The sequence below is a fragment of the Empidonax traillii genome, unplaced genomic scaffold (assembly GCF_003031625.1).
Source record: "Empidonax traillii isolate 1590-97213 ecotype Southwest subspecies unplaced genomic scaffold, ASM303162v1 scaffold106:size2091409, whole genome shotgun sequence".
Classification (NCBI taxonomy): Eukaryota; Metazoa; Chordata; class Aves; order Passeriformes; family Tyrannidae; genus Empidonax; species Empidonax traillii.
Window position 1 is genome coordinate 2,012,082 of NW_020955299.1, and position 67,627 is coordinate 2,079,708.

A 67,627-nucleotide genomic window follows, 5' to 3' on the forward strand; every position below is an offset into this window, starting at 1 on the left:
ACATGTGTACAATTTACCATGGGCTCTGTTGCCTCCCTGTCTTTATTCCCTTGCAGGGCAGTGAGTCTGCTGTACCAATTAGTGAGTGGAAGTGTCTGCAGATGAGCTGCACACATTGAAATCTGCTTTTCTGAGGGAGGTTTTTCATCTGAAACTAGGCAGTAAGCCCCCTAAAAATTCCACATTAAAATCCTGCCCCAGCTTTCCCCTGAAAGCACCAGCTGTGCCAATGTCATTACTTGCTGGATGGCCATTAAATCTGCTGCTTGATTGTTCCCTGGGACTGTTTCTGTGCTCCTAAAACTGAAGCTTGGCCTGTGTTCCTCAGGGGAGAACAACGTTATACAGAGCAGGGAAATGGAACCCTGTGTGGTTCTGGCTCTAGTTGTACCTTCCAAATTCCTCTTTCCAGCTTAGATCCATTTCTGTGTTATTTCCCACACTGCATTCTCTCACAATCCAAGCACTTTTGCAGTCAATGCTGGATACAGATGGAACATAAAGCTCTGCTTGTTGTAACTGGGTGGGGAGCAAGGACAGGAGAGAACGGAGATAAAACCAACAGGAAACTCAACCACACTTCAGTAATCAGATTAGACTGAAAGATATTTATTTAGAAACAACAGCTTTGGTATTTTAAAACCAAACAACCTTTAAATCACTAGAAAGTGGGATGTCTTCCCTTCCCATTGCCAAAACAAATCAATGCATAAAGTCTCAGTAGGCTTAGAGTAGGAAACCTGCAGATCAGCATTTCCAAGGGTAAATCCAGGAAACAATTTCAGCACATTGATTTTGCACTCTACAGTCATAAAGGCTGAAAAACCTGTTACCAGCACTTAGATATCTACAGATCAATGGACTGTTACTGAAGTGGAGGCAAAATTATCAATATCCTCCCTCACCCCCCAAGCAATAAATTAAAAAATGTATACCAGAAAGGAAGTTACACTAAGGTTTTCTAGTTAACTCTCTGAAGGGAAACATCATTCTTTATTCTCCTGTAGAATTAAAAAGAAAAAAAAAAGAAAAACAAAACAAAACCAAATCGAAATATCAAAGAACTTAGTATATCTTCAAGTATTTTCACCAAATGGATTACTCTTAGGGAACTGAACAGCTTACAAGGAAAAGGAAACATCTGTTACATGAACTTCTGGCATAAACTCTTCAATCACCACACCTTCCAAGTCTCAGATTCCTGTCATAGCAAGGCACAAAAAGATTGTTGCTTTCAAAAGGTCCTTGTTCTCAGCTGCAAAATTGTCAGATGTCTTGTGCAAACAGAGGCTGAAAGCAGGACTAAGTCCACTTGGACACAGGGATGTTCCCATTCAACTCATGGAACAGGAGGTTATTCCAACACCATCCTCTCTCTGCTGCAGAGGCTCTGAGCTTCAGCTGGCTCCCACTTCTGCCCTGGTTCTGGAATCAAGTTGTGCATCACCTTCCTGTCCAGCAGGTCCACCCAAGACGAGGCAGCAGAGTTTGCTGTCGCTCCAGGCTCTGCAGTGTCCAGGCTGGGGGGTGGCTCAGCCCTGGGCTGGGGCTGTGAAGCTTCTGGGCATTTCAGTGAGCAGAGTCGGGGACAGTCACCTGCAGCAACGGTCAACAGGTCACTTGGGAACAGGCAGAAGGCAAGTCTTGGAGATGACAAAGGCAACCAGAGAGACAAACAGTGAGAGAAGGACATAATTACATAATTCCAAGGACACGTTCCAGCTGTGTGCACAACAACTGACACCACCTCCCAACCCCTTCCTCCTTCTGCACTGAGGTTGGGATCATGATCAGAGGCTTGTGACTGCAGTTGTCTGACACACATATCTATCCCACCTCTTCCTAGGTTAGTTTGTCCAGCCACAAGCACCTCCCACTCCTTCCTTCATTGGATGGCAGGTATTCAGATGTGCTTAGGATCAGGTTTGATCCTCAGTGGGTCCTCACCACAACAAAGCCAGGGAGCTGACAGGGAAATTCCCAGCTCTTCTTAAACACCCCTTACACACCAACTGTCCAGTTTAGTCCAGCACCTTCTGTCCAGCCTTAGCTATCAAAAACTGAATTTGTTTTTACCATTTGGAATAACAGGGTAATCTAAAGCTAGAACTTCTCCTCTGACAGACCTACTTAACTATTTCCTTTTTATTTCCTTTTTTTTTATTTATTTATTTAAGCAAAAGCTACATTTAACTCTGTTCAGCCCTTAGGAGGGGAAGCCTCTGAACACCACAGGGAGCTCACACAGCAAATCCAGTCTGGTCTTGCATTTCTACTCTGTATCAACACATAGCCAGAAAGCCCCAGTACTAAGAGCAGAACTCACCTTCTATTCTCTAGTTTTTACTAGCAACTAAGTTTCCTAAGGCAACTCTAACCAAGAATTTTAAATTCTTTACACCCAAATGAGATGCAGTAGAGCTTGAAGCCAGAGCCTCCAACTCACAGTAAAAAGCACTCAGTACTTTCCTTAATTTTGTCTGAATGTGAGAAACACCAACTCAGCACCTCCCTCAAACAGTGGTGGTAAATGTGGTTTGAGGGAGGACCGCACAGTGCCTGGAAATCCACGAACACGGACCAGGAGTCCCAAAAGCCAGAAAACCAGCCTGCCTTTGGATGTTGCTGTGTGACATGTCACTCATTCAGACCCGGTGTGACATCTCCACACAGCAGTTCAGACAAGCACAGCAGCTCTCACAAGCTTTCTGGTATTGCAGAACAGGAAATATCATCTCCTGACATTCCTGCCTTAGAAACAAGCGATGATGCGTGGAAAGAGGACAGAAAGCTGTGTCTGCCTCCACCTGCAGCCTTACAAATGTCTCAGGACAGATGTTTGTGAGCCTTGCTGTTCCAACCCCTGCCCTAATCCTCCCCCTTAAAAGAAGAGGTCACAGTTTGTTTGCTGCAAGACAGACTGAAAATCCTCACGGTCCAAGACAGACCCAGCCCAGGCACAGCTGACAGAACACCAGGCTGACAACAATCAGTGGACAGCAGCCAAAAGCAGCAGCCTTATACCTTACTCCTGAAGAGAGGCTTGGCTCCAGGCCCACAATATTCGTTGTAGATGAGTTTGAACAGAAACAAGTGAAACAAAGTGATTAAGGAGGCCACACTGAACCAGAAGAGGAAGGGCAAGCCCGGGTATTGCTTGGCCATGTGCTCCTCGTGAGCCAGGATAGCTTTGAGGTGGAGTGTGTGCCTCAGGTCCTGCAGGTGGACCAGGTCTGTGGATATGTAAAGCAGGGGGGTGATGGGCTGGGTGACCATGACGGGGAAGGTGTGACCCCGAGCCTCCGAGGTGAGCTCCACGGGCTCGTTCATGCAGCCCGCCTCGCAGGCGTACAGCCTCACTGGCTTCTCCTGCAGCTTCACCGACACGTGCAGGAAGGGCTTCCCCTCGGCGTCCAGCAGCACGGCCAGGTTGATCAGGTCCTTGTTGTAACGGATCCCCCGCAGGGAGTAGCTGTTGTGAAGCACGTCGGGGTCGGCCTGGAACTGCAGGTGGTTCTCGGTGAACTGCAGCCCCCCGAAGCTCAGCACCATGCCCTGCATGAGCCCGTGCACTCCGGCCGCCAGCAGGCCCTTGCAGCCCCGTTTCTGGAGGGTCAGCTTCCACAGGTCTGAGAGCTGCAGGATCTGGGGGACGCTGGTGAGCCTGGCTGGCCACAGGTTCTGGGCGTGCATGGTGGCGTGGCCGCTGAAACAGTGGTCAGCGTAGTTCAGGCTGCCCTCCATCCTCTCCCTGTCCTCAGCACTCAGCTGGGGGTCCAGCAGGGGGGCTGGCACGGTGGACAGCACGTAGTACAGGGTCATGTTGACGGTCTCGCTGGACGGGGTGTGAGCATCTGTGATCTTCCTCATTTCAATCCCTGGAACAAGAGAAAAACGAGGCATTAACCGGGAGGAAAAGAAGACCAAATTGTTTATGACATCTAATAAGCCTTTGTCCATAAAGTGAAATGTTTTCTTGTATTTGTCTAAGAAGAACAAATCACTCTGCTACTTGGAGCTGGAAAGCCAAGCTACTCTCACACACAGATGTCCCCATGACTCTGCAAGAATGATCTGTCAAAGGAACATCTCTTTCCACTGGATATAAAATAGCAAGTTCTGCATTACTTGAGCAGCAAGGCCATTAAAATCTCACAAAAAAACACCTTTGAAATCTTAGGAAAAACCATCCTTGTCCTGTTAAGGACTGTCCTTAACTCCCATGCAGAAATCTGTCTTTTTACTGTCACTAAAGGTCAGCTCTATTTCCAGCTGACAAATCAGTGAAGCTCCTGAAGCCATGGAAGGCAGCACACCCAGAGTTATGATCAGAAATGTTCTTCCATCCCTTCCTTAGTGCAGTCAGGTGTCCTGCACTTCATAAAGCATGCTGGATTCCAAACTGTTTCACTGTCCCACAACCCCTGAGGAAGAAGCCCCTGGAGCCCTTACAGCAACCAGGTCCCTGAGGTTTCAGCTGCTCTCTAAACCAACCCCGGGGAAGCTGAGCCATCACCTTCCTCACCTGAAATGAACAGGTCAGACCAGGTCTGCTGGTGCTCCTGGAAAAGATCTTCCACCCCCATCTGCATCACCTCCAGCATCTCTTTCCTGGCCGCCTCCCTCAGCCTGCCGAGGGTCTCCTCCAGCCGAGCGGGCTCGGTGGGCTCCGAGGTGTGCACCACGGACAGCACCGTCTCGTCGAAGTGCGACTTGGGCGCGACCTGCAGGCGGCTCGCGAGCTTCTGGGCCGCCACCACCACCAGCACCGCCTTGTTTTCGCCGGGCAGCGCCAGGCGGCCCGAGGAGAGCACGAACTGCCGCTCCCCCGCCTTCTCCAGGCTGCTGGAGAACCGCCCGCCGGGCGCGGGGGGCGAGGAGGCGGCCTCGAAGGCGACCACCCTGTCGGTGGGGTTGGCGATGCGGAGGCGCTGCAGGTAGAGGTGCGGGCGGCCTCGGTGGGCCACCACGTCCTCCCGCACCGTCACGCAGTCCCCGGGCCCGGAGCCGGGCCCGACGTGAACGCACCGCACCGTCCGCACCGCACCGTCCCGCAGCGCCGCCAGCGCCGCCCGCGCCTCGCCGCGCCCGCCCGGCACCCGCAGCCGCACCAGCGCCGGGTACTCGGTGGCGAGCGCGGGGCCCGCCGCGGCCCCCGCCGGCCTCACCCACAGCCGCCCCGCCGCCACATCCAGCAGCACCCACCCGTTGCCCGCCAGCGCCGGCCCCGCCGTGCCCTCGCCCCCCGCCGCGTCCCCGGGCAGCGGCAGCGCATCCCCGCGCTGGGTCTGAGCCCGCCAGGCGCCCTCGGCCGCCCGCAGGCACAGCGCGGCCGCCCCGCCCGGCTCGGCCCCGCGCCCCGCGCCCCGCGCCCGCCCCGCCAGCAGGTACCAGTAGGCGACCAGCAGCACCGCCAGCAGCAGCAGCAGGCGCCGCGCCCAGCTGCTGGAGAGCAGCCCCGGCAGCCCCTTGAGGCGCTGCTGCAGCCACATGGGGAGCCCCGGCGGGGAGCGCCGGCCCCGCCGCACCGGGCCTAAGCCGCCATCGCCGCCATCGCCGCCGCCGCCGCCGCGCTTGGCGGCGCTTTCGCGGCGCTTTTGCGACGGCTGCGCTGCACCGCCCCCTCGGGGAGGGCGGGGAGGGGAGAGGGATCAGGGCCGGCCCCGCCGGGACCCCCCGGACACCGGGACTGGGACCCTTCCCCCGACACCAGGACCCCTCCCCGGCTCCGGGACAATCCCCCCTCCCGGCCCTGAGCCCTCTCGGCTCCCAGACCCCCTCCCAGCACCGGGGCCCACCCCCCGGCTCCCGACCCCGCCTGGCTCCTGGAGCCCCGGCACCGGGAACCCTTCCCGGCTCCGGGTGTCCCCCGATCCCGGATTTCCCCCCCCGCCTGCCCCGCTCCCGCTGCAGTATCCGCGGGTGTTCTCGGGCAGCTCCAGCCCAGGCCTTGATGTTCTGTGTTCTGTCTCCGCCCGGGTCACTGCACCGATGGAAAAAGGCCTGGAGGGGATTTCCTTAATTCCAGTGTCATTCACTGCCGTTACCACGGCAGAGACCGTGCGGGAAAGCGAGTCATGTTCTGTCACACCCTGCAGTAAATAGAGGAACAAACTTTGCGATGTCACTGTGATGAGCACAGGAAAGCTTTTTATCCCTCGCAGCGCTCCGGAGACAGAACAAGACACGCAGCTTCGAGCAAGTCAGGCAAACACTGTGACTTAAAAGTGTGAAATTCCCGACCAGGTCGAGTCATTGAACCAGCTCGGTGAAAGGAACGGAGGAGACACTTTCTTCATTTATTCCTGCAAATGAATATTTGAATGAATGTTTGAATGAATGCAAATGAATATTCCTGCAAAATCCTGTTTGATTTTGGGAGGGGCACTGGAATCCCAAAAGGGAGGGTGAGACCCCCTCCCCTGCAGGTTTCGGTGGGGTTGGTGCTGCCTCAGAAGCCCCGCTGTGTTTTGAGGCTGCACAAAAAAAGCGGAACTCTGAGCCTTCCAGTTTTTGGGAAGTTGCTGCTCCGCCTGGAGCACGTGTTGCACGTACTCATGGAACATCTGCACTGGCAGCTGGCTCTGTTTAAAAAGACAGGCACCGACTGCAGCCCGAGAGCACAGAGCAGTGCAAACACAGAGGGGGGAAATGAAATGTGCTCGCTGGGCTGGCAGAGCTGCAGAATGCAAACAGAGCTGTCACACAGCGACAGGCTGGGTACGGCGGCACAAACAATGAGGCATTCATGATTTCCAGTGTGCAAAACCGCTTTCATTTCAGCCTGGAGAGATTTAACTTCTTCAAAATGAGAGACTTGCAATTTTAAAAACCCGTCTTGAGTCCCAGCTCTCAGTCTGAGGTCTGAAGGGGCCGTACTGAACATCTTTGCTGTGGGTCCTGGCTTAAAGTGTTGAAGCTGCTACAGATTTATCAGGGCCTGCAAAGTACTGAAGAAATCTAAAGTGAAAGTCTGTTTTCTTTTTTCTTCTTTTTTTTTTTTTTTTTTAATTATTTATTTTTATTTAGGGGAAAAGAAGTTTCCTGAAATCACTGTTTTAGAGAGAACTAATATTTCCTTGGGTTGTTGCCTGCAGCACATCACTTGAGCATGAGGACCGTTCTGTTTGCCTGGTAATTGTGAGGGAATTACTACTTTGGGGAGAGGGAATGGAAGGAAAAGTGCTTTGAACATACCCAAGAATATTCCCAGTGAACAAATAGTAGTGGGAGTTTTTTGGGATGATGCTGTTATGAAGCACAGAGAATATTCATTAGCTACAGTCTGACCCATCTAGTGTGCTTTATTTTTTCTCCTCTAAGAACACACCTTCTTGGTTTTGTTTGAAAATCCAAATCCTGTGATATCTGTGATTTCTGTTAATTTAAAGAGCTGGTTTGCTGACAGGCCTCATGTAAGGTCTGTATCAGTGGTGGATCCTCAGGCTCTAAAGCGTTTTCCTGTATCTAAACCTTACACTCACTGCAGCGTGAAAGAGACGCTACAGCAAATGTTTGTTAAAAAAGTGTAGTTTTATAAGACAGGATTATTTGCCTGTTCTCAAGTTTAGGCAGAATGAACTAGAAAAAGATGCCTAGATAAGTTATCAGGGCTAGAGCAAGAAAACACAGCACAAAACCAGAGAGACATAAATATAAGACTTAAAGACCTGTATACGGCCAGAGAAAACCAGTCAGTGTAGGGAACAAAACCACTGCAGGTCTTGTGTTCACCAAGGAAAAATGGGAGGCAACAGGTGGGAAGAAGGCGGGAAGATGATATTTAATAACAGAGATGTGCATAACGTTACAATCCACTCCTGGTTTGGTTTTCCCACATAAATGCCCGTGTCAGCCAAGCTGCAGCCCAGCACCGGCTGAAGCTGCCCGGACAGTGACCCCTCTCCTCCTCCGCGTTTCCTCGGTGCCTGTTTCTTCCCGGGTGTCCCACGGCCGGGGTATTGCTCCCGCAGCCCGGGTACAGCCCTGCAGCTCCGGGATCAATCCCCCCCAGCTCCCAGTGCCGGTGTTCCCTCTCCTCCCGCCCGGCCCCAGCGCTCCCTCCCCCGCTCCCAGCCCGGCCCCAGCCGCCCGCGGGAGGAGGAGCCGCCTCCTCCCGCTTCCTCCGCCCGTCCCCGCCGGGCGGGTCTGGTGCGTGGCACAGCTCCGGCAGCCCCGGAGCCTCGCAGAGCCGCCCGCTCCGTCCCGCAGGCATCGCCCGCGCTCCGGTGGGGGCTCCCGGCGCGGGGTCCGGGCGGGGAAGTCGCTTCCATGGTGCTGCCGGCGGTGCTGCTGCCCTGGGCGGTGCTGGCGCTGCTCGGGGCGGGGGGCGGCCGTGCCTCGCCGCAGGAAGGTAAGGGGGGCTCGGGGGGCACGGGGGGACCGGCGAAGGGGTTGAGGGACGGGCGCGGCATCGCGGTGCAGCCGCCAGGCTGAGCCCCTGGGCGGCATCTCGAGCCTCCCGCCCGGGTCCCGAGGCACTCCCGGCTGGGGGACACAGCCCTGCACACCCGGGCATCCCGGGACAGGACTCTCAGTCCCGTGGGTTGCGTCTCACCTGGGTCAGCCCTCCCTGCTTTTGAACTAAGACGGTTTAGGAACAAGGTAAGGGGAGAGCTTTTGATCCCTGAGTGTTCCACACTGTGACTCAAGATCCGGGATGCTCCTAAAATAACATCAGTTGGGAGAAGCTCTGGAGCAGTTGGTAGAAGGGCAGAGGATTAGGACAGCTACAGTGTCAGCAGCACTGACAAAGGGCTTCACACACTGACACTCTGCCAAGAGTTGGGATAATTATCTCTGTCTTCATTAGAGAAGTGGCAATTAGGAGGAGATTTAATCTTGTTACCTAGAATATTTCCCTTCACAGTGTGATTCCAGTATAATTACCTTTACTATATATCTATTACTTAATGCAGTTAGTTGTGTATCCATGGGAATGTTGGGAGTTCTTTAACTATAGTGGCATCACTGAAACAAAGAATCTCTCTGTGCTATCCTGCCTTCCTTACACATCCCAAATCTTCCTTGGTTTTGGTAAGGTTTCAGGGTGCACTAGAGATAAAACTGGGGTCTAGGAAGGAGAATGAGATATGTTGGTTAGGAAGAGGGATTTAGAATTAACTGCTTTCTGAACTCATCACTTCTGGTATGGTTCATAGAAAAAAATGCCTCACCTTTGCTGTGCCTCAGGTTCCCCAGGGTAATGTGAGTAATGATACCTGTCTGCTCTCTTGGATGTTCTTTTAGATCTCTGCAAGAGCTCTAAGCATAGTTATTTATAGTTAATCAAATCTTTAAAAAAATACTTCTATAAAGTAAATTTAATACAGAGATTATATTATCCACTATTAAATTGTGCACTGATTTTTTTTCTAGTTGATCTCCATATTAATGGTGTTTTCTTGGACACTATCTTAACAGGAAGTGGCACAGTAAGATTTCCCAAAGCACAGCCTAAGGATAAATTAATTTCTTGTCCTAAAATGCAGCTGCAGCTGTGCTTTCCCTGTCGACTCAGGGCTGAAGTAAATAACTTTAATTTTACTGTTTTGTTACTGAACTCGTCACTGACTTTTAATCTTTATAAAAGCTGAGTTTTCACAACCTTTTCACTGTGATCTTGACATCAGAGTTCCTGTCCTAGTGCTTTGTCCTTACAGGATACTTTTCACCTACAGAGCTCTAAACCCCTCACCAAAGTGGTAAATATCTTCCATTATTTTTCCACATATGGAAGAACAGAGGGGTAGCTGGACTGGCTCCTTGTTGCATAGCAGAGCTGGCAGTGGAGTGCAACTCCCCTGGTTCCTAATCCAGTGCTTGCTTCGTTAACCACCCTGTGTTTAATGTTTCATCCATCTCATTATTAAATCTATTTATGCGATTTTTAGTTGTCAGCGTGGCCCAGGGAGCCTTTGGGCCCAGCAGGCCCAGCTTAGCTGAACAGGCTGCCATTCCTACATGTGGGGAGTGACTGTGACATGGGAAAGAGGGAAGTGTCACTCTGCTTTAGGATGTTTTAAAAAGCCTGCACGCGGTACTGAAAGTGAAAGTTCCGTCCCTGGAAGTGCCCATCAGCTGCGCCAGCGTTCAGCAAAATCTCTGGGAAAGAGAAAAAAGGGTTAAAGGAGAAGGAGGGGAGGCAGCATAGCTCAGTGCTGGGCTGAAGGAATGTCTCTGGGGATGGAAAGCTCTCGCTACTCCAGAGTTCTCAGAACAGAGACTGAGCTGAGTGTCTCCCAGTCCTACCCCACAGACCAGGAATGAGAAGGGAATCTGTAACTTGGAATTCTGCTGGGGGTGACAATTGTCTGTGCTGGCTTTTTGTGTGCTCCTCTGAGTTCACAAACTGCACGGAGGGACCTTTTCTGCCTTGGAAATAGGACACCACTTCCTGTGCATCTGTGCAGCCTTTAGTCATGTCCAGCAAACTTCTGGCAGTCACATCATAAACAGTGTGTGGCTTTCTCGGGGTGGTGGCCTGAAAATGAATTAGTGATTTATTTAATGGGAGAAGCCTGAGATTTGAGGCTGAAATAATTGCCTAGCAGTCAGAGTCCTGTCTTTCTTTCCCCCTTCTTTTATCATTATCAGATGCTTTCTCCCCTCGGGTACTAGAATTTAAGGCTTGCCTTGACATTCCTCTCTGGCAAGCCCATGTTTTCCCCCCTTTTCCTTGGCATATGATCCTCACCTTCTCCGAAGCCACGAGCTCAGAGCTCTCATAAAGCTGCCCTGGCTTTCTGCATGGCTAGAAACTGTAATGGCTTTAACATATTCCCTGAGGACACACATATTTTACTCATTGGTTTGCACCCTCTGACAGGGACTGGAGTGTGCTGGAGGAGCTGGATTAGGAATGCACTTCATGTGTCTAAAAATCTGCACCAGTGCAGGATTTCTGTTCTTTTATTTTCTATTTCCTTTGTGAGCATGTCTAACAAAATATAATTAGAGCTGACCTATTGCCTGTTCTCAATCTCCTCTCTTTTTATTTTGATGCAGGTAAAGGATTTGGGGAATATCCTCTTTCTTCTTAACGTGGAGTCTTCTTGCACTCATTTTTCACTTTTGCTGCTTTTCCCAGGTCCATCCATACTTCCAGCTCCTAAATCCTTCCTCTCTAAGACCAGCCAGAATATCAGTTTGGGTACATAAGGAAGATACATCTGGTACATCCATTGAAAAAAAAAAAAACAACATTATTCCAAAAAGAGCCTGCTGAGGCCAAGAAAATGTGCTTTCAAATTTTCCTGGTATTTTTTGATATTTAAATGGGATGGGCAGGATTTGCATTGAAGCACTGTTGCCAGAACCTATACAAATTCCTACTGGGGGAAGTATAGCATTCCAGCATTGCAATGAGGAAACCAGAACTTCCCCATAAAAATCATCTTCCAGTGGTACCACAGAGAAACTTCTGAAAGAGAACTTCGCTTTGTCATTTTTTTAAGGGACTGGAAATGAAAAGCAAGTTCGGGAGGAGAATGCAAATGAAAGTTATAGCACAATTAAATTCACATTGAATATGTATGAAAAACTCCGGAAAACACCTCAGGAATGCAGTAGAAAATTGGAGCAGCCATAGAGAGGGAATAATAACATTCAGGGCTAATTTTGGTTTTGCCTACACCCAGTCAATGCTGAGTGACAAAAAAGCAGCTCTGTGGGGAACAGGAAACCAATACTGCACTTAATGGATGACTTCCAAATGGGCATTTTGTAGTAGCTCTATTTTTTATCTTCAACTTTAATTTCCTTCATACACTGTGTGAGAGAAAAGAATTGTAGCTTTCATTAACAGGGGAAAAAAAACACTTACTACTTTTTATTTCCTTTTTCTAGCTGCTGGCTCGGGCAGTGAAATTGTATCCCTCCATAATCTCTCGTTTTATACCCAGGATCAAGTTAGGTGTGAAGCAGCTGGTTGTGGAAACAACACAAGCTGACTGTGTCTCTTGTGCTTTCCCCCCTGGGCAGAAAACCTGCTGGTTCTCACTGTTGCCACCAAGCAGACTGAGGGGTTCCAGCGCTTCAGAAGATCTGCCCAGTTCTTCAACTACAAACTCCAGGTGATGTGCAGGGGGTTGGTCAAAGGGAATTTTGAATTGTGCAGTGGAGAAGCTCAAGAGAGGACACACCTACTCAACTGGCTGAAAAAACCCACTGTGACTGGGACATTTCTGCAGCAGCCTGTTATTCCATCCTGAGTGCTGGCTTGGGATGAGATCCATAACTCCTGCTCAAGGGAGCCCCGTGGCACTTTTCCATTATTCTGCCAAAACACACGGTACAGAACGTGCTGCTGTCCCTGTGGCTCAGAGTGCTTTGTTACTGTGCTATGTGTTACTCTGCCTGGCCAGCCCAGGGAGTGGATCAAAGGCTGGTGTATATATATGTGTGTATATACATATAAATATATATAGGATATTTGTCTGGGGCTGTTATTTTTGCTGTGATTTGCACTGGGGGTTATCAGGACTGGTCAGGTTGTGGGTTCAGGCCCTTTCCTGTGAGCTTGCCCTGTTCAGGTGACCCTGTGCCTGTCGCTGTGTAGGTGCTGGGGCTGAATGAGGAGTGGCAGGGTGGAGATGACCAGAATCCAGCTGGAGGTGGGCAGAAGGTCCGTCTCCTGAAAGCAGCTCTGAAGAAGTTTGGGGATAAGGAGGACCTGATCATCCTTTTTGTAGACAGGTAATGGTTGGAAAGGACTTGCCACGGTTTGAATCATAAGGCTGTTTGGACAGGAAGTGAACTGTGAATTTAGATTGCTTTTGAAAAGTGTCCAGACCTCTGGTTTTTTTCCCCTCTGAATTCTCTGTAGTTGCTTGAGAATCACTTAGAGCTGCATCCGTGGCACTTGGGAAGGTCTCATCAGAACAGGCTGGTTCCAGCTCTTGCCTGATAGTGTTGTACCTGATTCTGCCACGGTGGAATTTGGCTGCCTGTATCTGCAGAGAATGAGCAGGCAATTCCTCTGGAACCAGGCAGGCCTTTCTTACCAGAATTATTTGTTTTATAAGGTGAGGTAGGCTGCAGCACAATGCTGAGAGCCAAGAACTGGTCTGCCAGAGAAAAGTGAAGGGGGAGAAGGACAGTTTGGAGTCTCAGTGTCTTTTCATATGCCCAGCATATGAATAAGACTCCTCTGTGATTATAGTTACTTCACAAAAAGTGAAGCAGAACTAAAAGAAAGGGATTCCCAAAGAATTATCTGTTTCTAAAAACTTTTCTCACGGACATGTTTTTCTGTCTCCCTTCCTTTTTGTCCCTTTTTGTCCTCCTCTTTCTCTAGCTATGATGTGCTCTTTGCTTCGGGCCCCCCAGAACTGCTGAAGAAGTTCAAACAAGCCAAGAGCAAGGTGGTTTTCTCAGCAGAGAACTACATCTACCCCGACAGAAAGCTGGAAGCCAAGTACCCTCAGGTGCGAGATGGAAAGCGCTTCCTGGGTTCTGGAGGTGAGACACAGAGCTGAGAACCTCTTTCAGCTTTCTTCTCCTGTTTGGCCCTTGGGGGAAGTGGTGAACAAACTAAAAGCTGGTGGATCTCTGCAGCAACACAGGGTGTAGTGAGACTTCATGTGAGAGGGGTGAGAGTGCAGGTATGCAGGAGTTATTCCATTTTTTGGTCATCTAGGATGAAACATCTCTTCATATTTTATTCCCACAGGCTTCATAGGGTATGCTCCAAACCTGAAGAAGCTTGTGGAAGAATGGAAAGGAGAGGATGATGACAGTGACCAGCTCTTCTACACAAATATCTTCTTGGATCCAGAAAAAAGAGTAGGTGTATATAGATCCTGAGAGTCTGAAAATTTGCATTCTAGCTGGTATCCCCATTTTTCTTATTAGCAGTTTTTATCTTTAAGCTTAAAATATGAATGGGAAAAGAGATGAAATTTCCATGACTGGAAGCTCATACCAGCCACCTCCCAGGGGATATGAAACCAGTGTTGACATAGAGATATCCAAGCTAGCACTGAAGCACATTCTAGGTAAATGCCATGTGACATCCTACAGAAGCCTGGAATGGACCCTGGAAGCAACACTGCTATTCCAGCACTGGCTGAAGCATCCAGCCCACAGGCCATTCTGGTTCTGCTGTCCCTGTCCAGTTGTGCATCACACAGGCCAGTCTGTCCCTGAGACACCACAAATGCACAGGAACTAGGAACTCAAACTGTAACAGCAATTTACAAACAAGAGGAAACATTTGTGTTGGGGAACTGCTTTCACACTGACTAGAGAAGGAATTGCAGGGTTTTTTCAATCAGCAGGGCTGGTAGAACATTCAGAGCAGCTGGACTTTTTTAGTTCCCTAAATCTGAATATGGGCTGTGATAATTTAACATGAACAGTTCCTTTAACGTTCTCATCTGCAGTCCTGGCCCTGTGCCCTGCAAGGGCTGAGTAATTCCCCTGCCTTGGCATTCAGACAGTGGATGTTAGCACCCTGCTGTCCTTCCCAGTAATCAGTCTTAATGGATGCCTGCAGGGACATGGAACTCTGTGAAGTCAGAGCTGCATTTTAGTCTGACCCAGTCAGAGTGTGACTTGCAGCAGGGGATAAAAACAAAGGTTGCACAAGCTGGCCTTGCACCCTACTGTGCTCTGGTTTGGCACTGGTACCTGGGGCAATGCTTGGGTAACACTTGTCCTATGGATAGATGGCAAGAAACTCTCCACAGCAGCTGGTTTTGCTATCTTGGCACTCCTGTGTGTTACCTGTGGGGTTTGTATAGCTGTTTGCAGGTGTACTTCATTCATATGCTGGAGATTTACTGATATACCCACAGCAGCTTTAAAATGCCTTTTTTTTTTTTTTTTTTGGCATAGTTTTGCCTAATAGAATATATTCAAATTGTTTTAGAAAATGGTGAATTGTCCCAGATTCGAGTGAAAATGAGGATTATCTGGGAGTGTTTTAGGTTGCAGAACTTGGAGAGTTTGCAAATGGTTATAGGAATGGGATATATCTTTGCTCAACATGTAAAGAATGGATGCCCCCCTGTGTTCTAATTAAGGTTATTTATCTCATTCTCATAAAGGAAAGTATCAACATCACTCTAGACCAAAGAAGCCGGATCTTCCAAAACCTAAATGGAGCATTAGGTGAGAATGGAGAGGGAAGGTCATTTCTCCTTGGAATGAAACTGCATGTTGACACCAGAAATAAAGTTGTGGCTGAAGGGATTGAATTTCAGAAATGCCTGTCCCTGCAGAATAAGCTTCAGGAAAAGCCTCTGCCAGAGTTGTGGGATTTGTTTGCAATTCCACTAGGTTCTCACTGCAACTCCTTCTCCACTTGAGGGAATGCAGGTCAGGTTTTTCATCTTACACCTCCTCGCCACTTTGATCTCCAGGCATGTCGGGTTGCATTAGCCTTGGGGATTGAAACTGGGAGGGACTTCCAGTGCAAGTAATAACACACAGCCCTGCCCAGGGCTTGCCTGTCTTTCTGCTTCAGAACCCTGCTGGAATGCCAGGGGAGGTGAGGAGCAGCCACGGGGGCCTGGGAGCAGTCACTGATTGTAATGCAAAGATGCATCATTGTCCGACTTCCCAGCCATCCTGTTAGCTCACAGGATCACTCTGAACACTTTTTCCTTCTTTCTAGTCATGGTCTGTAGCCCTTAAACTACCCGTGCACAGATATCCATGTCCAGGCTTTCATCTTCCAGCAGTTTCTCAGTAGAAATGAGGGATTGTGCTGCTTATTATCAGGGAAAGCATTAACATGCTGGCAATGTCATTTCCAGATGAGATAGTTCTGAAGTTTGAAAACTCAAGAGTGAGAGCAAGAAACTTATTATATGACACTCTGCCCGTGGTGATTCATGGAAATGGACCCACCAAGGTAAGTGGACCTCTTGAGAGAAAGATTTGATCTATGTTTGTTTGTTGCAAAGTGACCCTTTAGGCTTGATGGATCTGGTTACTGTCTTCACATTTATTGACTTTCCCTGTGTCCATTGTATCTGAGAAACAATAAGTGGTCCAGGTCCATGGCAGGTCCAGGTCTGGTTCAATGACCCATGTGTAATTGGACCCTCAGGCTGTTGTGCTTCAGATTCTTTAGTTCCTGGAGAAGGTAAATGAAGTTGAAATGTGATCTTACAGTGGGGGTGCACACAAAGAAACTCCCCTACCCTGTAATGCAAAATATGGCAAACTGTCCTTTTGCAGCTGCAGCTGAACTACCTGGGCAACTACATTCCTCAAATATGGACATTTGAGACGGGCTGCACTGTGTGTGATGAAGGTCTGAGAAGCCTCACGGGCTTTAAGGTAAGGCTGATGTGTCTGTTCAAAGCTTTATAGACAAGTCCTACAATGAGATCTGATGTGGAACTCGAGTCACCACTTCCCTCCTCTCCTCTCTGAATGCAGGATGAGGCATTGCCAATGATCCTGATTGGCATTTTCATCGAGCAGCCCACCCCCTTCCTCTCCCAGTTTTTCTTGCGCCTTCGTAACCTCCATTACCCGAAGCAACGAATCCAGCTCTTCATTCACAACAACGTAAGTGAAGATGGCCTGTGATGGTCTGAGCAAAGGTGGGGAAAGTGTGCACCTTCCCTGGACTCTAAGGCACCTTTGCAGCCTTGGGCTAGACTTCCAGCCTCTGCAATCCCAGTAGTTATCTGCAGTGACACCTGTAAGATAGCTCTGTCCAGCTGTAAAGATATGGAAGTGGGAAGAGCTGTTGCCCATCTGGTTTGGCATTTTCAAGGAGAGGAGGCTGAGGGGCCTGGGATGAGCCTGTCTTACCCATTTTGCCTTATTTCTGGCATAGGAGGAACATCACTTGATGGAGGTGGACTCTTTTGTAGAAGAGCACGGCAAAGAATATCTCGCTGTCAAGGTGATGGGGCCAGATGATGAGGTGGAGAACGCTGAGGCACGTAACTTGGGCATGTAAGTGAAGAGGCCATGTGTGATTCTGTGATGGCTGGCAGAGTCAGCCCCTGTCCAAACTAAGATATTTGGGTTTTTTCCCTGAGGATCATCCCTGTCAAGTGATTGCTTTTCTTTTTCCAGTCACCCTTTTCTTTCAGTTTTTCTAGCATTTTAACTCCCATGCCCTTACATATTGGGAAAAAAAAGTCAACTTTGATACCAGATTTATTTCTCCACTTCCAGAAACTAAGTTCTCGCTGGTCCTTTGCTCTGGCAGAAGGATAACCTTGTATCTCCCACCATCATCTACATGCCCAGCCATAGATCACAAACAATATGCACCTGTATCTCTGGAGAGGAGGAGTGTAGGAGTAAAACTAAGAGCTCGTGGAAGAGTATCTTCCTGTCTGTGACCAGGAGATATTTGAGCTCTGGTGTGGATTTGGGCCAGCTGTAAATGGGAACCTCTCCAATTTGTGCTGAGGAAACAGCGTGGTAAATGTGATTTTGGCTTCGTGTCTGGCTGCTGTTGGATACTGAATCTGATGTGCTTGTGCTCTGCTGGTCCTCCGGGTTGTTACGTTAAATTGAACTTTTCTGAACACCCAGAACACCTTTAGACTACAAGCTGAAGGAATTCCTGTGTTCTGTCCCTTGTCTTGCTCTGTTTGAAGAGGATTTTGGTGTGACTTTCCTCCTCTCTGGCTGTAGGGATTTGTGCAGGAAGGATCCTGACTGTGACTATTACTTTAGCCTGGATGCTGAGGTAGTTCTGAAGAACACAGAGACTCTGAGGATCCTGATCGAACAGAACAAGTGAGTCCTTTGGTCTGAGCAATCCTAACTGGTCATCTCACACCAGGAATACTGGGAGCTCTTTTATCACTGAGGTGTGTAAGGCACCAGGAGAACTGTGTCACAGATGGAATGTTAGACAAACACCTCTTAGGTGTGGGGTTTTTTTTACATTGTAGTTGTAATCCCTGGATTTCAGGCAGGGAATGTAAATCATCCTCATATTTGTCTTTATATAGTCAGTAGAACAAATCAGATTCTAACAGATGTGGTGCAGGGTGCAGTTAGAGAGGAGACTGGGGCCATATTTGCCCTTTCGTATGTGGAATTTTATTCCAACAGAGTTAATGAAACACCAGCTCTGCAAGCGAGGGAGAATATAGCTGTTACAGTCCTGTGGTTTGTAAATATTTTCCTTTTCTTCTTGTGGTGACATCCCATCCTGCAATTGCTTTTCCTCTCACGCTGCCAGGCTGGTGATTGCCCCTCTGGTGAGCCGGCATGAGAAGCTGTGGTCCAATTTCTGGGGAGCTCTGAGCCCTGATGGATACTACGCCCGCTCGGAAGATTATGTGGATATTGTTCAGAGGCGGAGGGTGTGAGTATGCATTTCCCTGATGTAATCCCTCAGATGCAAAGCCTGCTGCTGCACATGATCAGCAAACTGGCTGCTGTCAAAGAACCAGAGAGCACAACTCTGTGTGTTTGTGTGTAGGAAAGGAAGTGTCTGCTCCCATTTGGAAGCTGCTCTGTGTTCTCCCCTGAGCAGAGGCAATGAGATTTCTTATGATCAGAGTGAGGATTTGAGAGTCCTGACTCTGCTGAAATCACTTCATTTTACTCATGTCATGTTTTCCCACCTATGGATTATGGTTAGTGTGATCCCTACAATCCTGTAAAGTGCTGTTTAATCCCTTTCAGATAAATCTTCATAAAATACCACGTGATCCTTGAATGGAATATTCACAAAACAGAATTGTTGATTCATTCATATTCTTGAGGGGCCCTTTTAGGCCATTATATGTGCAATACGTGCTAGAAATCAGCTTAGACCCTTTTGGCCGGTTCAGTTTCTTTAAATCACTGGAAAAAAATATGTTGATCTCTCTGGGAAGAGATTCAAGCCATTAATTATGTCCCCAGCGAAAGCACACAGTAGCAATTAATTGCTTTCACAGTGGACTAGAATTTGTGCAGCTTAAAAGCTCCGAGCAATATAAGCAATTTTTTTTTTCTGGAATGACAATCCCTGTTGGTATGGTTTGCTCGTTTAGGCAAGTCTGGCTGATGCTGCAGTTTTGTCAGGCTTGATCCTATCAAGCCCAGCAGTTTCTTGGTGGTATTTCAGGTCTCACTGTGCTCTCTCCCTGTGTTTCAGGGGGCTTTGGAACGTCCCCTACATCAGCAGCGTTTACATGGTCAAAGCCAAGGCGCTGCGCTCCGAGCTCGACCAGGGAGATCTTTTCCACAGTGGCAAACTGGATGCTGACATGGCTTTCTGCAACAACGTCCGGAATCGGGTCAGTCCAGGAGAGGGGCTGGCAGGGAGAGCTGCGTGCCAGGGTGGAGGGTGCAAGATTAAGGAGTTGCAAGGCATTCAGCCCTGCTGGGCAGGGAATGGGGTGGGCTGGCACTGGTCAGTACTGGGCAGACTTTGGAACAGTGGGGGATTTCTGTCCTGCTGTGAAACCACACAGAGCCAGGAACCACTAAATGTGGGGAACATTTTTGTTCTCGGGCCTGTTCAGGGCTGTTCTGAGTGGAAATGACACGGTAAGAAGGAAGAACCTAATCTCACAGCAGCTATTCTGCTCTGCCTCCAGCCCTGGCTGACAAGAGCCAGAATTACTGTCTCTGGCTATAGCCTTTCAGAGCTTCTCATATCCAGGGTGGAGATTTAACTGAAGGCCCACAGCAGAAAGAATGACTAAATTAACAGCTTGGAGAACTGTCAGTGCTTATATTTCATGGTGGCTCACAGAAATGCGAGGCCTTGACAGTTTTCCCCTGTCCTGCAGGGAGTCTTTATGTACCTGACAAACCGGCACCAGTTCGGACACATCCTGTCCCTGGAGAATTACCAGACAACTCACCTCCACAACGACCTCTGGCAAATATTCAGCAATCCTGAGGTGAGACAACCTGCATGCTCAGCAGGCACAGCACTGTGGAATGGGAATATCTGCTGATTTGGTTCGCAGGAGGTCCAGGCTTTGTAATAACGATTTCTCTCAGGTGGCATGAGGGGTAGTCACAGAATTTAAAGAGAGGGTGTTTATGAGATTCATAACATCTGGATCTTCAAAGCCTGGCAATACTGTATGAGTGCCTGGCCTTTCACCGCCTCTTTAAGCAGGCCCCACAGAAATGACTGGTTTGCTTATCTTCTGACTGCAGGACTGGAGAGAAAAGTACATCCATGAAAACTACACAGCAGCTCTGAAGGGGAAATTGGTAGAAATGGTAAGAAAACATCACTCTTATCCATCGCCAGGGGAGATCAGCATCAGGACAATGCTTGTATCATCACTACTGTCATTCTCAGGAAGAAGCCGTTCAGCAGAGGGAGCGTGACCTTGAAAGTATTTTTAGAGCCATATCCTTCTCCTAGAAGTCCATCTCCAGTTATCTTAAGTGGAAGAGGGGCACATAAATCAGAAGACAAATTTCTATCCTCAATATTTTAGTTTCTTTTCACTTGAACTGACTCAGTCTGCACTCAGCTTAGCCTTACTCCTTTTGCCTCAAGCCCCTGTCCTTGCTTCTGCTGTTCTCACCTGTTTGTTTTCTGCAGCCCTGCCCAGATGTTTACTGGTTCCCCATATTCACTGACACTGCCTGTGATGAGCTGGTGGAAGAAATGGAGCACTATGGCCAGTGGTCCACAGGTGACAACACGGTAAGTAAAGCAGGAGCTCTTTGAGTTCTGAGTCATGCTTTTATCTGTGCATGTTTGGTGGCAGCTGTGCCTCCTCTGGGAAGGCATTAGATCCCACAGTTAAACCAGGAAACTGGAGACAACACCCTAATTTTGTTCTTAAATGTGAATTAATTTTTGAGTCCTCTTTAGTGTCCTCTAAAGATACAGTGTTCAGCCTTTATGATGGCAATACTGTTTACCTTAGGTTTTAATTATTGTCTGAAAAGAGTTTTCCATCCTGCAAATTATGATAAATAAGCGTCATATTTATTTGTAGTTACCAGAAACAAGTGCTTTTCATTCCTGAACTCCAGGGTTCCCATCCTTATGGGTATTTCTGTGATTCTATTTCAGGACAGCAGAATACAAGGAGGATATGAGAATGTCCCAACTATTGACATACACATGAACCAAATTGGCTTTGAAAGAGAATGGTACAAGTTTCTTCTGGACTATATTGCACCCATCACAGAGAAACTGTACCCAGGATACTACACCAAGGTATGTGCACCTGAGCATCAAAACTGGTCAGATCAGTACCTCTTCCAGTTGCAGCTTTGTGCAAAGACTGCCAGAATCCTCTAGGAATACCCATACTATTTCCTAGCATGGAGGGACTGACCCTGCAGTGTGACATAAGTATGAGCGTTAGGAAATGTGCAATTTCCCAGTGGCATTCTCCTGCCTGGTCGCTGCCTTTCTCCCTTAGCAGTGGAATGCAGTGTCAGTGTTACACCCTGCTCTGCAGCTCAGTAGCCAAGGACCACTATAGCCCTGTAACAGAGTGCCCTTTGTTCTCCTCTGCTCAGACTCAGTTTGAATTGGCCTTCGTGGTTCGCTACAAACCTGACGAGCAGCCGTCCCTGATGCCCCACCACGACGCCTCCACCTTCACCATCAACATCGCCCTGAACAGAGTTGGGATAGACTATGAGGTGAGTGCCAGTGGGTCAGGAATGCAGCATAGCTTTGGAGCAGTCCAGGCAGCTGAAAACCCTTTCCTTATCCACACCTGGCTTCTTCACTCTAAGGAATTTTTGACTGGGCTAGGGTAGGAAGGAGAATTCTGAATGCATCAGAACACAGGGGATTCCCCGATCACCCTCTCACACCTTCAGAAGGGCTGCCAGCAGAAGGCAGGGGCCCTTTCCCTGAGGTGCTTTTTCCAAGCTGACTTGTCTCTCATGTCCCCATCAGGGAGGAGGCTGCCGGTTCCTGCGCTACAACTGCTCTATCCGAGCTCCCCGGAAAGGATGGACCCTCATGCACCCGGGACGCCTGACCCACTACCACGAAGGGCTCCCAACCACCAAAGGCACCCGGTACATCGCAGTGTCCTTCCTGGACCCCTAGAGCGTTGCTTCCCCCAGGAAGGGCCCTGCTCACCGCTGACTCTGGAGTGGAAACAGGGAATGCTGCTGAGAGTTTCTAAGACATTGTTCAAAGCGATTTGGATATTGATTTTGAATGGTATTTTAAGACTCCACTACTGGAAGGTCTCCCTCTCTGATACTGCAGGTAATATCGAGGAATATTGCTGTAGAATTCCAAAGGAGATTTTGTGCCTTCATTTTTGATTCTGCTCCTCATCCACTGTTTCTTGGAAGTGCCATTTACTTGAACCTTCTATCACGGAATGGTTGGCTTTAAAAAATGCTTTCCTGGACTGGAAATCCGGCTTTTGGAGGCAAGTCACAAGCTGGAAGCCTTTTTTCATCCACAGCATATACAGGACTGAATGTTAGACAATAATTCCTGGACACTATGCCAGATACAAATCAATCAGGGAGCTGACTCCAGGAGTCATAACAGTTAAATGTCACACCAGATGAAACTCAGCAGTAAGAGTCTGAAGATCATCTGTTTCCTTACCTCTTTGCAGTCCTTGCAAGCCTATTACAAAATTCAAAGTAGCAGCAGTGGCAATCCAGGTGCTTCTGGTCAGCTAAAGGAAGGTCCTCTAATGATGCTTTACCTCTGGGATTAGACTGAAGAGATAAGACAGCCTCCCTACCTTCTGTTTCTGCAGAGATATCCACACAATTTCAGACCATCTCAGTCTGTGAAGATCAGATCTAAGAAAGGGAAGTCTGGGAACAACTACGTCAGTCAGAAGGGCTTCACTGTGGAATTGTCTCTGTTCTTTACCATGTTAAGATTGTCAAAACCTCTGATCAATCTCTGGATAACATCCCAGAGGTTCCAGTGGTGTTTGGTGGCCTCATTCCAAGTGACAGAGATTGTTTTGATCATTTTCTTTGATGGCCCATTCACATTAGGTGTAAAGAGCTGTTCTCTGGTTCTTGGAGGAAATAATTACTCAGTGTTTCTATTATTTAAGATTGCAAACCAAAACACTCCACTGCAGACACTTCTCCAGTGGGGTGGAGGCTGATAGAAATGAGTGATTGGGAAGTGCTGAGAGACTGTGGTGAACTGACAGGTGTAAAAATCTATCAAGAGAGGTACCATGGTTAGAGAGGGAAGAGGAGAAACCTTTCCTGCCTGTGCCTGTGAGCTCCCTGCTCTGCTTATCCCACACCGTTATGCTCTGGCTCTGCCAGACTAGTGCGTTTCACAAGCAGTAAATTCACATCACGATTGTCCTTAAAGGGGGGGAAAAAAAATCACCTTCCTCTTCATTGTCTGTGTCTGCAACTTCTGCTGTCTGATGGTGATTCCTCTGGGATGGGTCACATTAATGTGGGCAGAACAGCTTTACACGTGTAAGTTCTGGCAGGGAACTGCCTGCCACTGGAATGTGCCTGAGGAAGGTGACACAGACATTTTCCCACTGCTTTCCACGAGCTTTTTAGGTCTATTTCGAGGCCACACTCACAGAGGTGCCTGAGGGAGAAATATCCAAGCAGAGGGCGATAATTTGAGAAATAAAACTGTAATAAAAACGTGTTAGGTGAAAGCCAGAGCTGTCTGTTACCAAACGAAGGGATTGATACGCCAATCGTTGAGATGTCAAAAAACGTGTATTATGTATTTATTCAGCAGTTGGTGTTTGGTTTGTTGGGGTTTCCCCCCCACACACACACTTATTTTGTTGTGTCTTTCCTCGTGCCGGTTCGGTGATCGGGGTTTTAACGAGCTGTACGGTTTGAGCCGGGGGGGGGGGAAACTCGCATTAAAGCCTTTCCCGTGTCAGCGGGCTCGGTTCGGTTCCTGAGGGGCGGGGAGGGTCGGGTGGTGGGGGGAGAAGGAGTGACCGGGGGCCGCCTCCGCCATGAGGGCCCCGAACTACAACTCCCGGCGTGCCCCGCGCCCGGCGCGCGCCGCTGACCCGCCCGGTGACGGCGGCGCGGGGGGAACATGGCGGCCGTGAGGGAGCGGCGGTGAAGGTGAGCCCCGGGCGGTGCCCGGCCCAGGAGCCGGGGGAGAACGGCTCCAGGCCGGGACAGTGCTTCGAAGGGAAGGGGGGGATGTCATCTCTCGGGCGGCACGGACGAGGACAAAGGCAGAGACAGGGGCGGGAGCGGGTGAGGGTGAGACCCGCCGGGGAAGGGTCCTGAGGGGGCGCGAGGGGGGCGCTGAACGCCCCGTGAGGGCTGAGGGGGAGGCGGTGGTGTCAGCCCGGAGCGTCTGCCCAGAGCGTCCCACGGGCATGGAGATGGCGTGGGGGCAGAGCCCGAAGCATCCCCCGGGCATGGGAGTGCCGGGGGGGCAGAGTCCGGAGCATCCCTTGGGCAAGCTGGGATGGCGGGGGGGCAGAGCCTGGCCCCTCACGGACCTCCTGTCCCTCATCCCCAGCCCTTCTGCCCAGGGACGGAGACCGGCTGGACTCGGCGTCGCTGAAGGAGCTGCGGGACGGAGGGGAGGGGACGGAGTCCGGCCGGGGAGAGGGAGAAGGCAGGGAAACTGCTGCCGTTTTGTCTTCGAGAGGGCCTTGAGCTGGCCATGCGTGACTGGTGAAAACGTAACTCATCCTGAAAGTAAGTGGAGGGTGGGGAGGAGTGATCGTTGTGGGTCTGTTTATTGGAAGGGAGAGGGAAAGGTGTTTTATTTTTTTTTAATTTCTGATATATGAGTAGTTTTCATTTGTATAAAGTGGAACAATTTCGTTGTGGAGAAAAGATTGTTTTTAAAATATGTATTTATCTAGTTCATGTTAGGATGCTTAGTTGGATCGTGGAATCATGATCACAGAATGGTTTGGATTGAAAGGGACCTTAACAGTTATACAGTTCTACCTCCCTGCCATGGGCAGGGACACACCTTCCACTTCCATCCAGCCTGGCCTTGGACACTTCTAGGGATGGGGCAGCCACAGCTTGTCTGGACAACCTGTGCCAGGGCCTCCCCACCCTCACAAGGAAGAATTTCTTCCCAGTATCCCATCTAACCCTGCCCTCTGTCAGTGTGAAGCCATTCCCTCTTATCCTATCACTACACACCCTTGGATAGCTGTTGGCTATTGGTGACGCTGTTCTTCCCTGGATTTCTCCCTGCAGCGCAATGTCCCTGTTGTTCACTCGTTCCAACTCAATAGTTGCAGTGAAGAAGGATAAAAGACACATGGCTGAGGTAAATGCTTCTCCACTTAAACATTTTGTCACTGCAAAGAAGAAAATCAATGGTATCTTTGAGCAGTTGGCTGCTTACATCAACGAGAGCTCCTCATTCCTGGAAGGTAAGCTGAGTTCTGGAACTACAAGTGTGTGACAGTGCGTTGCCCACAAACAATTCTCTAAAACACACCCACCAACCCCCCTTATTCAGTTAAATAGCACTGCTAGACCTGTGCTTATTTGTACACGTGTGCCTGCTTATGTATTCATGTTTATAAGAAAAACAGAAAATTATTTTGTAGAATTTTTACAGGTGTTCAGGTTCATATTTTGAAGATGAGAATTTCATGCGTGTTAGGAAACTGAGCTAGTTAGGGAGCCATGACTTTTATGTTGTTTGGCAGATTTTTAATTAATTACACAACCCCTTTAGGGGTTTTTTTTGCCTATAATCCTTTCAGTGTTCTGGGCTGGACACATCATTGTCAGTGACATGTAACATATGCCAGTAATTGGCTTTAACAGCTTAAGGCACAGACAGATTTTTTTTTTTTTTTCTTTAAGGGTGCTGGAGTGTTTGGAGTGTGGGCTGTCCTGTTTAAGGCAGTCCCAAGGATGGGGATGGTTTTTAGATACACAAAAGGGACCAGCTGATAAATGCTGTTGCAGAATTGCCTCAAGGTGTCGTTGATCACCCCCATGGGCTGTGGGACAGATAAATGTTCAGTTTTATTTGTTACCATCACAGAGAGGAGTGTCATCCAGGACTGACCCAGATGGCTCCTGGAATTCACAGACATGATCTGTTTTGATTTTAGAAACGCACAAGAATGGAGAGCTTGATCCTGTCACCACAGAAGAGCAGGTACTGGAAGTCAAAGGCTACCTGTCAAAAGTCAGTGGTATCAGTGAAGTGTTGGCAAGACGACACATGAAAGTTGCTTTTTTTGGGAGGTGAGTCACGTGGGTGTCTGTTGCCTACGCTCCCCACTCAGTGAAGCATTTGAGGATTGCAGTCAGTAAAGAATATTTATAGAAACACTAATGCTTTAGCTTCTGCTTTTAACGTGCTTGTCCCTGGCAGTAGTGCTTTGTAAATTGGAAAGAAATATTGTATCGTGTAGTTCTTCAATTTGAAGAATTTTTACAATAAGACACTAGCAAAGTCTTTTTGCAGGTTGCCTCTGGTACCTAAATTGCTAATGGCTCTGGTACAGCTTGGCTTTAGAGAACTTGCTTTCTGCAGTATCAAACTGAGCACTCCTGGCTCTTGGAACCCTGCTACATCATTCTTAATCTGCCTGCAGGACAAGCAATGGGAAGAGCACTGTAATAAATGCCATGCTGTGGGACAAAGTCCTTCCTTCAGGAATTGGGCACACCACTAATTGCTTCCTGCGTGTGGAAGGGACGGATGGACATGATGCTTTCCTGCTGACTGAGGGCTCAGAGGAAAAGAAGAGCGTTAAGGTACAGTTTCCTTAAGCATAAAGGCTCTTCAGAAAGGGCAGAAAAGGGAAGGAACAAGAAAATTAAAATGCTATTAATAAATTTCACAGTTAAGGATTTTAATCATTAAAGGAATGGAGATGAAAAATGAGTCTTTTTTAGATGTAGCAAGGGAAGAATGAAGCAAGTCACAGGATGGAACTCGTTCATTTTATGAAAAAGATGATATGTTGTTGGTGACAGCAGGGAGCAGTGACTCAGGAAGTTCTGAGCTCTGTATGACTGACAGAATCACAGACTTCCTGATAATTCCTCAGTAACTTTTCCTGGCAGAAAAATCTCTCATAAACTCTCATTAGTGGTTGTTTTTTGACTAGGGCACTCAGAAAGGTTTTATATGGAAAACCTCCCCAGGAGAAAGTAATTTGGAGTTTTATCTTAAATTGTCAGTGCACAGCTCTGAAGGGGAGAGAACTGTGTTAGTGGGTCTTGGCTCACAGGAAGTGTTATTTCCATCTTTTCATAGACAGTAAACCAGCTGGCTCATGCCCTTCATCAGGACGAACATCTGAATGCTGGCAGCCTGGTCAGTGTAATGTGGCCCAATTCCAAATGTTCTCTCTTAAAGGACGACCTGGTGCTGATGGACAGGTGAGAAATAGTTTTCTTTCCTTTCCTGCTTATCACAGACTAATTACGGAAATGTTTGCAGATACCTGTTTAACAAACATGAAAGGGATTGACCCTCTTCTAATCTGTGACAGTGAGCAAAGTCCTTTGCTGCAGTTCACACTCAGATTTTCGTAATCAGTACTTCCTTTTAATCTGTACTCTTGTCACCTCAGGACAGTGTTGCTCAGATATGGGAAATTAATGCCCTGAAAAGCTGAAACTCATCTCTTACTAACCTTTGTAATTCTGTTTTTGCTGTTTCCACAGCACAGTAATGTCTCGTTTCTCTTTCTTGCCAGCCCTGGCATTGATGTAACCACAGAGCTGGACAGCTGGATTGACAAATTCTGTCTCGATGCCGACGTGTTTGTCCTGGTGGCAAATTCTGAATCAACACTGATGCAAACTGTATGTGCAAATCCTCTTGTTCGGGGAATTTGGCTAAAGGTTAAAAATACCCGACATATTCATCTGAAGAGGTTTTGTTTCATTTTCCATAGGAGAAGCAGTTCTTTCACAAGGTGAATGAACGTCTGTCTCGGCCCAATATATTTATTTTAAATAACCGCTGGGATGCATCTGCCTCCGAACCAGAGTACATGGAAGAGGTTTGTGATGTGTTTTAACTTCTTCTCTTTTCACGAATATTATGGAGTCTTTTGGCTCTGGTCCTTGCAGGTACAGTCAGTGTTGTGTGATTGTTTTACAGTTTGGATTTTTATTCCCTCGATGTGGAGACTAATGGTCAGGGCATGACTCTTGAAACTTCTGAGCACAACTCCCACGGGGGGCCTTTTAAAGTTAAATAACTTAGATAACCTCTGGGAAATTCCATAAAATAGGAACGGTTTTTTTTTTCTTGCCCTTTTATGTTGGCAGCTTGTACCAGCAGAGGGCATGTGGGTGCTTGGCCTAACCTTGAAGGGGTGGATGAAGCAGATCTGACTGGCGGTGTGGTTTGTCCTGTTTGTCCCTCAGGTGCGGCGGCAGCACATGGAGCGCTGCACGAGCTTCCTGGTGGATGAGCTGGGCGTGGTGGATCGAGCCCAGGCAGGGGATCGCATTTTCTTTGTGTCTGCAAAAGAAGTGCTGAATGCCAGGATTCAGAAGGCTCAAGGGATGCCAGAGGGAGGTGAGGAAAAGCTAGCAGAAATTTTGCATTAACTGGAAGAAAATAGAGAATATCTTGTTCCAAAAAAAGGAATAAAATTGGGGCCAATTTAATAATAGAGCAATCAAAGAGCTGACTTAGCAGCACTTTTGCATTGGCTTCAGTGTAAAGCAGGAGCATTTCTTGATGGCCAACACCTGACTGCTTTTGCAAAGCTGAAGTGGTTGTTCTGTGCCTTCCTTCTCTCAGGTGGAGCACTGGCAGATGGATTTCAAGTAAGAATGCTTGAGTTTCAGAACTTCGAGAGAAGGTTTGAGGTGAGCAATATGTTGTGCTGGTTAGATCTGAAAGACTGGGGACTGGTGGGGACACATTCTGGAAACAGGGAAGGAGAGGTTGTGTTAGTGTGCTGCTAATCTTGGGCTGCCTTTTGTCTGCAGGAGTGCATCTCACAGTCAGCAGTAAAAACAAAATTCGAGCAGCACACGGTGCGAGCGAAGCAGATCGCGGAGGATGTTCGGCTCATCATGGACTCTGTGCATGTTGCTGCCCAGGAACAGCGGTGAGAGCTGAGGCTGCTGCTTCCATAACTGAAGTATTCTGGGAGACAGTGAGGGGAACACGAGCGTTTGAAATGCAAAGTGGGAAGGACATGTACTGGTGAATTGGGAAAGTGTGGGGAAGAGGACCTTTTGTCCTGTGCTGTATAATGTATTGCAGATACTGACATGTTTTGTTACTGGGTGGGAGAATCTGTCTTAGTGCTGAAATCCCAATATATTTATAGATGAAATATGCATTTCTCTGGCACTTTGATGGACAGGGTTGTTTTTTCACCAGAGTTTACTGCCTGGAAATGCGAGAGGAACGACAGGATCGTTTGGGTTTTATTGACAAGCAGCTGGAGCTCCTGACTCAAGACTACAAGAGGAAAATCAAACAGATCACAGAAGAAGTGGAGAGGCAGGTAAGGAGGAGTGGCTGTGGAAAACCAGATTGTCTGAAACAGCCACCAGCATGGTGGGGACAATACACAGTGCTGACAAAGCTTTGAAGTACTAAAAATGTGGGAGTTACAGATGGGAAGAGAAGAAATGCTTTCAGAAGCTCTGTTTTCTGTCCTATGCTGTCTCTCTAGGTGTCAAATGCCATGGCAGAAGAAATCAGACGGCTCTCAGTGCTGGTAGATGAATACCAGGCAGACTTCCATCCATCTCAAGTAGTTCTTAAAGTGTACAAGACTGTAAGTGATGTTTGCTTCTTAACATTTGCTTAGCAACTTAAAAGGCATTTTTTAGCTCTGAGTCAGTAATTGTGCCAACCTCTTGGGATAGTTAAAGTCCTTCCAACTAGGATATGAGCTAAGGCTTTAGTTTTTTATTAATCTCAGTGGTAAATTGATACACATGTGATGTATAACATTATATAAATCAACCAGAACATTTCCTAGACTAAATAGTGTATGTGAGATTTTATTGATTTGCCTTTTCCTCCTCTTCATTGAAAAAGGGGAGAAAGAATGAAATTAATATTAGAACAGTGGGCAGACAGAACTTGTGCTCCTGTTCTGGTAGGGTTTTTTTAACTAGCAAGCTCTAGCACCTGCAGCCTGCATCTTACCTATATTTATTCTAATTTTAATAACCCTTTCTCTGTCAGGAGCTGCATAAGCACATCGAGGAAGGCCTGGGCCGGAACATGTCAGAGCGTTGCTCCAACGCAATCACAAATTCCCTGCAGACAATGCAGCAAGAAATGATAGGTCAGTTCCACAGGCAATATTCCCCTTTCTCTTTCCTTGAATTGCCATGCAAAATAACTGGGTAGATGTTCTGTGTTCCTTGTTAATCTGATGGCTGATGTCGGCTGGCATCACCTTATTTCCATCTTGAGTAATCCTGCTGTGCAGAGGACTGGTTCTGGGTCTGAACTGGTGCAGTGATTTGCTATTGAATATATGTAGTCAGCATAATCCTCATGGCAGAGAGGAATCTTGACTTTGGAAACTTGATTCTCAGATCAAATCCTAATGAAATACAAATGACTTGTAACTAGGTGCCTGTCTCAGTATGGGATTTCATGGGAGCATGGTGCCTAAAGACTTATAAATGGCTTTCAGATTCTGTTTTCCAAGGTGTTGCTAATCTGTAAGCTTCACCAGCTACCTGTAAGGATTTTGGAGGGTCCATGGAAAGATTTCAATCTGAGTTGATCTGAGGAACCAAGAATTGAATAGTAATTCAACAGTAGCAACATGCTTGGCTTCTAAAATTTAACATAGTAAGGAAACTAACTGGAGGATGGATTAAGCCACAACCACCCTGATTGCAGAATACAAGTCCACTTAATTCTTGTGAACTCAACAGCCCTTTTTTTTCCATGTTTTCTGTCTGTGCAGATGGTTTAAAACCCCTCCTCCCAGTCTCCCTGCGGGGCCAGATAGACATGTTAATTCCCCGCCAGTGCTTCATGCTCAGCTATGATCTGAACTGTGACAAGCTTTGTGCTGACTTCCAAGAGGACATAGAATTCCATTTCTCTCTTGGCTGGACAATGCTGGTGAACAGGTTTTTGGGACCAAAGAATGGTCGTCGGGCCTTGATGGGCTATAATGACCAGGTAAGACACCTCGTTGAGTGTTGGGGTAGATGTGACTTCTGTTATTTCAGTGGCTGCTGAGGGTTTTTTTTGGGGGGGAAGAACAGTGGCTTGCCTTCTCTTATCTGTCCTTTGGCTTTGTCCCTGCTTTTCCAATTAGGTTCAACGCCCTTTAACACCAGCAAATCCCAGTCTGCCTCCTTTGCCTCAGGGCTCTATGACCCAGGAAGAGCTTATGGTGTCCATGGTGACCGGCCTGGCCTCATTAACTTCCCGGACTTCCATGGGGATCATCGTGGTTGGTGGTGTGGTACGTTGGCCATACGGGGCAGCATTTATATAACTGAATTTGGAGCACTGACTTGAAAAGCACTGCTGAATCCTGTAGATAACTGCTATTCACAGATAGTGAAATACTTTCTCCTTTAACCTTCCATCGGAGTATAAATACTGAGCTGATTTTGCAATGCTCTGTGCACCGCTGTTAGGAGCGAGCATCAAGCTGAGATGATGATTGTGTAATTTGTTTTTCCTTGTGCTTTTTCAGGTCTGGAAGGCCGTGGGATGGAGACTGATTGCTCTCTCTTTTGGCCTTTATGGGCTCCTCTATGTCTATGAGCGCCTCACCTGGACCACAAAAGCAAAGGAGAGAGCTTTCAAGAGGCAGTTTGTAGAGTATGCTGGGGAGAAACTGCAGCTCATCGTCAGCTACACGGGCTCCAATTGCAGCCACCAAGTCCAACAGTGAGTTGCCTATATTCAGATAAAACCTTAAGTTATTTGGGTGTTTGTTTTTTTTATGCTGTTCCTTGTTAAAACAAGTCTTCATTCTGAATTCCACATTTAAAAATGTGTAATGACGGATGTGTTAAAATAATATTACTCTTTTTTTTGAACCTGTAGTGGTTGGGTGTTGTTCAGCATTGGTCTTAATGTATTTTTGTGTCTCAAATCAAGATGCCCTGACATATTCTTGTGCAGAAGTGGAAGGATGAAGATCTGAGTCGTGATACCGTCAGCACTGTACATCAAAGGGATTTAGTCCTTGACTTTGCTGCTTGATCTTACTTTCTGTCACACCCAACTCTTCTTGTTTCCTAGGGAGCTTGCTGGAACGTTTGCTCATTTGTGCCAGCAAGTGGATGTCACACGGGAGAACCTTGAGCAGGAAATTTCTGCCATGAATAAAAAAATCGAAGTTCTGGATTCACTGCAGAGCAAAGCAAAACTGCTCAGGTGAGATTTGATTATTCCATATGATTGTCTCTCTTGAACATTCTGATGTTCAGATGAGCTGTAGTTTTGAGTTCAGTCTATCTTTGTCATAGTGTTTGATGTGCAGACCTTTCCCTACCAACTTGTGTTCCCTTTCATGTGGTACTTTCCCATGGACAGTCATATTAAGCTTCTGTCTCACAAAACATCTTTTCCTTCCTGTTTTCAATTTGTTGGGAATTACAGTTCCTTTCCATTTATCAAAACATACAGTCCTCTACTCCTCAAACTCCTTCAGGCTGTTACAAAATCATGCAAAAAGTCTCACCCTCACCTTTGTACAGAGTTGTGTGCTGATTTCTTTACCCTGCAAAGGCTGTCAGGAAGACTTTTTCAAACATTCCTTACCTACACAGTAAGATCAGTGTGAAGTTGTGTCCAAGATCTCAGTTTGAACCTCAAAGCCTGTTAACAAGCAAACATTCCTGACCTGAGGAATGGCAGCAGCATTTTGGAGAGGATGTCTGGCACTCCATGCCTTGCTGGGTGCTCATTTTAGTGGCACTTCTTTCTGACTGGCTTAAGAGCTGTTTCCTTCTCCTAACAAAGGCTTTCTGTCCTTGCAGGAACAAAGCGGGTTGGCTGGACAGCGAACTCAACATGTTCACACATCAGTACCTGCAGCAAAGCAGATAGTGTGGGAAAGAGAGAAAAAAAAACAGTTTCCCTTCAGTGCTCTCTTAATTACTGCAGAGAACATGGTGGGTGATGGAATTCCCTAAAGGGAATGAGCAAGAACCTATTGCTGTGTTTCCAGTGGCTGTGTGAACAATAGGATTCTGCTTCCCCGTTCTGTGTCCCACCTCTAAACACTAGCTGTTAATAACTCTTCTTTTTCCTTCCTTTGAGACCAGGCTACTTCAGGAGGAATGTGTGCTTCATACATTTACAGGGGGCTTTTACTGCACTTCCTTTTGCTTTAAGCAAACTTAAAGCAAACAAGAAAAATGTTTATCGGGTTAAAAAGTTATTCTGACACCTCTTTATGGTGTTTATTCGTTTTACTACATAGAGACAGAGCTTTTTGAGTTCCAAGCCCCAGGTGAGGGGGTGCGTGACAAGCAGCTGTTTGTTTGAGCACAGGTCCCATGCACACAGATAGTGGTTTCACAATGCATTTATAGCCCACACAGGCCTGTCTCCTGGGTTAATATTCTGTTATTTTAGAACCTGACACAGAATCCCAGTGTCCCTTCATAGAAAGGTTTATTGCTGTCAGTATGCTTAAACCTCTGAACAAAACCCAGTCCTCTTCCAGAGAAAGAGGGATTAAGATTTTGCTTCGGTGAGCTTAGTGGCTTGGGAGTTAGTTTCTTCCCCTTAAGAGCTCTTTTAATAACAGTCTGGCCCATTTCCTGTCACGGACAAATAGTTTGCAAAGACAGAACTAGTTCCTGTGAAGGAGATAATGCTGCTAATTTGGCAGCTTGTCGAGGAAGAAAACTAGGAAGGAAAAAGCCAGTTGACAGAATGTAATGAACTGCCTTACGAGCTAAGTCAATGAATGTGGGTTTTCTTTGGAAATGCACAGCTGTGTTTCTGGAAGCAGGCCTTTGGAATTCCATTACCACTCTCTGGCCACAAGAACAGCACGTGGATTACACGCTGTAAGAGATTTTGCTCCATGTAGAGTTCCCTCAGGATGTCGCAGTGCGGGCAGCGATGGGATTTGATGATGTTTCTCTTCTGTTAAAAGTGTGAGGACAGGCTGGCAGGTACAGCTCCTCAGGGGTGGGGGGAGTTGTGGCCCTTGTAGTTCATGCCAGGGCAAGAATGGGTTAATGCAACTTCTCCCCCCCCTGCCCCAAGACATTCTTTATTTGCAAATAGATGAAATGAATTGTTGAGTTTTGCCCTGAAGCAGTTATGAATTTTGAATATAAGATTTGGGAATTGTAAGGATTTGACTCTCTTCCTGTTGAAATTGATAAGAGAAGAAATTCTCACCGATTTTAGGAGTAGTAAGATATGTTTCCTCTATTGTTTTTGAAAGTTTCTTCTCCTCTTTGTGGGTCAGTTATTTTGCCATGTGTTGGGTATAACCTTTTTGTTGTCCACAAAATGCCTGAGGAATCCAGAATCAGATCCTGTAGTTCTGGGCTTAGTGACAACCTAAATCTGTTCAGCATCACACATGGAATATGGACTGCATTCAGAACTGCTGAGAGTGGGGTGTTCTTATTGACAATGAGACTTTTCCCTTGAAAATGGCCTTAGGATTTCTTGTTCCTGCTCAGGTGTGAATATATGTGCCTGTGACAAGTCCCCTGTTTCTTGTGTCATGGAAGTTCCAGAAAGAAGCTGCCTGATACTTGAGGGAGTAAAAATAGTGAAATGTCAGTAAGTACATCTTAGGTAAGGCTGTTCTGAGATTTGCAGTAAGACTGGAAGTATCCTGATTGTGTAGGAGCTGGTGGTGAGATTTACGTGCCCAGAATGCAGAAAGGAATCAAACCCCTCCCTTCCAGCAGATAGCCTTGACTCCAGCTCAGACTGAAAAGCTGTTTTCATCAGAAGGCTTCACTGGCCTTGGCTGGGTTCCTTGGGCAGCCACCAGGACATAAATACAGCTTGGATCAGATCTGAGAATGAGCAAGGAAGAAATCTGAGTCCTTGCCTCTGGAAGTGTGTACTCTGGGCTTGTGATGAAGCATACTGGAGTAAGTGGATCACCTCTTACTCTGCTGGAGGTGCTGTTTGAATTAATTTGGATCTCTGGTCTCTCAGGCTATCACATACACATTTATAATAAGCTATTTATTCTTCTGTTGAGTTAAAACATTAAGCACATCCCTCATACACCAGTTGTCGGTGCCAGGCAGAGGCAGAGGGTGATGTACTATTGCTCAGCAGCTCGTGACTACTTGAAATGCTGACCTTGCTTTTGAAGACCTGTCAGCATCTCTTCAGCAGACCTTTAGGGGAAATCTGATAAATGCGCTTATCTTTAAGCCAGTGTCTTATCTGTAAAGGAAAAAGAGATTGGTGGGTTCCTGGAACCCGGAGTCTTGGTGCTGTTCGTGCCTCTTACTCGGCTTTGGGTGATGTGTTCTCACTGCAGAGCTGACACAACCTGCAGAATGGGGGAAAGAACCACTTGGAGTTTTTCAGAAGCAAAACTGCTAACAGGGGAGAGAAGAATTTTTAATATGTGTGTAACCCTAGAAGCCCGAATGATAGAGAATCAAACTTTTAACAGACAGGCCTATGGACTGGATTCCTCTGAAACACATTACAGCTGCACTTCTTTAATTCAGAGTGGTGGAGGAATGAACACTATCAGGAGGAGGCTGTTCTCTTCTGATTTTAATAAGGAAGGCTGAACTAATCTGTGAAACAGGTAATTCCAAAAACAGTCTCCCCCAAAATCCCATTAAAGAAGGTCAGCTAAATGCACTTTTATCTTATTGCTGCTACTTTTCCTGTTGCGTTGATGGAGCTCTTCAAAATACTCTTACCAGCGAGTTTATTCTCTGCTGTATTTAAGGTGATGAATTTGCATGAATTAGTCCTGTAACAGTGCTGTAAACAATGGAAACCAAAATAAAAATGAATTGTAACAAACATTTCTCCTGACGTGTCCTGCATGTTGTGACACAAAGTCTTCCAGTAAGTACATCTATTTCAGGTGTGTTCCATGGGGTACTGAAGTGCATGTTTGACACCAAGGACCTTCTGTGCTCTTACTTTGATAGTTAGCAGTTAACTATCTGAGACTGACTGCAAGGTTAGAAAACCCTTCCTGAAGAATTATGCTGAGGAGATCAGAGCTTGGTTTGCTTTAGAAAGCTTTCCTGCCTAGAAGAGGCACCTTTCCCCAGAGAGAGTTTAGATGTTTTCTCCTGCATTCCAGAGAAAAAGATAAGTCCTGCAGAAAGGACAAAGGCCCCCCACAGGGGATTGGGGGGGGCAGAAATTGTAAAAGCCCTGAGAAGGGTGTTTGAAGCGCCATTAGCATTAATGTTCTCTTAAGTCCAGTGTTCTCGACTTCAGAAACAAAATTTTCCTACAATCCCTCCACTGCCTTTCCCAGAATCAACGAGGTTGGAAAACACCTCTGACTTCATCAAGTCCAACCTCTGACCCAACACTTTGCCTACCAGACCGTGGCACTGATGCCACAGTCTCTGCTTAAACACCCCCAAGGGATGGTGACTCCACCTGGGCAGCCCGTTTCAGTGTCTGATCACTCTCTCTGGAAAGAATTTCTTCCTGATGCCCAACCTAAAACTCCCCTGGCGCAGCTTAAGGCCGTGCCCTCTTGTCCTGCTGCTGGTTGTGTGGGAGAAGAGCCTGACCCCCACTTGGCTCCCCCTCCTGTCAGGGTCTTTTAGAGAGCGAAAAGGTCCCCCCCGAGCCCTCGGGGGGCAGCTGCGTGTCATCTTCACACTGATGACACCGGCAGTTTTAATCGCACTAAAATTACCAGCACTGAACCAACGATTTCTCGAGGATACCGGAGGAAGCCACGGCCAGCAAATATTCAGGTCAGCGAGTAGGGCTCTCACCCGTCGGAAAGGAGCGGATCCCCCCTCAGGCCCGGCGGGCGGTGCCGGCCCCGCGCATGCCGGGAGGGCCGCGGGGCGGGCCCGGCCCACGAACGGCCGCGCCGGGACCGCCCGGGGGGAATCCCGGCGGCTACAGCGGGACGGGCACGGCAGGGGATCCCCGGACCCCCCCTCCCCCGGGCCCCAGAGCGGCGAGGCGGGCACAGGTGGGACGGCGGAACACGGCGGGACGGGGCTGGGAGCGCGGCGGGACGGGCGGGTCCCCGCGCTGCGAGGGAGGGCCGGGGGGAGGGCTCGGTGCTCTCCGCTCTCCGCTCCGCTGCCAGCCCGGCCTCGGGAAGAGGAAGGGGAATTCTGCAACGCCCGGGGCTCCCTCCCCTTCCTCGTGGGCGCGGGAGAGCCGAACCAGCGCCCCTGCGCGGGATCGGCCCGCGGGGCTGAACAACTTCAACTCAGGGAGCTCGTTCCTGGTTCTCAGTTCCCGAGACAGCCGTTCCTTACCCTCAGCTGCGGGGAGCGGAGCTGCTCCGCACACACGGGCCAGGCCGTTTGTCATCAGCTCGAGTCCCCCCCCGTGATGAGCACGGAGGGCCCACAGATTCTCGCAGGTTGTGCCAGGGGTGGACCTCGTCTGGTAAAACCCTTCCAGAAAGTCCCTCGGCCGATGTTGTTTTCGGAGCGTTTGCTCTCCGATGAGCAGCGGTGAGAGGGTGCTCGCCAAAGCTGTTAGCTGTGTCCTGTGAAGGCGGCCAGAACTAATGTTTCGTTTCGAGTTTTCTCAAATTTAGTGCCTCAAGAGTGATATTTCTATTTTCTGCCCCGTACTGCGCCTCTCATTTATTTGCTGTAGCAAGGAGAGATGTTGTAGTTTGTCGATTGTTAAGGCTGCTCTCCACTCCTCCTAGTGCCCTTGTCCCACATTTGATTCTCCATGTCCAGTTGCCAAGGGAGCAAACACAGAAACAAGTCAGATGAGCTTTGGAGAAGGGTTTAGGGATCCTTCAGAACAAAGGGTCCCTAGTAAACCGTATAGTTTTATTCAGAACATAGTTTATCAGTCTGGTCAAAAGCAGTTGTGGGAGTTTATCTTTAGGGTTTGCTTCTGCTTTATTTAAAAATCCACTTTCTGCAAATTTAGAGCAGCTCGTGATGTTGAAAAGGTGTTAAACAGTGTGACAGCTTTCCAGTTAAACTAGACTTTATTTGTTTACCTGTTAACTCCTTTTCACCCCCTTGTGGGACTTAATGTAATTAATTTATGGGATTGGAATTGCCCAAGATCTTGTCCTGAGTCATAATTGAGCCTTTTTGGAGCCTTCCTGCCTGGGGGACATGGAGGACAGTTTTTGACTCAATATTTCTTTTGGATGTAGCAAATGCTTCCATGGGGATTAGTCATATTTTGAATTTACGAATATCCTGTGCTTATCAAAATACAAATTTTGATGTTTCAAAAGACCATTAAAGCAGAATTGCATGAGAATATCCTAATTAACAGCCTCTGAACCAAATGTCTCTCATTTAGCTTTCTGATGTGACATTTTCACGTGTGCTGTTTCCTCTATCAGAATTTCTTGCCTCTGTTCAGTCAGCTCCCAGTTTCTGAGTGCAAAATACTTGATGGTCCACCCGAGGGGAGAGAAGCATGAGGTGGTGCTGGTTCTTAGCATAAAGACTTTGGCTGATTTCTCAGGAGAAAAGATCAACACTCCAGCAGTTCAACAGCTGTAAGTGGGTTTTAGCAAAAATCCCCTGAAGGTGGTTTGTCCCACGTCTGCTTCTTCACTTAATCCTTTTTTGTGTGTGTGGTTCCCCCTTTCCTCTGGCTTTACAGGAAAATGGTGGTTTAGGATGGACTTGGAGCTCCTGAAGAAGCTGCGTCAGGCCAACCAGGACCTTCTACAAAGGCTCAAAACAAAGCAGGAGGAGATCAGAAAAAGAGTTCCCAGCAAGCCACTCCTTCCAGCATCTGTTCCTGGCAGCACAGCTGCTGAGGGCTCTGTCCCCTGGCCCAGGAGAGGGGTATGTGTGGTGTCTGTGCTAGAAATTCTGGGAAGCAAATGGGCCCTGTGGGACAGCAGCTCTGCCTGTGGTGTGGGAAAGGAGTCACATGGACCTGGAGGAGCTGGTAGAAAGTGGAATATGAAATCTGTTAGAAAAATAGCTGCCCTTTGGTTATTGTTTATCCTGTGGTCTTAATCTGTTCTCCTTGCAAAGAATTCAGTCCCTGCCTAAGAAATGCAGGTTTCCTCATCTGACACAGGAAGGAACGTTGTGGAACAAAATCCTTTTGTTTCATCTAAGCACAAAGGGCTGAAAGTTTTGTGGTTCCTCAAGTTGGGAAAAGCTTTATTTAGCTGGAAGTGGATCTCTTTCTTCTCCAAATAAAAACATCTCGTGAATCAACGTTAGGATTTTTCTTTCTATCCTGCAGGAATTTAAAGGGGTGAGCAGAGCAGAATGAGAGGTTCATTTTCTCTCAGTGAGTGAAATGTCCTAATGAAAGGTGTTTGTGCTGATGCCACCTGTAATGAGGGTCTCTGTCCTTACAGAAGGAGAATCAGGTGGATGCTGGGAAGGCCACAGCTGAGCCTGGGGTGGTGGTGTCTGTGGAACCCAGAGCTTGCACAGCCAGAGCAGCCCTCAGTTCACCTCATAAACACAGCAGCGGGGCCAGAGGGGAACAGCAACAACAAGCAAAGGCACAGGAAGCAACAGGTTTGGATTCCAGCTTTCCTGGGAAAGAGAAGAGTGGTATTCCAGTGTCTGCAATCATTCCATGTGGCAGAGAAGCCTCTAGAGTGGATGGGGATGGCCATGCTTGGGGAAGTCCAGAGAAGGAATCCTTCCTCCTGGGGCTTGGAGAGAACAGAAGACAGCCTGCTCTGCTCCATGGTTTCCATGAGAAGAATCGTCCAGAGCCATCACTGAGCAGAGTGCAAAATGAAGAGCCCAGTGAGCAGCACGTGGTCAGCAGGGAACCCACAGTACCTAAATCAGTCCTGGTGACATCCCGGTCCAAAGAGTTGAAGGTAAATGTCAAACCAGTGCTATTTTTATTTTTCCAAGTCAACAGAAGGATGGGGAAGAAGGGCCAGGAGAACATGACTTGCCCTGTTCCCACTGTAGATGGGAAGTTGGGGCTGGAACTGTTCCTGGGTGTAGCAGCCAGGGGCTGTTGGCAGTTTGTTCAGGCCCTACTCTCCTCAGGCAGTGAACTGAAGACCAGAAAACTGTCCCACTTGACATGTTTCCACATGTGATCCATGTGCTGAGGGAGAACAGCCAGGGGCAGTGCTGCTGCTGCTCCAGAGTTTGTTCCCCTGGGTGGGAAGGGTAGGCTCTGTCCCTGATCATCCTCCAGGGCAGCCTGATCTTTGGGGATGTGACATGAGGGACCTCAGCATTTTGTTTAAAGCTCTGAAAAATCCTGCCTTATCCCTGGGCAAGTCCCCTGTCCCCTCCTTCTGGTTTATTTGTTGAGAAGACAAAGGGCTGGTGAGCAAGTCACTGGCAGAGGCATGGACAGAATCCAGCCTCAAACGAAGTCACAGCTGTCCCATTTGAGCAGCTGCCAGTTGTCTCCTCAGCTGTGCCTTTGACTGTCCTGCTGATAGGGTGACTAAGAAGTCTTTGTGAATTGTTTTCTTCCCAGAAGAAAGCTCGTCATGTGACTTTTCAGTCTGACCCCGAAGGAGATGCCACACGGGTGGGCAGCTGGTCTGCCCGTCCTTTCCTGGGCTATGACTGGATTGCAGGTGAATCCTAACCCTGAAGCGAAGCTCTCAGCAGGGTGGGGTGGTAAGAAGAGCTAAAACACAGCTGATGTCCCCTCTAAGGTGAGGTGTGGTGGGACTGCTGTCCCCGAGTCCATGAGGAAAGTCTCAGCAGAAGGGCTGCAGCTCTGTCAGAGGCTCTTTCCTGTCCAGACATGACCTGTGCTTCCCTGGAATGGTGAAGTGGCAGTGGTGTGGGAATCCAGGCAGCAAATGGCAGCAATGGGGTCAGAGAGGACACCAAATAACTGGAATGAAAAAGGAAGCCAAACCACACAGTTAATCTCTGGTTTGACATGATGGCCTGCCCTTCTCATTACCATTATTTTGTTTTGACTGGGTTTTGTGAGGCTGCCTTTGGTGCTTTCCAAAATTTGATAAATCCCTGCACTTTCTTCTCTCCTTGCTCTTTTCAGGGCTCCTTGACACAAAGTCTTCAGTAACAGAAAAACCTGAGCAATACTTTGCTGAGCTGCAGCAGTTCCGACAGGCCAACAGGGAGGCTTGTATTGATGAGCAGGACCTGGAGTAAGTGGGAATGGGGAAGGGAATTGTGGTCTGATTGGAGTGGGACATTGTAAGGGTGGCTTTGAGGGCCTTAATTTACCTGCCAGGCATAAATGTGTGCTTGGAAAAGGCAGGGCTGCTCAGAGGACCTGCCCCCTGTCACCAGCTGATCTCTGTGTGTGTTTCTTTAGGCCCAAGGCTCTGGATTGCACCAGTCCTGAACAAGAACCAGAATGGATAACTGGTTCCCATAACTGTAAGATCACATTTCTTCCTACTCCCAATTTCTGTGTAAAAACAACTTTGTCATCCTGAGAGAGCAGCACATCATGCAAACGAGGAAGAATGTTATTTCAGCTGCAGCTCTTCAACCAGATTCAACTTCCTACTCCAAAGGCACTTGAAGTCTCCTCTCAATCACTGTCATGTTAATCTGTCAGGGTTTCTTGTAGCTGGCTAAAGTTCTGTTTTTAGGTTGAGGTTGAAGTTTTGGTTTTGCTTTTTAGGAACTTAACTTGGGAACAGGAAATGTAAAAGATATTTGAGGAAAGGCAGCTCTTATTATAGAATGCAGGTGTGGCACTGTGGTAGAACACAGCTTTGTGTGGCTGGTTTGAGGAACCTTCTGACAAACAAGGAATATGAAGTTTGGTGGTTTGTTCTGTGCAGGTTTTTACTGTTACCGGTTAAACCAGCGCCTGTTCACTGTCCCCGTGGATCCACAATCTGCCTGCCCTGTGTGTAAGATCCCACGTGCCCACCAGCCCCCAGGGACACTGGAAGAGCCAGCCCACGTCAGGTAAATAGGAATTACTGCCTTGTGATATGCAGGGCTCAAGGAGACAACAGGGAAGAAAAAGCTGGGCAGGTGAAGGAGAAAACAGTGTCACAGCAGCTCTGTAGAAGGTTGCTGTTCTCAAGGCAGAGATACATCTGGCTTAAAAAGGCCTTAGTGATCTTTTCCATGAGCACAAACAGTTTTGAAGTCAGTGAGAAATGCCTTTTTAATCCAAAATTGGTCCAGAATGTGAATGTGGATGTGAAGTGTCTGATGCCCTGATCCAAAACTGTTTTGCTTGGTTCACTTTGGGATTAGACCCTTTGGATTCTGGGTGGGGAAGGCAGATTTCCTCTGCCTCGTCAGAGGTGCAGGCACTTACTTCCCTTGTGTGCTTCCAGGGTCAGCATTCCCAGGAATACCCTTTTGCCTGCCCACAAGTACAAGGCCCATCGCAGGAGGAGCTTTGAGCCAGCAGATGATCTGGCCTTACCCTCGGTGAGTGGCTGCTCTGGCTGATGGCACAGCCCAGGCTGGCCATTGCTTTAAGAGGGGAAGAAAATCTGGGACCCATTGCCCTGGCAAGGGGTTCCCACTAAAATTTCTGACCTGTGTCACTGAGCCAGGAAAACCATCGGTGTGTTGGGAGTTGTGTGTTTGTGGAAGTGGCGTGGGGTGTATGACGTATTTGCAGTACTTTACACTGCACAAAGGAAAGTACCCTCTGGAGCTGTGTCCTTCTGGGGCAGATCTGACTGACTCAACACCGTGATCCACACCTAGGAGTGCCTGTGTTTCCTTCCACAGGTGTCAGGGAGTCTGGAAGGAGAGCATCCATGAAGCACGCACAGTGTCATCCCTGGTGGCAAGGGGTGGATTTCAAGCTGTTATTGTAGAGCTGGTCCTGTACTCCAGCCAGCAACCAGCGCTAGGCAGTATTGCTAATCTGACCCTGGCCTAAAGATTTCCAGGGAAGAGGTGGGAGGACACTTAGTTTTGAGGTTTAGGGAACTGGATGAGTCAGTTGAGACAGGTTCAGAGAGGTCGGGTGCTTGAGTTCACAGAGCAGGAGATCGGTTTAGAAGTGATCAGCCAGTGAAAGGTGGAAGAGGGGAGGGACAGTTTTGCTTCATGAGAGATTTCATCTTTTTTCCTGTTAGTCATATAAAGCCCCTCAAAAATTAATTAATCACTTTAATAATTGCTAAAACTTCCCTGTGCAGAAGTTACTATTTAGAACCACATTTAGGCCACAATAGAGAAAAAAGGGTAAAGCATTCCCACCTCTTTTCACAGCACTGCCTGGCTGGCTGGGAAAACATCATCCCTCCAAGCAACCCCAGGCTCAGCAGTTTGGATCTGCGATCTTCCCTGGAAGAGAGGCCTTCTCCCCATCCTCACCTGGTAAGGACAGCTTCCAGAGTCTCTGGAGATGCTGGGCATTGCACAGATGGAAATTGCTGTCCCACCTCTAAAGGGTTTGAGCAAACAAAAATTTATCACCGCTGGGAAACATTTTCCTTGTTCTCAGCTTGTGTGCAAAACCCTGTTCAGCTCACCACTCTTCATCAAAGAAAAGTCACCATGGCACTCTTTGATTAACACCCTCTTTATTTGGCTTCCAGGACTCGCTGCCCAGAGTGTCAAGAGGCACCAGAACCGAGGAGCTCCTGCCCCCCTTGGCACGTCCCAGGTCCAGCAGTGCCTCCCCTCAGAGGAGGCAAAGCAAGCGGCACCGGGGAGCAGCTCCCGGATCAAACCGGGCGGCCTCGACACTGTGAACCACCAGTGTGACTGCCCAGGGGGAGGGGTGGGCACAGCACGTGGGAACAACTCCCAGACGAAGCCATTTGGATGAAAATTAAACTGGGAACAGATTTCTCTGCAGTTTCCACGCGCACGTAGTGAGCGGTGCTCGTGTGGGAGAGTTTGGACAGTCCGGTGTGTCGGTTCCTTGCTCTTTTTTTTGCCTCTCACAGCTCCTCCTGAGAGCTGTCCCAGCTGGGGCTGCCTCAAGGGATGTGTCCAGGATGAGGAGGGACAGCCATGGCCGAGGTTTGCCACCTCGGCTGAGTCACCACCAGTGGAACTGAGCTCTGGATGGCAGGGGAGGAAGTGGCCTGTGAAGGGCCTGGCTCACTGGAGGGACACAAATCTGTTGGTTTCCAGATGTTTGATGCATGACACTGAATAGTGCCTTAAACTTCAGCTCCTCGGTAATTTAGTTAAAATTTTAAAAATCCTATTTATTTTCAGTGCAATGCGTGTAGCTACAGAGTGACTGTGAGTGTGAAAAAACATGTTAAAATAAAATGAGATTTTATTCATTAACAAGCTAGATAATGTTAAAGCCTTAAAATGTTTGCAAATTGTGCTTGCCTCTGCTTTTCCGAGTCCGTTGGGAGATAAACAAAAAAAAAAACCATTTTGGAGTTTTTAAATGGTACCAAACAAAATACATTACATAGCGTGATCAGTTTGAACTTTATAGACTGATCTTGCTTTTCTTGCCTAAAAACAATAAAACTGATGTTTTATTTTGCCTTGAATTTTCAGAAACAGAAATTCCTTCCTCAGATATATTTCTGGGAGTAACTCAAGAGAATGAATTTGGTTCATTCACTGTTATTTTTATATCAAATACATTATTTATTTAATCAAATAAACCCCAGGTAACACACCCTTTCATGCAGGAGGGTGACTGTTGTGTCACCTGGGGGTGCATTGTGAGGGAACTCATCTATTTACTGCAGGAAAACTGCATTTCCTCCCGAGTTAAAGCAGCTTCAGCACTTGGACAGTGGACTCTGTGATGGAGCCAGTGCTGGGATCAGCGTTTCCAGGGAGACCTTTGCTGATCTGGGGGTCGAAACGTGGAAAGGAAGAGTTCCCAGGATATCCAGGGCTGTCCTAAGCCACAAACTAATACAGATCCTGCACTTTGCTGTGCAGGCCCAGGGCTTTGGGACAGCTTGTCTCCTGATCCTGGAGGTAATCTTGGCCTGGGTTTATATTTTTTTCCCATTCCTGGCTCTTGGGAACGTGCTGGTTTAAGCTGGGCAGCTGTGTCTGCTGTTGAAGGCTGACTCAGTGTGTGTGTGCTCGTTTGTGCCAGTTCTCCTCTGCCTGATGCTTTGATGGTAAAGCCGGTGGTTTAGTTCCCCCTCCTGACTGTATTGCACGTCTGTAACGCTGATTCATGGGGTGGGAAATCCAGCTTTGCTTAATTAGGCAAATGAGACACAGTAAATGGTGCATTTGTGATTGGTTGGAACAGAGAAATGTAATTAAAAACAGCTCCCATCTGCTCAGAACCAGTGTTAGACTGACATTGGTGTTTGTGTTTGCTCTCTTTGACTGCTTTAAGATAATTTTGGTGATATCTCAGGATCAGGTGTTTCTTGCTGTCAGAATTAATATCAGGAGCGTTGAATGAGTGTAGTGCTGATTTATGGCTTCTGTTTCGTTATCAGCACGTCAGGCAATGACTCTCCAGAACCCTCAGGTGAAACATCTGAGTGTGGCATGAACTCACTTTTTGAATCATTTGCAAACTTTGATTTTGGGGGGCTTTCATCTCTTTGGAACTTGTGTTTTCAAAGCCCAGAAGAATTTTTTCAGCGTGCCTCGAGTCTGAAAACACAAACAGGAGTTCTGCCCCTTCTCTTGGGAGTTAAAAGTCTCCATTTCACCAGCTTCCTGGGTAGTAGCAGACCAAGCATAAGGACTTGGTTTTCTCCTTCAGCTAGTGTATTCCACCGGTTCTGCAGAGCAAACCTTGCTGCTGGGAAGAGGAAAATAACACCCCAAATTGTCAGGGTTGAGATGCTCAGCTATAGCCTTAAAAAAAATTAAAGTTTTACACTCGTTGAGAAAACTGCATCCTGAAAATCTTCCCATTTGTTTCTTTCACAAAAAGGATTTGATATCTCCTGGCTTTCTTTTGTTTGTGTCAGCAAAGGAAAGCTCATCTTGCTTCTGTTATTAGGTAAGCTTTAAACTCAGCTTTGAGATGAGGACAACCTGAGTATCAAGAAAGGATACGAGTTACCCAAAACATCTGTGACAGTCCTGGGGACTAAACGAGTCCCACTCCTGTCTTTTAACCCCCTGGTCAGTCTTTCCCCAAAACCTTTTTTTATTTTCAAATTTGGGTTTCAATGCAGAGAATTGAAACTGTTGGTGCTTTCCCAGTTCCCTCCACCAAGAGCTTTGCTCGTGGAGAATGACCATGTGTAACTATCCCACCCTTCCAGAAGCTGCAGTCACAATTACTGAAAGTACAGACATGATGTCATCTCTCATCTAAGGTCATTTCTCTCTCTCTCTCTCCCAGCCTGTGGGCATAGTAATTCTGTGATACGGTTTTGGTTTCTTTCATGGAAGCCAAGCCTTTCTTGAGAGAACTGAGCTCTCTGTCAGCTCTTCTCATTTTTCAGTCTGACTCAAAATGTGCTTTAGTTTTGAAGCTGCCATGGGCCAGAAAAAGTCATTTTATACGCATTTATTGTGTTACATTAGTTATTTTATCACTTTAGGTAAGGCAGTAGCATTAGTTGAGATAACAAAAACAGTTACGAGAACTTCGTTATCCCCATAAAATTTATATAAATGACATCTGTAAAAGAAATCTAATTGAAAATGAACACGATAACCTTTTTTTTTTCCTGATGGCAACTCTTGTTTTAAGCCACTGCTACATTTCAACAAGTGGACAACAAGACCTTCACACCACCTTCCTTGGTGATGACAGTGGACAAACATACCAAGGTAAATTGCTGAATCAGTAACAGCTCTGCAGGTCATGTTCTCAAGAGCACCTGGAATGTATTTAACACAGTGCAGGGTGGCTGAAGGGCCATAAATAAATGGATTGACAAAGACTTAATACTAAGAAGAACCCTGATGGTTCCCTCACTACTTGAGTATCTCAGTGAGATCAGTGCTGCCCTCCCTCCTGCCTGTCCTCTCTGGGCTGTGGAAAGATTTCCAGGGAAGTTCAGTCCACTGGCTTATTTTGCAATGCCCCAAATCGTTGGGCTCCTGTGTGTTGTAACCACAGTGTCACCCTGCAGGGTGCCCAGGAACAGAGCTCTCCCCCACAATGCACAAAGAGATCAAGAAAGTAATTCTTGGGTTTCTTCCTTTCTTCGTTTTTTTTTTTTTTTGGTTGTTGTTGTTTTCCCTCTTTTAACTATGAGATTCTCTGTGGGTTTTATTGCAGGAAATGCCTTCATTTCTCTTCTCTTTTTTTTAATTTGTACCCCCAAAGTGCATGGCTTGTGTCCCAACAAGCACTGCCTTTGGTGCTCCTGGTTCTCCTGAAGCCCACGGAGTTTCAGGGTCTGGTTCCACCTGGCTGAGGAGCAAGAACTTGGTGATGTTTTTTCTCAGCATACTGCAATGCTCCAAATACCAACACTGAGAGCCACTGAAATACAGATTTTAGACAAGGTGTTTTAAAATGTGTCCTTTTAAACTTCACGGTCTCTTTTACGTGTCGGACAAGTGTTCAGAGATGACTTTGCTCGGTGTGATGCAGCTGGATCCAAATTACCTGAACATACATCTTTAAACCCAGGAGAAACCATGCTAAAAGTACAACATGAGACTAAAACCAGCCACTTCAAAATTAGAGAATGGCATGAGTCCTTTGGCTTGAGCACATGTGTTTCAGTGCTGCTTCTAAAATATTCCATGGCTGCTCCCTTTGTTAGTGAGCAGGCAGAGCTGAAGGGATGCTTTAGGCACGTGGTGAGGACTTTCCCTCATGGCTTAGTTGGACCTCTGCATCCTCTTGCTCCAGGAATCAAGTGACATTTGCAACAGGACCTTCTCTGATCCCTCTCAGCTCCAAGCAGCTCCCACTGATCAGATACACGATGTAAGAAATACCTAAGCCTGGTATTAAGTAAACAGATTAAAATACAAAATGCCAAAACCCTTATCTTGGAGCACTGCTACCTTCTAACACCCAAAGTAAAATGGGATTCAGATGTTAACAGACAGATGCGTGCAATCAAATAAATACTATAAATAATAATATGTTCATGAGGGGCTTCCCCTTTTCTCTGACAGACATTGTCCCCTGAGGGAAGACCGGAGAAACAGGGGTTGTTTGTTTGCTTCTGTTTGTTCTGCCCTTTTTTTATTTCCATATTAACACAGAGGACTATTTTCTAGGAAATGCAGCAGCGTGGGCTTGCCATAAAATGGAGGTGCTTCTTCCAGTTACCGATAAGGGCTTCCTTTGGAAAGCCCCTTTTGTTGTATTTCAAATCAAAACACCCAAAGTCTGACATTAATGCATTCAGCTGGAAGTGCAGGCTGGGATGTTCCCGTGAAACAACCTCCTCACCCTCTCCATTGATCGTACCAGCCTGTCTGAAAAGCCAGCAGCAACAATAACCCCCTCTCCACTTCCTGTCCTTTAAAATATCTGCTTTGATCAAGAACGAGCTTGAGAATAAGGAAAAATGGCAGCTGGAAGCCTGGTTTCACTTTGGACATGTGAGTGGATTCTTTCTCCTGAGGAGGAATGATCTCCTCCTGCAGCCTCTCCCTCAGGGAGCTTGTGATGAGCACTCTGTCCCTTCATCCAAGTCATCTCCTTCATCCAAGTCATCTCCTTCATCCAAGTCATCTCCTTCTATGAAACCTTCTAAATCTTAATGGCATTGCCTCCTAAGCCAAATTCGATTGAAGTTACCCAGTGGGTTGAAAAATTATTGACACCATTCATTAAAAAGGAGCTAATATACATATATATATATATATACATAAATATATATACAAAATGCTCAGTGTACTTCTTTCAGTCTTGCTTTATCTGGAAAACAGGCCAGAAAACTCTCCCTGCTGCCAGTTCTGGGAAAGGCTTTCACACACAGGTTTTTTTTGTACTCACACACTTAGTTTTTGTATCAGATGCTCCGACCTCAGCAGTGGAACTTACAGCTCTCTTGTGTTGGTGCCTGTCCTTTTGCTAGAGGAACTTAGATAGGGGCTGAGCAAAGAAAAAATTGCTCAGGAGGGAAAAAAAAAGACAAATCCTGACCAATATGTCATTTGAAACTGCATTTATAGATTGGGAGAATTGCTTAATGGCATATTATTACAGAAGATTAAGGTGTCTTCCAGCCCATCCTTTAATTGGGAAAAACAATAATGTGATACTCTGACATTCAAATACTTTTCTGTCTCTGGACCTTCAAGGCACATCTACCCCAACAGCTTTTATAGTTAAGAGAGCAGTTACCTGACAGAGGGAACGGAGGAGAGTGGAGTTACACACTAAATACCCTCCATGCCATGTGCTGAAAATGCCTGGGGTTTCTACAGTGGCACCCTGGAGAAAGAAATCCAGGTATTTAGTTAGAAAGAGGAGAGTTACGGCTGTGAGTTAAAGAAGATATTTACTCAGGGTCCCTGTGGAATGCTCACCTTTGGTGCTCATTTGTGAGGCAGTGGGGGAGCTGTGGGTTTTTAGTAAAATAATCATTTATCCAGCTTTCAATCTTCCCTCATTTCTTCTGGTTTTCTTTTTTGCTGATAAGGGTGAGAAGCAACAACAACAGCAACAAAATTAAAACCGAACCCAGACGTGTGAGAATTCAAATTGTCAACGATTTTCCTGTGTACCTCCAGAGAGGTTTTGAAGGCACTCTGCTCTTTTTGAAGTGGCTAACCTTCACTTCTGACAAAACTCCTAGGGCAGATAAGAAGGCTGCATGACACATTCAATCAACTGAAATCTTTCCAGGCACCAGAGCACAAACCATCCAGAGTAACAAATGAAAGTGAGCAAAAGTATGAGTAGCAGCCCTAGGGATGATCTTCAGCAGGAGGAATTTGTTTCCAGTGGGATTGGAGGAAAGGGGAAGGATTCTCAAGAGGATGGTCTGTGATATGTCGGTGTTTTAAGTGGCAACACGTAAAGCCTAAACCTTAGTGGAGTCACCCACTCATCCAAACAGGAATGAAACGACTGCACTGAAAAAAAAAAAAAAGAGCGTTTCTTACTGGGAACTCTCCCGGGGCTCGCTCATGGCTCTTGAAAAACCTGCGGCTGGATGGGGCAGGGCTTGGCCCCGTGCCTGGCCCGGTTTGGGTTGGTGAAGAGCTCTCTGAGGGCAGCCCAGATGACTCAGGAGCCGCCGGCACAGCCAGCCCTGAGCCTCGAGGGGCAACCTGGGCGCTCTCACCCGACCCACAGACACCCGACAGTGCCGGGAGCCGCCACTGAGGCGCTTTGGGTTTGTTCTTTTTTTTTAGGTTTCTTCTGGGGACAGCCCCCCCCTCGCCCTCCCCCTCCCTTCTAAATTATTTTCTCACCTCGCTTGAGTCTCAAAGCCTGTCCCCTGCTTGCCTGGAACAGCTGGAATGGCCCTGGACTGAGTGAACAGGCACGGAGTGAGGCTGGGCTGGAGCCTGGAGGGATCTCGGGCTCCAGAAGGGGCACCCTGGCCGTGCCACCTGCGATGCTGGGAGCCAGGGACACCTAAACCCACCTCAGATGGCTGCCCGCAGCCTGGCACCGGCACTGGGGCTCCTGCTGCTTCTCCAGGACATCCAGACATCCCTGCAGGTAAAGGCAGGGGGGCACCAGGATCCTGGAGCCTGGGGTGGGTCTGGGGGCACCCGGGGCTGCAGGGCTTGGGGTTTGGAGGGTGGGTGTCCACAGACACGAGGTTTGTGCAACGTGGGGGGATAAAGGCACAAAGCAGAGCTGTCAGGAGAGTTTGCCTTCCCTGGGAACTCCGCAGGCAGGAGCAGGGGGTACGAGCTGGGATCTGCATCCCCCGTGTTGGCATTGCTGGGGTTGCTGCAGCTCCGGGCACGTCCCAGCTGGGCAGGGAGGGAGGGAAGGTTTGCTTGGGGCGGGGGGCTTTTATTTCTGCCTGTGAAATGCGCTCTGTGCAAGGCGCGTTCCTTGCAGAGCTTCGCTCAGAGGCCGCTGCTCGCTCTGCTGAGGCGGGTCAGGAGAGGCGAATTGAAAGGTGTAGAGGCAAACCCATGACAGATCTTCCTCTTTACACCTCCCCCTTCCCCCTCCCCTCCCCGACTTCCTCATGAATCCACTATTCTTTCTGAATCAAAATCACTTAAAATAGCCGCAGCCCCGCAGCTGCACTCAGTGATGCTGGAGGTGCACACCAGCTCCCTGCTCAGATCGTATCAGCTCCTGTGGCTTTGCTGCCACTCCCACGCTTGCCACTCACCCCCCTCCTCCCGTGGGTCACCTGGCAACGAGCCCTCAGCACCTGGCATAAATCCAGGTAATTTCCCTGGCCAACACCGAAGCATTCACGTTAAAAAAAAAAGAAAGGTCAGTCACAGAGAGTCTTTGCACAGGTAAAGTTAGTAGGTGAGTAATTGCACTCTGTGCTGGATCCTGAAATGGGCTGTTTTCCCCTGTTGGGGAAATACGAGGATATATTAACCTAAGAGACCTGTCTGTCCTCCATAAATGAATGATAAACCACCACTTGGGCTGCCAGGAGGTGTTTTACAAGACATGGGCTCCAGTTAGAACTTTGAAAATAACCAAGTCCTGCATCTTCTTCACAGGCATTTGAAAAAGGTCCTCCTGGCTCTTTTGGTAAGAGTAGGAGTTTGCTCTTGTGCCTTTAGTTGTAAATTCCCCTCCCACATTGCAAGTTTGCTCTACTTTCCCCTCGTTATCTGTCCTGCCACTGTCTCCTTCCTGAAGTACAGAAGGGTTGGAGTCTGCAGCCCTTGCTCACCTGGGGAGTGCCTGGGAGGGCGTTCAGATAAACTTGTCTGGTCTGCTGAGTGCAAACTGCTTTAGGAGAAAGGCAAAAGAAACCAAAACACAAAAAAAAAGGATGATATTTTTGCTAGCTGATGTCACTTTTGGTGTTTTGTTCACAAATTGAAAGGAGCAGTGAGAAAATTTGGGTTTTTTTGATAGTCATTGTCAACATGCAGACTCACTGCAGAATCATCAGTTACCTGGAATAAATACACAGATCTCACTGGCACAGGTTTTTACTGTCCTTCTGCACTGCCTCTAGCACACAATTACTGATGCTGGAGCACAAGTGATACTATTTAATGTGAGCAAGTCACAACTTATTGTCCTATTTTTAAACCACTTACTTATGTCCACAGTTTGGGTTTCGTTTCTTTTTATATTCGGTGAACTCTCGTTTGTTGGTAATGTCTTTATGATCAAGCAGATGGAGCTTGACAAACTGAAGCCTTAGATTACCAGCTTCTTCAGAGCTGTCAGAATTTAACCAGAAGCTTGACAGGCAGTTAACTGTTTTGCTGCAGTATTAGTCAGTTCTGGAATAGCCACTGCTGGTAGAAATCTTTTTTTTTTTTTTTTTTTTTACCGTAATGTGCTTTCTTCCTGACTTACAGCTCATTTGTAGCAAATTTCGTGCTCTGCCTCACCATCACTTTTTCTCTATGAGCTCAAAAGGCCATAAATAAATGAGTCAAACCTTGTCCTGACTGAATTGCAGAGTAGCCCACTGAATTCAGCACCATCTTTACAACTGCCATTATTTAAATTGGAATAGCAAATGTTTGTAGAACCAAGGAAAGTGAGAAGAGCTACAAAAAGCCTACTTTCTAAAACGAATTCCCACAAGCAAGCACTGAAAAACCCAAATGCTTTGTATCTAATATGTCTGCTCTATTTAATTGGGCTTTGACCTGCAACACATTTAGAAAATTGAAAAAAAATAGTTGGCCTGTTAGGTCATTGAAAGCACTAAACCAGGGGATCCTGGGGATCCTGACACAGAGCAGTCCAAGCAGGATAGCATTTGTGGTCTTTCCTTTCATCAGATGTATTCCAGCTTCTGGTAAACCCCAAACCTTTGAAAAGCATGCAGGAAAAATTAGTGAAATTCAGTCTCTGTTTCCCTCCAGTTGAACAGCAAACTGAATCCAACTGAAGAATTCCTTGTATTAGAGCGAAAACAGATGCAAATAACTAATCTGTCAGAGACTCGTGGCTTGTTCACAGCTGTTCAAAAGGTGTGGACAGATTCATTCTGTGCTGAGAAGCTTTCTGCTGCACTGGGGATCGTTTGCTGCTCCAGCTCACCCTCCCCTTAGCTCGCACATTTATCTGTGTCCCTGCAGCTGGAATAAAGCAGCATCACCTCTGCACAGTGTCCTCCTGTCCAACCCAGATCAAATCCACTCTGGCATGGGACACAGATCCAGAAATAATGATGGCTCTGAGGTTTCCCATCCCAGCTGACAGACACCTGTCACACTCAGGGCAGGAGCCAAACAGCTTCAGGATTTAGAGGGGAAAAGAGACAAGAATGGGGATGTGGTGACTGAGGCTGAGCGTTGAGATGTGTGTTATTTGTCACTGAAAGGGGCTGTGCTGATTTTCACACTCGGGAAACACCCCTATGAACCTTAAAGCCATTTTGCAGGTAGCTTGGATTGGAAGTGGTGGTGCCTTCAGAAGGTGGTTTGTCCTGCCATGATTTGGTGAAATGCATTCTTTTCACAGCAGAGAAGCTTGGGTTTGGCTCAGGGAACAGTACAGGTGGCTACAAAGCCGTGCTGGACACCTGAGAGCAGCATTTGCTGGGGAGATGTGGATGATATGTGTAATGGAGCTGCAGGGCAGAGCTGCCCTCCTGTGGAAAGGGGGGAAAAATGTTCAGTACTCTCTTTCTTATGTATATTTTCATAAATTGTGTGGTATCCACGTCTAGTTCATGCAGTAATTTGTCACTGCACTGGCATCAGGTCAGGTTCATAATCAGAATGTGCCCTGCTGTGTCCAGGAGCAGAATTTACCCTGAACTCCTGGTTTCCATATTTTAGAACAAGGTAACTTTTTAAAAAGCTGCCATTCCCTCACACTTTTACACAGGCACTATTCCTTTATTTAAACACACAAATATACTGTAAGCTTATATGCTGCATAAATAATTGAAGAATTTTGTTCCCACCCTGGTTTAAAATTCAGCTGCATTTGCAGCCGGAGTTGGTTGCCCAGGAAGAGAAAATCATGTGTTTGTGGTGACTTCCCCCAGCTCTTCCAGAGAACCTAACCCAGGCTGATTGGCTACAGCCAGCATGCTGTAGCTTCTTAAATTTTCTTTCTAAACCCAGTTAATTCACTCGCTATCACTGCGGTGACTCGGGAATGACCCTTTGTGTGGTGGGTGGTGGTTTCCTGTTGCTCAGCTGGGGCTCAGGGGCTGCCTGGCCAGGCTGGATCTTTGCACCCAGAAGTGTGGAGATGCCACTTCCTTTTCCTGCAGTCTGGGGCTTCCTCCCAGAGCAGGAAAATGCCGGGTGCACGTGTGGAGATGAGAGCTGAGTCAGGCTGGGCAGGCAGAGCTTTCTGCTCTTCCCCTGCAGTCAGGCAGGAAAAATCCTCGTGGGGAGGTTCTGGCCCGGGGGTGATGCAGGGATGTGTCACGTTCTCACTTCTGTTACTGGTGGAGCTCGACGAAATGTAATGATTTCAATATGTTTATATTTCTTGCCCTTTTGTTCATTTCCTCCTTGACTGAAAGTTCCTGTTTTCTGATGGAAGTGAAATAATTTCAGTGTTTTCTGTGTGTTAAACTGTGAGATTCTGCACAGTGTACAAAGGCAGCAGGTTTTATTTCAAAGGCCAGTGGGAAATTCATCTGCAGAAAGTGAGATGGAGAGTTTCTGAAATATTTAACTGCTCTACCAGTATTGTGTGGGAAAATCTCGGGGGAATCTGCTGATTGATTCTTCACCAAAAAAATCGCTGTTTATGCCTTCTAGCAAAAAGTGAAAATGAAATTCAGGTAACAACAGTTTTAGGGGATTATTAAGGGAGATGCCACATTCAAAAATCCGATTTTCTCATCAGAACACTCGTGGCACTGTAATTTCCCAGAGCATGTGGTGGCCCAGCCGTACAAAAACAAAGTCTTGCTGTAATGCTGCCTGTTCCAATTCATAGCTGAGTCTCATTTTCTAAGCCAAGATTAGAACTATTGGATGGTGGGTTTTTTTTTAACTAAACTAGTATCAGTTATGTAGTAATGAAAGGTTCTTTCTGAAAACCTTCACTCACAACGCGAGTGGGATGAGTTATTTGAATAAGAGCTCCACTGTGAGAACATCTGCAGCATTCTCTCTGAGGCAAGACCCTCTTCCTCTCAGTGTGGGATTTGCCCCAAGTGATAATTGGTTAATTGGTTTATAATAAACACATCCTTAGTTTGCTAAATTCAAGCAGTAGGACTGCATGAATAACAGAAAAACCTGTTTGCTGCCACGAGTCACTGTGGGCATTGCAGCCCATCTGTCTGGATTCAGGTGGTGCTGAACATGGCACAACCTTTTACTCCAGTGCACACAGAGCTGGAAATCTGTTCCAGAGGTGAGGGATTGTTTTTCTTTTCCCTAAGACAATGATTTTTATCCTTTTTTTTAAATATAATTTTATTTGCTAACTGCTGCAAGATTTCTAAAGGAGATGCAGGCATTAATTTAGTTGCTTTGGGGATACTTGAATTTTCAGAAAGCTGTGGGTTTTTCCTTACCATCTGCAGATGGCATCACTTGGAGAAGGTCCTGGGATCAGAATTAGTTGTTTTCTGATTGTGTCTTTTGTCTGTCTCACTTTCTAGATATCATTAACCTGTGACACACGTGGAAATTGGTTCTATGATGAAACTTCACAAAGCTGCTGTTACCAGTGTCCCTCAGGTCAGTATAATTATAAAATAATCGAATTTACATGGAGTCTTTCTTGGAGAGCCAGTAGGAACTCTGTGTATCTGCAGAATTGTATTTTGTCCCTGAAAAAACAAGTGCAAGTTCATGAATCGCTGCCTGATTGAATCCAGAGGTGAATCTCTTCTCCCCTGTCCTGCTCCTCTGCACGCAAACAACGTGCAAATTGCAGAGTAGAGAACTTGACACAGTTTTGATGTGCTTTTTCTGCCTTGACTGGACACTGAAGCAGCCAGAAACAGGCAGAATTCATTTCAGTTTGCCTCAGGGTGTGAAACAGCACAGGCAAATTAGACTCTGCGAGTTTCTGCTCGGAGACAAAAAGCACCAAATGAAGGTGTGGAAAATCTGACACTGTTCTCATAGCTTCGAAAGTGTCTCACACGAGGGAGGGAGGGAACAGCCCTTGTCTGGGGACACTGAGAGCTTTGCTAGAAGCTGCTTGGGACTCAAAGGCACATGAGGTCAGGGCAGGAAACACCTCGGTGAGAGAAGAGCTCTGGAAATCTCTGAAACTGCCCCTTATTGGCCAAAAAACCCCTCAGTGGGTGGGGCATTTTGTGGTGCTTCACCACCATCAGTATCTTCTTGCAGAAATCTGTTCTTTCTCTTTTGTTTTTTCTTCGAGGAAATTTCTGACATTTCTTTGAGCTCTGATAATACGGGGGGGGGGGGGGGGTCAGTGTTTGATTACCAGCATTTGCATGCAGTTCCAGCAGGATTCCCACTGGGACATCCTGCACTGCTGGCCACACCTTCCTGCAGAAGCTGTCCAGGTGAACAAAGAGCCAGGGATGGAGAAAATGTCCCAGAAAATAAGAAAAGAGGGGGCTCGTGACTCAGAGACAGTCCCAAGGAAAGCTCTTTTCTCCTTCAAAACCACACTTTGCCAAAGCTCCTGTCATGACAGGTGTCATAGTGAGGTTTGTGAGAAGCAGAGATCTGATTTACACCAGTGAGCCACCAGTATCCATCATTTCACCTCTGTTGATTCTTGGCTGCATCCTCATGTCAGTCCTAGACGTTTCCTCACATCCTCTGCACAATAAAAGTTATAAGAATCCTTTTTCATTTTTATCTCCCACTGCTCCTCCAAGCAATAACCTGCTCATATCTGCTACGAGCTCAGCTGCTCATTGTGAAGGAAGAGCAGCTTTTCTAAAAGCCCTTTCAGCTGAAGAGAAGAGGGAACCACGAAAACCAATCCCCTGGGAACTCAGGAATGGCAAGGACAAAAACCTGCCAGAGAAACCAAATGACTGTGGTAGTGTGTCTAACAGGTGAAGGAGCATGCAAGACACTTCAGGATGGTTGTCTCCCATCATTCTGAACCGGTGTCCTGCATATTTTGGTTTGTTTTTGGTTTTTTTTTCTCTTTTCTCCAGGCTCTGTTAACAAGAAAGCTTGTCCTCAGGACCCATCTGCAGACTGCATAAGGTGTGGGCCTGGGCAATATGTCAACACAGAAAACCTGAGGCCACGATGTGATGCCTGTGTCTTATGCAAAGGTTTGTTTCCCCTGCACATACCTCACAGTTATATTCCCTCTACGTGTTTTGTTTACACTTTGTTCGTATTTTATTCGTTTAGAATTTCCAGCAGCAGAATTACCTGTCCTTGGTTACTGATTTAGAGGGCAGAGTGATACCTTGCACATAATCAGTGTGGCTTCCTGTGTGACCTGGGAACTACCCAAAATCTCTCTCCTCCAGTGCTGTCCAAGTCTGGATTCTACTTTCTGTCTTATATTGTCTAAAGGCTTCTCCAATTATTCATGACTTAAATTGCCATCATGTGGCTTTAAACTGACAGAGAGCAGGTTTAGATTAGATATCAGGAAGAAATCCTTCCCTGTGAGGGTGGGGAGGCCCTGGCACAGGTTGCCCAGAGAAGCTGTGGCTGCCCCATCCCTGGGAGTGTCCAAGGCCAGGTTGGACAGGGCTTGGAGCAACCTGGTGGAGTGGGAGGTGGATGGGATGGCAGGGGCTGGAATGAGATGAGCTTTAAGGTCACTTTACCCTGAGCCACTCTGGGATCATGACCTTGTTCTGCCTCCTGAGCCTCTGAACTGACGTTGCTCAGCTTTGGCCCCCCCTTTGCATTTCCCTTGCAGGTGATCCTTTGTTACTGCTCTCTGTTTTCTCGCCCACAGAATCGGATCTGGTGGAGAAGGAGCCCTGCTCCTTCACCTCCGGCCGCAAGTGCGAGTGCAGGCCAGGCCTGTTCTGCCAGCTCAACCACCCCTACACCTGCCACCGGTGCCAGCCCCACACCCCCTGCCAGCCTGGCTTCGGGGTCCAAGTCAGAGGTGGGAATTCCATTTTCCCTCTCCTGCTCTTGACCTGCTGCGTTTGGGTTGGTTGGTCAGTCCCCAGGTCATTGTTTTTTATCCAGGCAACTCAACACATGATGTCACTTGTGAAGAGTGCCCTGCTGGGACCTTCTCTGACCAAAGCTCCAGCACTGACATCTGCAGGCCCCACACGGAGTAAGTCCCTGGTTCTTTAATGTGACTGACTAATTAACTGAAGTTAATAAGGGATGAAATGGGACACATCAATTCTGGTGCAAAGTATACAGATTTATCTTAGGGGCACTGGAATAGCTTTGGGGCCAGGAGCAGAGGTTAGAAACCCTCTCTTTATTGCACAGCTCTGGAGTGGAGGGAAGGAAGGAAGGAAGGAATCCCTCTTGCCTTGTTTTTAGTTTACAGTGGAATTCCACACCTGTGTATCAGGTTTGCATCCAGGTCAAGAATTAATGCCACGGGGGTGAGAAGAAGGTTAATGGCTTTGACACTGAAAGCAATAATTGGAGGTGGTACAAAAATGACCAAAGGGATGTTTGTCACATGGAAAATACTCCTCTCGTGGACCATGGCACTTTCCTGCAGCACTGATGCCCGTTCTCTCTCATTCCCAGCTGTGCCAAGTTAAACAAGGTGGCACTGAGCAAAGGAAATGCCACACACGATCAGGTTTGCCTGGACCAGTCGCCCACCTACCTCACCCAAAGCACTTTGCCCACGAGACTCAGCCATGAAACAAATCACTCTGACCTGAGGAGGCTTGAGGAGAGCCTGGTGACCACTGCTAGTGGAGATCTTCCAAGTGCCACTACGACTGAAAACCCCAGTTCAACTCCTGAGGAGAAAGCTCTGAGTGGCACTTTTCCCACCTCAGCCAAGGGGGAGATGACAATGGGAGGTAACAAAGACACAACAGTTACTCTTTCTGGTGCGCTTTGTTGGGAGATATCTTTGGTAAACGCACTTTTTATGTGGGAGCTTCCTGCAAATCCCCTACGGCTCGTGAAAACCACGTCCGTGGGTCTGTGTCCAAACACGTGGATCCACTCAGAGCTCCTCCTCTGCCTTTCCTCAGCCTTCCCTGTGCTCCCTCTGTGTGCTGCAGGTGTGGTGCTCTGGGCAGTGGTTCTCTGTGTGATTGTGCTCCTCGGGGCCGTGCTGTTCTTCTGGAAGTGGAAGCTTTGCAAGAAGCGGATCCTGGTCCTCAAAGGAAAGCGTGAGTTTTTAAAGCTCTGATACCTGGGAGGCTGTTTGATCTCCCAGGATAAGCCAAAAGGCAACTGAAATATCCCAGAATTTTATGAGGGTCCCTGAGGAAGAGGGTGTTCACTACAGCCTGGTGAAGGCAGGCCACATAAGGGTTTTAGGCAAGAGGAACATGAAATATTGAAGCAGCTGTGAATTTACAGAGGGCAGGGACAGGGTAACCAGCTATTTCTTCTCTCAGCACAGGCACTGATATTAAATGATACCTGAAGTGCTGTGTGAGTATTTGTTGGTTCTGGGAATGGGGATGGGCTTTGAGCATGAGAGCAAGAGTGATTTTTAGTGACACCGGCTCTCCATAACTTTGCCTGTCAGCTGTGTGAGGTGTGCCTGTGGAACCACATTCCCTCCTTATAGAAAGCAGGATGTGCACGCTGTGGGTTGCTTGTAGACCTGTGGGTGTGGTGGAGCTGTTGGAGCCTGCAGGCTCCATGGGGAGTTTGACTAAATGGAAGGTTTCTCTTGTCAGCCCATCTGCATTCTGTCATCGCACACAAATACGGCCTCAAATCGCCAGGTGAGTGACTGATGGGCCAGCACTCCGAAGAATAAGAGGAGAGTTTTAATAAGGAGCTTGATTTTATAGAATTTTCATTTAAAAAGTGGAAGTTCTCCATGTCAAACTTCTGTCTCTGCTGCCTTGCAGAAGGCCGGTGCTTTCTGGATGTCAGCAGGTGCCGCCAGATGGCACTTTGTTCTCACAGTACACGAAGGGTTGGGTGATGTGTCAGTGCAGGAAAACAGTCAATTAATTTCTGGGCAGTAAAAAAAAAAAAAAAAAAAGTGTGTGTCAGCCATAGCAGCCTGTACAGATCCCCCAAAGCACACACAGTTTGTCCAATAAGCTGAACCCCTCTCAGAATCCCAGTCTGTCTCATTGATAGATTTATTCTGTTGTGTTGGATTCTCCTCATCACCACAAATCAGAGCTTTTAATACTCATTTATTCAGGAATATTATTTAAATTTTCTCAAAATTTACAGGTTTTTTTCCCCCTCGCATTACACAATAAAAACTGTTACTGTGCAGCTTTTTAGAGCTGATGCACTGGAAATAAAGGTGGTTGCACATCAGGGTGACATTAGATAGTAGGTCTGAGCCCATCATGGTGCTACAGGATGTTGTACATTCCCTCCTTCTCACCCCTCTTCTTTCCCCAGCATTCCCTGGAGTCATCTAATGACATTACACATAAAATCCCATCCCCTTAATACTCATCTGACCACACGATGGACTGACCCAGCTTGTTAATCCAGCAGAAAGTTATTAACTTATTTTTTTTAAAATATATATATAAGCCTGTCTTGTGCTTATCTGGACAAGTTTCATCAGTTCATCGTTTCATTAGATGAATTCCAGCTGTGGTGTGGGGACAGTGATGCAAAGGGCTTTGGGCAGAGCAGGATCTCCCAGCCTTGGCACCAACGTGTTGGTGTTCACCTCAGCTGTGTCACTGAAGGGAGCCCTCAGTGTTAGGAAAACCACAGTGCAGGTGGGGTGGGCAGTGGAGTGGTTTTGGGCAGGGCCAGGTGGCCTTTCAGAGCACATATCGACATTCTTGTGATTGTGTGAGTTTTCTTCTGGTAATTTTTCCTCTTTCCTCTTGCAGGTCCTGACCTAGGGCACAGATGTGCAGTAAGTGTGAACAATATTCCAACCCAGATCCTTTCCATGCCAGTGCAAAGAGTGTTATTTTTAAATGTCCTGCCACAGAGTGCCAGGCTTTTTGCTTGGACTTTGCTCCCCAACGTGTGATCATCAGGGTGAAGCACTGAGCTGTACCAGGACTTGCTACTTCCATGTCCTGGGCTGGGTTTAACTTGGTGTTAAATAACGTGATGCTGCCAATCTCGCTCCTGAGGGGAGTATTTGGTTTGGTCTCATGCCATTAATGGTGCATTCCATGGGACAAGATCCAAAGTCACAGGATCAATGTGCCCTTCCTTCCATGTGGGAGAAATTTTTCTGTCAGTCCCTACTTTGTCTGTCAGGTGCTAATTTTTCCAATCACTCTGGTGACAATCATCTGTTGTAATTTCAGAGTGTCTTTGCTAATCCCTGAATTGTGAGGAGCTTCCCCTCTTGCTTCCTTACTCAGACATGAGCAAGAATTTTAAACTGCACATATCAAAATCCTACACTGGTTTTTCTGGGGTTTGTGTTTGGCTTTTTTTTTTTTTTTTTTCTTTCCCAACCTTGTGGGAATACAAACAAAGCTGGGAACCTTTGGCCTCTCTCAGATTCTGGCTCCTCTTTTAAAAAATTGTTTGTAATGAATTCCTCACCTAATAGGTATTGTGAGCTCGTTTGTTGTACCTGAGGTTCTGCTGAGGCAATTGCATTTTGAAGTTAAACCAGTTCAACCTCTGGCTTGTTCTGTTCTTCCATGGAAAACCTAAGAGGTAGCTAAACCATAGATTTTCTTCAGTGAAGATGATGGACATTCTTGCAAGTGTCATCAGCAATCTGTAAACTGAGCTTAGAAATGCTGGTTTTTAAATAAGGGCTTAAGTGATGCAGGAACCTGCTTCAAAGAAATTTAAGTTCCCATACCTGTCAGGCACTTTGGAATTGTTCCCTCCCTCTGACAGTGGTGCTGGGAGCTCCATCCTGTTGTCCTGGCTGCCCTGGAAGGGTTCTGCAGAATCCTGGCAACCCTCACAGTGTTTTTACATCCACCCCACTTTTGCTCTCTGTTTGTATTGGCAGAAGATCCTCCTGAGCCCTGAGAGTGGGCCAGAAGAGAAGGAGTTAATTGACAGAACCCTCCCTTTGGAAACCAACAATAACTTGGTCTCCAGTACAGAAAAAGCACCGAGTCCCCCTCGGGGTGTGGCTGAGGTGACACCCAGCAGTGGGAACAGCCCAGATTGTCCTGTGGATTCTCGAGTCAGAGACCACACAAACAACAGAATTGGTGAGTGTTGCTTCCCCCCCCCCTTTTCTCTTGTTTTTCCAATTTTTCAACCACATGTCACATAAATGTCATTCCAAGATTACCAATAAGCTGCAAAAGTGCCCAAATCTCCTAACAAAGATTGGAGCTGAATCTTTGACACACAAACACCTATCCATCTGAGTATAACCCTTTCCTATTTTCATGTTTGCCTTACTCACTTTTCAGTTTGACAGAAAATTTCCTTCTTCCTCCTATTCATTCCAAGAGATGTAAATTTACAGAAGAAATTTGAAAACCAGAAATAAGTCAGCTGGGAAAGGATGCTCTGAGTAGGAATGATAGTTCACATGACTAAACTACCATTTTCTTCTCTTGGTTTCACAGTAATAGCTGGAAATGTTTCTCCCATGTATTCCCATAAATCTTTGACCATGGCCCAGGGTGGGAGACAAAGTCAGCCAAGGAACTCCCTCAGGCAAGGAATTGTTACCTGAGACTTTCTGGCAATGTTTCCAAACCCAATTTTGAGGTTATTTGAAGGTTTTATTTTTCATATTACAAGAGCTGACTTTTCCTTCCTAAATGCCCTTTCAGTCTTCACTGTGAGTGATGGATTGGGATGAATGTGATGATTTGACTTACCATATCCAAATATCTCCAAGCAGTTGTGACCTGCAGTGTCTGACCTGCTGCATCCCTCTGAATCAAGTGTAGTGGTCCAAGCCATTGCAAAGGCCTTATTTACCTTTTTGTGAAGGACTAGGTACAACAAGTTGGACACAAATCTATCCCAGAAAATTTTGCAGTTTACTCTCAGCTGGAAAAATCTTTGCTGGTCTCAAGACCCCAGAATTTCTGTACAGTGCTGATCCGTACCCAAAGGCTGCTGTTAATGCAGGTGGTGTTGTTTTTCTAATCAGCAGGAGAATAAACCTTGGATTCTTTATATCTAGGTCCCAATTAATAACTTCTTCTGGCAGACTCTTGTGAGCATCTTCTGCCTCTTCTGCTCTGTCCTTCCCCTGTAGTTCGAGCTCCAGCTCAGTGGCTTCATCCCATGGAAGCTGAATCTGCTCACTCTGAAATGCCCACAGTCCTAATAAAACATTGTTGCATGAAAAGGAGCCATCTCTGGGGCCAGCAGGGATCGTTCACCACCCTCAGCACTCCTCTTTTCCTTCCTCAGAAAAGCTCTACATCATGAAGGCCGACACTGTTATCGTGGGCTCCATCGCAGAAGTGGCCGGTGGCAAGAACTGCCCTGGCAGAGGATGTGAAAGTAACTCTGACACCCAGGAAATCGTGGAAGAGGAACTGGCAATGCACTACCCAGAGCAGGAAACAGAGTCCTTTCCAGGGAATGATGTCATGGTTCCCGTGGAAGAGGAGGGAAAGGAGTTTCACCACCCCACCACTGCCACAGAGAAGTGAGAGCCCGTGGAGATGAGGAGCTGCAGGGACATCCAGTGCTGCACTAAGTCTGACTCTGTGACAAGGGAGGTAAACACACAGTGCCTTGGGTTATTGGAAAACTCCTGGAAAACACCAAAACACACTCAAACAAGGAGGGCTAGAACCTCCTTCATCTACCAAACAACAGGATCATCCAAACCGTTGGCCTTCGTAGCTGACATCAAATATTCCTCTTTCCCTCTCTCTCCCCGTGTGATGCTGGAAACAAATTTGAATCAAAGCTGCCCAATTTAGAGGACATCTGGACGTCAGCTGAAGTTTCCCAGCTTGCTTTCTCTGCATGAAGGAATGGGTTGAAATCTATGTCTGGTTACTTCTGTTAGTAGGGAAAATTCTGGCTGGGATTCCGAGGCAAGCTTGAGATTCAGCCATGGATGTTGTCGATTAGGTTGTTTTACTTTCAGTACTTCCAGTTTTGTCGCATATTTTGCAACATCTGGCATTTTCTTAAGGCCTCAACTCTTGACTGAAAGTGATGACAACTTCAGTTTTCCCCAGCACAACCAACTCTCAGGATTGTGGACTTTATGTTTCTTGAGGAAATAGGATCAAAAGGTGCCACCCAGGCTCAGAAAACAGAAGGCAAATAAAACTAATTGAAGTCCACTGCACTTCAGGCCATTCTTTCTAGGTTTTGAAGTTTGATTCATGTTTTTAACTACTTCAAATCACCTCTGAGTGTATGAAATGGCCTCTTCTGATGGAAACTGGTTAGTGGATGAACTATGGGTTTAACCCAGTGAGGAGCCTGTAAAAAGGAAAATGAAGAAAAGAAACTATTTTTCTGCAGAAAGAAAAGACTGAAAAAGAGGCACAGCAATTATTTCCTATAAAATTATTAATATCTATTTGGTTTAAAATTGCTCATCACCATCAGGGTGACGGTGATTTGCATACGCTTTAAAAACAAAGCTGTCTTGTGGTCGACTGGCTGGTGTTATGCTATTTTTCAATCTTTCTTGCTGCTTGTTCAGTAACTGTAAATGTAATAGTGCTGATTACACTTTTGCAGAGGACAATGGAAAATGAGCAAGATGACAAAGTGTCTCTTAATAGTCAAAAAAAAAGGAACCACAAAAACCATTGCTTGCTTTGTAGTTTTGCCCTGGGTGAAGTACTGTAAAAACAGCTGTGCAGCTGCAGTGACTTATCTTAGAATACACAGGAGGAACATAAGGGCTTAAAAACACCTTCTTGGGCCAGTCTAGGAGCATGAGCCCAACATTTTATCTCTGGCAGTTGCAGTCAGGGGTGTCAGTTGGGAAGAGCACATCAGCCGGGCTAATATCTGCTGTCTGCATTCCTCCCAGTTCTGCAGCAGCAGCTGGAATTGGATCAGGATGTCCAGGAGTTTTTCTGAGCCCTTACTCTTTGTTCATATTGCCACTAGTTTTAATTCTCTCTTTTGAATTTCCTGGTACAATCTTTCCTCCATAAGCACCTGTGGCAGCAGGTTACAGGTACCATGCCCTGTGTAAAGAAGGACTCGTAACACTTTTAACCTGGCCTTTTTATTTCAGTGAGTGCCACTAGTTCTTGTCTTATTAAATCACTGACTTTTTTTTTTTTTTTCTTTTGCAACTGATTCTTAATTGTATCCTCCTCTGCCTCCAAGCTGAGCTCCCATCTCCTCATATCTCTCGTGTAACTTAGATGCTCCTCTGCCTTGGTCACTTCAGTTGACCTCTTCCACATCTACTTAAACTTCACTACATACTTCATTTTAGGAAACACCAATTTGTGAACCCACAAACATAAATAACCACTTTCACCTGGCTGTGATTGTTCAGGGCTGTCCCGCAATGACAGCTAACTGTGCATCTCAGCTCTGTATATAAATTAATCTTTTTTACTGGAGCAGCTTTCTAGGTGAACCGTGTGCATTGCAACCTGCTGGATGTGTTAGACTTGGTTGGTTTAATAATGCTGGTAATCTCTGAATTAAAAGTTACATGGATTTTAAGCCATGGCCATGCTTTTCTTGTCTGGTATGTACACGTTTCATCGTTGATAATTTCAGTACCTGTATCAGCCACAGGAGAAATATTTTTTTGCAGAAGAAATATTTTTGCAAGAAAGCCACTTGAAGCTCATGAAGCTTTCAGTGGAGTGGAATTTTTCTCAAGAGCAGGACTGAATTTACAGTAAGTCTGCCTGTGCCATCCCAGCAGTGCGTGGCACACGAGTGGAGCAGTGGTGGGTGTTAATGAATGCTGGGATGGGTGTCAATGAATGCTGGGATGGGTATTAATGAGTGCTGGGGTGGGTGTCAATGAATGCTGGGATGCTGAGAAAGGTAAATTCGTATTTTGGGGTGAAGTCCACGAGATTATACAACTCAGGATGTTCTATGAGTGGAGCACAAATAGGACTAAAGAGACCTCCCCGAGCTCAAGGAGCGTTCGGATGACACTCTGGTGCCCACGTTGTGACTCTCGGGGCTGGTCCTGCGCAGGGCTGAGGGCCAGACTCGACGATCCTTGTGGGACGCTTCCAGCTCGGCCTGTTCTGTGATCCCCCCACGCCGGGAGTCTCCCGTGGGCCTCTCCGCTGTGCGGGGCCGTGGGGCAGCACGGCTGGTGCATCCCGGGGCCGGTCCCCCCGCGGGGCCGCCCCGTCCCCGTCCCCGCCCCGCGCCACTCGCGGCGCGATGTGGCCGCGCTGGGCGCTGCTCGTGGGGCTGCTCCGGACCGCGGGCGGCCGGGTGAGTGCGGAACGGGGGCTGTGCGGGGGTCTGCGGGGGCCGGGGGGGTTCTGCCCGCCCCTCCCGGGGCGCTGCGAGGCGGGAGAGCAACCGGGGGGACGCGAGAGGGCATCGCCGGAGGGGGGGCCGCTCTCGGAGATGCTGCGGGCGGGCATCGGCTCAGTGTGGGGTGCGAGTCACCTGCCTGCCCCGTGTCGCCTCTCCGCCCCTTGTCACCCCTCTGTCCCTTGTCACCCCTCTGCCCCGTGTCACCTTTGTAGCCCCTTGTCTCCCGCCTGCACAGGACTCGGTGCGATCTCTTCAGCAGCTTCAAGTCCCGCTCTTAAGACTCCTCGCCCTGCTCCCCTTGGCTGTGTCGTTGTTTTTCTCGGCTTCCCAAAGCAACAGCACACCGTTTTTCCTGGATTTTCGGGGGGAATAGGTTGGGTTTTTTCAGGCCTGTTCGAATATTTGTAAAAATTGTGAGCGTCCTGGCAAGTGCGGGCTGTAAACCCGTGCTCATTTGGCACCGTGGTTCGAACAGGAAGAGCTCGTTGTGCTCCGCTGGTTCCCTAGAACTCTCCCCTATTTACAGTGCATTTACAGTGCAGACGTGATGTGCTGCAGCTGGGACTGTTCTCTCTCCCATCCAGCTGTACCACTCTTTGGCAATGAGGGCTCGGAACTGCCTCAACCAAAGAGCTCCATGGGATCTATTTGCCTTGTGTTCTGTGCTGGCAGTGCTGGTCTATCAAAGCGTTCTTCTGTCTGATTTAAAAACGTCCAGGATTGTGAAGATCCATATGGAAATGCTGCTGAGATGTCCAGGTCGTTGTGTTTTCATGGGATACTGATGTTATTTACATGTTTATTTAATCACAGGAATTTAGGCTTGATAAGGCAAAGGTTCAGTGAAACCAGGTGAGGATGTCAGGATGGATATTGAGCCTGGAATTACACAACGGTCTTTCGAAGAGTACTTAGTGCTATAATAGGTTGACAATATAATTATTTTAACTATTTCTCATTTTTAATTCAGCCTAGTTTTAAGGTGATAGTATTTTAAACCTGATTTACTGGACGCTTTGCAGTGGGTAGGGTACAAAAGATGAAGAAGGGAAAATCTCAGAATTTAAGTGTTACTATTTCTTTCTGAACAAGGGGCTTCAATTCAAAAGGAATTTCCTCTCAAACATGGCAACATATAATGATGGAAATAATGAAGGGAATTTCACCATCTCTTTCTGCATTGTGACAAACCAAAGTCTATATATAAAGTTAGAAGAACAAACACAGGAGTTTCAGAAGTACCACATCTGCCACAGAGCTGGAAAAAAAACCCTGTGTGTTATATCAATTTTAAGAAGTGATTTGTTAAAAAAATCTGATTTTATTTTTGAGGGAGACAAATTGGCAAAGCCATAGTTGTTGAGTGAAACTATTTCCTGTTTTTCCTCATTCA

General features: G+C 47.2%; 6 protein-coding genes across 9 annotated transcripts in view; 5 read left to right on the plus strand and 1 right to left on the minus strand.

Moving 5' to 3' along the window:
• Positions 1-588: 588 nt before the first annotated feature.
• On the minus strand, positions 589-5,528 carry KIAA2013 (KIAA2013 ortholog). Its single transcript, XM_027882559.1, has 3 exons — positions 4,526-5,528; positions 3,025-3,878; positions 589-1,596 (listed from the first exon to the last, which is right to left on the minus strand). The coding sequence occupies exons 1-3, from the start codon at positions 5,490-5,492 to the stop codon at positions 1,570-1,572; spliced, it is 1,848 nt and encodes a 615-aa protein (XP_027738360.1). The 5' UTR covers positions 5,493-5,528; the 3' UTR covers positions 589-1,569.
• Positions 5,529-8,205: 2,677 nt separating this feature from the next.
• On the plus strand, positions 8,206-23,611 carry PLOD1 (procollagen-lysine,2-oxoglutarate 5-dioxygenase 1). Its single transcript, XM_027882552.1, has 19 exons — positions 8,206-8,353; positions 11,983-12,074; positions 12,560-12,696; positions 13,298-13,461; positions 13,673-13,785; positions 15,051-15,114; positions 15,762-15,859; positions 16,189-16,290; positions 16,393-16,524; positions 16,799-16,920; positions 17,614-17,718; positions 18,170-18,295; positions 19,076-19,217; positions 19,716-19,829; positions 20,095-20,160; positions 20,492-20,596; positions 20,972-21,118; positions 21,427-21,552; positions 21,815-23,611. Exons 1-19 carry the CDS (start codon positions 8,272-8,274, stop codon positions 21,968-21,970), a joined length of 2,193 nt encoding a protein of 730 aa, XP_027738353.1. The 5' UTR covers positions 8,206-8,271; the 3' UTR covers positions 21,971-23,611.
• Positions 23,612-23,902: 291 nt separating this feature from the next.
• MFN2 (mitofusin 2) lies at positions 23,903-35,796 on the plus strand. Its single transcript, XM_027882549.1, has 19 exons — positions 23,903-23,967; positions 24,390-24,558; positions 25,078-25,256; positions 25,953-26,088; positions 26,442-26,604; positions 27,110-27,234; positions 27,555-27,663; positions 27,756-27,863; positions 28,234-28,387; positions 28,616-28,683; positions 28,807-28,928; positions 29,207-29,333; positions 29,505-29,609; positions 30,026-30,128; positions 30,765-30,985; positions 31,125-31,274; positions 31,512-31,708; positions 32,066-32,200; positions 32,806-35,796. Exons 3-19 carry the CDS (start codon positions 25,082-25,084, stop codon positions 32,873-32,875), a joined length of 2,268 nt encoding a protein of 755 aa, XP_027738350.1. The 5' UTR covers positions 23,903-23,967; positions 24,390-24,558; positions 25,078-25,081; the 3' UTR covers positions 32,876-35,796.
• A 1,124-nt stretch (positions 35,797-36,920) lies between these two features.
• MIIP (migration and invasion inhibitory protein) lies at positions 36,921-43,664 on the plus strand. 4 transcript variants are annotated; one of them, XM_027882554.1, is made up of 11 exons: positions 36,921-36,953; positions 38,336-38,474; positions 38,582-38,769; positions 39,300-39,779; positions 40,403-40,505; positions 40,940-41,051; positions 41,222-41,286; positions 41,700-41,829; positions 42,210-42,306; positions 43,105-43,212; positions 43,434-43,664. In XM_027882554.1, the coding sequence occupies exons 3-11, from the start codon at positions 38,599-38,601 to the stop codon at positions 43,587-43,589; spliced, it is 1,422 nt and encodes a 473-aa protein (XP_027738355.1). In that variant the 5' UTR covers positions 36,921-36,953; positions 38,336-38,474; positions 38,582-38,598; the 3' UTR covers positions 43,590-43,664. The 4 variants fall into 4 exon arrangements, with proteins under 4 accessions (XP_027738355.1, XP_027738356.1, XP_027738357.1 ...); XM_027882555.1 differs by having other exon boundaries at positions 36,937-36,953; positions 38,316-38,474; XM_027882556.1 differs by lacking the exon at positions 36,921-36,953 and having other exon boundaries at positions 37,887-38,474; positions 40,406-40,505.
• A 6,391-nt stretch (positions 43,665-50,055) lies between these two features.
• TNFRSF8 (TNF receptor superfamily member 8) lies at positions 50,056-64,239 on the plus strand. Its single transcript, XM_027882575.1, has 11 exons — positions 50,056-50,395; positions 55,431-55,509; positions 56,922-57,044; positions 57,689-57,844; positions 57,931-58,024; positions 58,459-58,742; positions 58,950-59,060; positions 59,580-59,627; positions 60,720-60,745; positions 61,820-62,027; positions 63,196-64,239. Exons 1-11 carry the CDS (start codon positions 50,324-50,326, stop codon positions 63,438-63,440), a joined length of 1,446 nt encoding a protein of 481 aa, XP_027738376.1. The 5' UTR covers positions 50,056-50,323; the 3' UTR covers positions 63,441-64,239.
• Positions 64,240-66,084: 1,845 nt separating this feature from the next.
• Positions 66,085-67,627, plus strand: part of LOC114056923 (tumor necrosis factor receptor superfamily member 1B-like) — an 11,998-nt gene continuing 10,455 nt past the window's right edge. Inside the window, exon 1 of the mRNA XM_027882574.1 lies at positions 66,085-66,186. Coding sequence (XP_027738375.1) covers positions 66,133-66,186 — 54 coding nt within the window. The 5' untranslated portion in view covers positions 66,085-66,132. The remainder of the gene's footprint in view (positions 66,187-67,627) is intronic.

Bases quoted from the DNA above. Each gene is read 5' to 3' on its own strand.
- KIAA2013 (XM_027882559.1), bottom strand. From the start codon at position 5,492: ATGTGGCTGCAGCAGCGCCTCAAGGGGCTGCCGGGGCTGCTCTCCAGC. The intron at 3,879-4,525 runs GTGAGGAAGGTG...CTCTTGTTCCAG, and splicing joins GTCTGACCTGTTCATTTCAG to GGATTGAAATGAGGAAGATC. The intron at 1,597-3,024 runs GTATAAGGCTGC...CCGTTGCTGCAG, and splicing joins AGCCTCTCTTCAGGAGTAAG to GTGACTGTCCCCGACTCTGC.
- PLOD1 (XM_027882552.1), top strand. From the start codon at position 8,272: ATGGTGCTGCCGGCGGTGCTGCTGCCCTGGGCGGTGCTGGCGCTGCTC. The intron at 15,860-16,188 runs GTAAGTGGACCT...GTCCTTTTGCAG, and splicing joins ATGGAAATGGACCCACCAAG to CTGCAGCTGAACTACCTGGG. The intron at 21,119-21,426 runs GTATGTGCACCT...TCCTCTGCTCAG, and splicing joins ACCCAGGATACTACACCAAG to ACTCAGTTTGAATTGGCCTT.
- MIIP (XM_027882554.1), top strand. From the start codon at position 38,599: ATGGACTTGGAGCTCCTGAAGAAGCTGCGTCAGGCCAACCAGGACCTT. The intron at 41,830-42,209 runs GTAAATAGGAAT...GTGTGCTTCCAG, and splicing joins GAAGAGCCAGCCCACGTCAG to GGTCAGCATTCCCAGGAATA. The intron at 42,307-43,104 runs GTGAGTGGCTGC...CTCTTTTCACAG, and splicing joins ATGATCTGGCCTTACCCTCG to CACTGCCTGGCTGGCTGGGA.
- MFN2 (XM_027882549.1), top strand. From the start codon at position 25,082: ATGTCCCTGTTGTTCACTCGTTCCAACTCAATAGTTGCAGTGAAGAAG. The intron at 27,235-27,554 runs GTGAGAAATAGT...CTTTCTTGCCAG, and splicing joins GACCTGGTGCTGATGGACAG to CCCTGGCATTGATGTAACCA. The intron at 31,275-31,511 runs GTACGTTGGCCA...GTGCTTTTTCAG, and splicing joins TCATCGTGGTTGGTGGTGTG to GTCTGGAAGGCCGTGGGATG.
- TNFRSF8 (XM_027882575.1), top strand. From the start codon at position 50,324: ATGGCTGCCCGCAGCCTGGCACCGGCACTGGGGCTCCTGCTGCTTCTC. The intron at 50,396-55,430 runs GTAAAGGCAGGG...CTCACTTTCTAG, and splicing joins ACATCCAGACATCCCTGCAG to ATATCATTAACCTGTGACAC. The intron at 60,746-61,819 runs GTAAGTGTGAAC...TTGTATTGGCAG, and splicing joins ACCTAGGGCACAGATGTGCA to AAGATCCTCCTGAGCCCTGA.